The 72,089-nt window shown below is 41.9% G+C and overlaps 4 protein-coding genes and 1 long non-coding RNA gene across 5 annotated transcripts; 1 reads left to right on the plus strand and 4 right to left on the minus strand.

The window, feature by feature from the left end:
- Positions 1 to 3,304: 3,304 nt before the first annotated feature.
- LOC115580884 (NLR family CARD domain-containing protein 3-like) lies at positions 3,305 to 12,985 on the plus strand. Its single transcript, XM_030415609.1, has 7 exons — positions 3,305 to 3,387; positions 3,584 to 5,363; positions 5,478 to 5,651; positions 5,747 to 5,920; positions 6,324 to 6,497; positions 6,637 to 6,683; positions 10,606 to 12,985. The coding sequence occupies exons 1-7, from the start codon at positions 3,351 to 3,353 to the stop codon at positions 11,280 to 11,282; spliced, it is 3,063 nt and encodes a 1,020-aa protein (XP_030271469.1). The 5' UTR covers positions 3,305 to 3,350; the 3' UTR covers positions 11,283 to 12,985.
- On the minus strand, positions 11,483 to 23,600 carry LOC115580885 (annexin A2-like). The gene is made up of 13 exons (XM_030415610.1): positions 23,482 to 23,600; positions 20,840 to 20,901; positions 19,840 to 19,933; positions 18,019 to 18,113; positions 17,752 to 17,865; positions 16,310 to 16,400; positions 15,801 to 15,880; positions 15,271 to 15,330; positions 15,020 to 15,113; positions 13,877 to 13,972; positions 13,666 to 13,724; positions 13,228 to 13,350; positions 11,483 to 11,713 (listed from the first exon to the last, which is right to left on the minus strand). The coding sequence occupies exons 2-13, from the start codon at positions 20,888 to 20,890 to the stop codon at positions 11,654 to 11,656; spliced, it is 1,017 nt and encodes a 338-aa protein (XP_030271470.1). The 5' UTR covers positions 20,891 to 20,901; positions 23,482 to 23,600; the 3' UTR covers positions 11,483 to 11,653.
- A 2,358-nt stretch (positions 23,601 to 25,958) lies between these two features.
- LOC115580886 (uncharacterized) lies at positions 25,959 to 28,048 on the minus strand. Its single transcript, XR_003983950.1, has 3 exons — positions 27,779 to 28,048; positions 26,473 to 26,563; positions 25,959 to 26,343 (listed from the first exon to the last, which is right to left on the minus strand). It is a non-coding gene; the product is annotated as an uncharacterized LOC115580886 (long non-coding RNA).
- An 8,806-nt stretch (positions 28,049 to 36,854) lies between these two features.
- Positions 36,855 to 39,290, minus strand: LOC115579928 (nuclear factor 7, brain-like). The gene is made up of 2 exons (XM_030413663.1): positions 39,203 to 39,290; positions 36,855 to 39,108 (listed from the first exon to the last, which is right to left on the minus strand). Exon 2 carries the CDS (start codon positions 39,089 to 39,091, stop codon positions 37,703 to 37,705), a length of 1,389 nt encoding a protein of 462 aa, XP_030269523.1. The 5' UTR covers positions 39,092 to 39,108; positions 39,203 to 39,290; the 3' UTR covers positions 36,855 to 37,702.
- Positions 39,291 to 43,526: 4,236 nt separating this feature from the next.
- On the minus strand, positions 43,527 to 65,143 carry LOC115579680 (NACHT, LRR and PYD domains-containing protein 12-like; the record flags this gene model as incomplete). Its single annotated transcript, XM_030413261.1, has 8 exons — positions 64,949 to 65,143; positions 64,425 to 64,515; positions 53,036 to 54,794; positions 52,766 to 52,939; positions 52,325 to 52,498; positions 47,495 to 47,668; positions 44,144 to 44,190; positions 43,527 to 44,017 (listed from the first exon to the last, which is right to left on the minus strand). Coding segments are annotated over exons 1-8 (3,105 nt in total), but the record flags the coding sequence as incomplete, so codon positions are not given.
- Between the last annotated feature and the right edge of the window lie 6,946 nt (positions 65,144 to 72,089).

Genomic DNA, 72,089 nt, shown 5'->3' on the forward strand with positions numbered 1-72,089 from the left:
TGGTGGTCAACAGTGTGCTGCAGCAAAATACCTGAGGGCTCAGAGAACCAGTGTGTGTCGTGTTCCTAACGTATGAAAATATATGAATCACAGTCAGATTTATGTCAGAATCTCTCCATCTGAAATGTGTCTCTTTACCTCTCAGATCTTTCCGAATATCAACATATTTTTTGTGTAGAAAACTGTATTTGTGTCTCTACAGTCGTCTCTCTCTGTCTCTCTCTCTCTGGTTAGTTCCTGTTTTTCTGAGGTTATCTTCAGTCTGTGTGTCAGTAGTTTTCCTTTCACTGTCTCCTCGGTGCGGCTCAGATTGTTCCTCCATGTTGAAGCTTCGGTAAGTGTCAGTGTTCAGAGCTGAATCAGTCTCAGCTGCTCTCTGGTCTCACTGTTAGTTTCATCAGATATTCTGCTGTTTGTGTTGAGAAGAGTTAGTCTCTGTGTTCAGGGTCATCCCAGCGGGCCTCGACCGGGCCTGTAGTGCTGCTTGTTAGAGGACCGGCTTACACCCAAGACGTGAACGCAGGGTGAACTTTGATCTTTTAAGCTGTTCCAAATAATTAAGAGATGATTATCTGTCATCATCTGTTGTAGCTGATGTATTCGTAACGATGTGTATGTGTTGCAGACGAGTTTTTGTAAACTGGAGGGAATAAATGAATTCAGAAAGACCGGCAGCATATTTTAAGGTGGATCATGTTCTTGAGGTCATGTGAGCCGACCACATCAAAAAGGAACTGAAACAACGAACCAGAGATCTCTGTTCTAAACACATGACTTTATTTATTGTCCTGAAGTGACCCTTTCTATGGAAGCCCAGCTCAGGTCCTCTAACAGAACATTCTGGGATCTTGAGGGTTCTGTCAGTATCTCGGATGTTCTCAGGACTGCACTCTTCTCTCTCAGATGTTGTTCCTGGTGGACCCACTCTCCCAGTTTCAGGGTCATGTCTCCTATTGTCATGAGGAGCACGGCTGCCTTTACCCTTCACATCCAGCTCTTCTTTCAGCTCTTGGTATTTTTCGAGCTTATCCTTCTTAGGATGCTGCTGTCACTTGGGATAGCTACATCTATCACTTCCTTCTTCTGATGTTTGTCTTCTTTTTCAGCCCATACTCGGCACAGATGTTCCTGTACCAGCCAGCTGTTGGTTCTGGGGGTCCATCTACGCCCTGCCTGCATCTTACAACCCACTGTTATGTGCTGTTGCTGTTGTTGCTGTTGTTGTGACCGTGTGCATCTCTCCAGCAGGTGTGGACGCTGCTATGAGTGGGTGTGAGGACAGAGAGGAGGGAGGCCGTCCCTCTGAAACCTCTCTGTGTAGAGAACATCAGAGGTGAGAGGACCTTTGTCAGAGCTCAGGGAGTATTATTGTTCCTGCCACCTGTATCAAGAGATTCTACAATATCACTGCAACAAAGGCGAACGATAAGACACGCTTTATAGGAATGCGATATGGGGTGAATGTGTCATTGGGCGCAGAAACATCGACTGTCAACATGTTATGACTGGGCTGTTACTAAAGGCATTATTATCTAACTACTCATCACTTCCTCACTGATTCTCTTCTCCACAGTCTGCAGATGTTAGTTAGAGAAGAGGTAGTGAGGAGACAAGGTCTCATGTAATCTGCTAATAGCAAATTTCAGCTGCAATAGCCGGTTCCACCAGTAGAGGGCAGTTGTTATGTATATTGATAACATAATATGTAGATTTCAAATATGAGGATATGAACCTTAATAAACCAACAACACCACTAAACACCCATATATGTTGTTTTTCAGCAAAAATTGTTTTTAGTTCTTCTTTAATGAAGAGCTTTTTGATTTTGTACTGTTGGCAGCACTGTAAATGAGAGTTCTCCTTCAATATGTTCTCCAAAGTAAAACAGAAGAATAAGAAAATATATAGACGTGTTTATTTATATTGTCTGTAATATTAAATGTTCGGCTTTATGCTACACACATTAAATCGTTATATATCACTCCAATAGGATGATGAAAGCAACAGTGATACTACACAAACATATAATGTCTAAATCCATATGACTATCAAATGTGTGTTTTAATACATATAAACTTATATCATGAAGTAGACTTAGATCAGTTCATTTCTTGAACTCGAAAGTTAAAGTTACTCTTCAACTGTCTTCTTACTGATCTTCTGTCTGCTTCTATAATTTGAACTACTCTCAGTCTGGTCAGAATGAATCTTTTGTTCCGTTGTTTCAGGACTCAGCAACAGAGATCAGACTCTCCTGAGTCCAGCTGTGTGTCCATGAAGAGTGATCGGTCTAAAGGTCTTCCTGTTGGATTTAAAGGTGGACGACCTGCTAAAAGAAGGTCAGACTTCACACTGAGCTCTGTTATTATCTGACTCATGGATGCAGAGACGCCCTGGACACGAGCGTCAGGACACAAGTTACAGCATCGGGTTCACAGGGTTGTTGGCCGAGAGATTTTAATATCGACTCAGATATCAAACTGAAATTAAAAACATTTTGTTATGATGCAGTGTTCAGCAATGCTAATACCACTCCGCTCTCAGTCCAGACTGCTTACTGCATGGCTAACTGCACTAACTGCACTAACTGCGCTAACTGAGCTAACTAGCTAACAGCAGCTCCAGTTAGCAGCAGTTAGCAGGTACTCTGGTGATATGATGCACCCTATTTGTTTGGAGTATGAATGCAATATGTGGTCAATTCCTACATATTGCACCTTTAAACACAGAGGAGGTGATTCACTGATGAGCAAAAGACAAAGGGAGGCAATAAAAAAGCAAAAGATGACCCGTGAGGAGGGAATTTCAAAATAGAAGAGGAAATAACTGTCATCATGATATCACTTTTGTTGTTTCAGGACTCAGCAACAGAGATCAGACTCTCCTGAGTCCAGCTGTGTGTCCATGAAGAGTGATCGGTCTAAAGGTCTTCCTATTGGATTTAAAGGTGGAGGACCTGCTAAAAGAAGGTAAGACTTCACACTGAGCTCTGTTATTATCTGACTCACGGATGCAGAAACGCCCTGGACACGAGCGTCAGGACACAAGTTACAGCATCGGGTTCACAGGGTTGTTGGCCCAGAGATTTAAATATCAACTCAGATATCAAACTAAAATTAAAAATGTTTTGTCATGATGCAGTGTTCAGCTATATGGCCCAGCCCCAATGCTAATACCACCCCACTCTTAGTCCGGACTGCTTACTGCATGGCTAACTGCTCTAACTAGCTAACTGCGGCTCCAATTAGCATGCACGAGATATCCTCAGTTGATAATACTGTTTTGTTCTTTTCATTTAAACCATCACATCCAACAGTCAGAGCAAGAGTCAGAATGAAGAGCAGAGGAGGATGAAGCAGAAGGAGCCGGCTGACTGTCTGCAGAGGAGTAAGAGCATTTTAACAGATTTCATTATGGAGAGATGAAAAGGAGGCAACATGTCAGAGATTTATGTTTCCAAACCCCTGAATGTGCTCCCAACTGAGAGTGAAGGAATAACTACATTGCCACACTTATATGTTCAGATTCTCTGATTTCCAGTAGGATTCACTCACTGATTTTATTTTGTTTTTTGTTTATTCAGGAACTGTGTTTGAATGGTGCCAAGCTGAACTCAAGTCCAATCTGAAGGAGAAGTTCCAATGTGTGTTTGAGGGGATCGCTAAAGTAGGAAACCCAACCCTTCTGAATCAGATCTACACAGAGCTCTACATCACAGAGGGAGGGACTGCAGAGGTCAATAAAGAACATGAGGTCAGACAGATTCAAACAGCATCCAGGAAACCAAACAGACCCGAAACAACAATCAGATGTAAAGACATCTTCAAAGCCTCACCTGGAAGAAATAAACCAATCAGAACAGTAATGACAAAGGGAGTGGCTGGCATTGGGAAAACAGTCTTAACACAGAAGTTCACTCTAGACTGGGCTGAAGACAAAGCCAACCAGAACATACAGTTCACATTTCCATTCACTTTCAGAGAGCTGAATATGTTGAAAAATAAAAAGTTCAGCTTGGTGGAACTTGTTCATCACTTCTTCACTGAAACCAATGAAATCTGCAGGTTTGAAGAGTTCCAGGTTGTGTTCATCATTGACGGTCTGGATGAGTGTCGACTTCCTCTGGACTTCCACAACACTGAGATCATGACTGATGTTAGAGAGTCTACCTCAGTAGATGTGCTGCTGACAAACCTCATAAAGGGGGAACTGCTTCCCTCTGCTCGCCTCTGGATAACCACACGACCTGCAGCAGCCAATCAGATCCCTCCTGAGTGTGTTGACATGGTGACAGAGGTCAGAGGGTTCACTGACCCACAGAAGGAGGAGTACTTCAGGAAGAGATTCAGAGACGAGGAGCAGGCAAGCAGAATCATCTCCCACATCAAGACATCACGAAGCCTCCACATCATGTGCCACATCCCAGTCTTCTGCTGGATCACTGCTACAGTTCTGGAGGATGTGTTGAAGACCAGAGAGGGTGGAGAGCTGCCCAAGACCCTGACTCAAATGTATATCGACTTCCTGGTGGTTCAGGCCAAAGTGAAAAACATCAAGTATGATGGAGGAGCTGAGATGGATCCACACTGGACACCAGAGAGCAGGAAGATGATTGAGTCTCTAGGAAAACTGGCTTTTGATCAGCTGCAGAAAGGAAACCTGATCTTCTATGAATCAGACCTGACAGAGTGTGGCATCGATATCAGAGCAGCCTCAGTGTACTCAGGAGTGTTCACACAGATCTTTAAAGAGGAGATTGGACTGTACCAGGACAAGGTGTTCTGCTTCGTCCATCTGAGTGTTCAGGAGTTTCTGGCTGCTCTTCATGTTCATCTGACATTCTTCAACTCTGGATTCAATCTGGCAGAAGAACAGACAACATACTGGTGTGAAACATTCAGATCAACACATTTCTATAAGAGTGTTTTGGACGAGGCCTTGCAGAGTCCAAACGGACACCTGGACCTGTTCCTCCGCTTCCTCCTGGGTCTTTCACTGGAGACCAATCAGAAACATTTGCAAGGCTTGTTTACACAAGTGGGAAGTTATTCATATACCAATCAGGAAACAGTCCAGTACATCAAGATGAAGATCAGTGCGAATCTGTCTCCAGAGAAAAACATCAATCTGTTCCACTGTCTGAATGAACTGAATGATTGTTCTCTCGAAGAGGAGATCCAGCAATCCTTAAACTCAGGACGTCTCTCCACAGATAAACTGTCTCCTGCTCAGTGGTCAGCTCTGGGCTTCGTCTTACTGTCATCAGAAAAAGATCTGGACGTGTTTGACCTGAAGAAATACTGTGCTTCAGACGAGGCTCTTCTGGCGCTGCTACCTGTTGTCAGAGCATCCAACAAAGCTCTGTATGTGCACGCAAAGATATCCAGATTAAAGTTTACTATAAATTAAGAAAATCTAAAATTCTATTAATCTGTTGTCTCTAATCATTTTCTTCTACAATACTTCTTCCTCTTCAGGCTAAGAGGCTGTAAACTCTCAAAGACAAGCTGTGAAGCTCTGTCTTCAGTTCTTAGCTCCCAGTCGTGTAGTCTGAGAGAGCTGGACCTAAGTTACAACAACCTGCAGGATTCAGGAGTGAAGCCACTGTCTATTGGACTGAAGAGTACAAACTGTACACTGGCGAGACTCTGGTCAGGCTGGAGATTGTTGTAGAAGTTAACCCAGCAAGCTTTTATTTACTTTTTAGATTTGATATGTGGCTTGACTGATTCAAATTATTTTCTAGGCTAAGTGACTGTAACCTCTCAGAGAGAAGCTGTGAAGCTCTGTCTTCAGTTCTCGGCTCCCAGTCGTCTAGTCTGAGAGAGCTGGACCTGACTAACAACGACCTGAAGGATTCAGGAGTGAAGCTGCTGTGTATTGGACTGGAGACCACACACTGCAGACTGGAGACTCTCAGGTCAGAGTTAATATGTTCGTAAAGAGCCATCTGAAACATTAAATATTGAGGCTTTATAGTGTTTTGTGTGACCCTGCATTAATTGCAGTAGCAGTATTGTAGTGACGCAATTAGCTAGGAGCTTGTTCCCAGTATTATAACAATAGTATAACTTGAAATGGATATTTAAAGACACTCCGACATTCAGCAGCAAACTGCCCAATGTACTGGAGGTCACAAATGACCTGAGCCATCAGAACCATATTATCCACAAAAGAGCAGGTATAATCCTGAGGCCATCAAAATGGACACTTTGCACACAGCTGTCTCTTTATATTCTGTTTCTGTTTATTTTCCCCCATTTTGAGGCTGTGTTTGTGAAAGCATGAACATATGGACTACGTGGTTGTGTGTGTGTCTGCAGACTGTCAGGCTGTCTGATCACAGAAAAAGGTTGTGCATTTCTGGCCTCAGCTCTGATCATCAACCCCTCACATCTGAGAGAGCTGGACCTCACCTACAACCATCCAGGAGACTCAGGAGTGAAGCTGCTGGAAGCTAGACTGAAGGATCCACACTGTAAACTGGAGACCCTCAGGTATGGACAGACTGGACACTCTCTGGTATGGACAGACAGCAGCTCTCACATCGTTTCTCTGTCCCTCTGACTGAGGAACATCATGTTTAATGTGGATATAAGTGAATGTGTTTGAAGTTGAGTGTGTTTCTTCCTCCAGGTTGGAGCATGGCGGACCACAGAGAATGAAAGGTTTTCCAAGCAGATGTGAGTATGTTTTAAGTTTTATTCATGAGAACAAAGCTTTTTTTTCTGTCCACAAGCATCCTTATTCAGAGCGCTCCGCCTTTTTTGTGCGACCGCTTCGAACGATTCAAGTTGAAAATCTCTCAACTTTTCATAAAGGTGCTGCTGGCGCCACCAACAGTTTTTTAGGCAATCAGTCATATTTTGCATCGGTCAGGGCTCATCACTTGTTGCCCTGGTGCTTTACATTGTTGTCATACAGACCTTTTCTTGAGGACTACATTCTCTCACCTGTACAACGTTGGCAGGCACAGTTGCGCTTGTGTGCAGGAACATCACAGATCTGTATAATGCCAAAGATAAGCTGTTTGGTTGGGATTTTCAGTGGCTGTCTGAGGCAAATGTTCAAATAAAGGGTACACTCAAACAGATATATATTTTTAGGTGTGTCTTCCTTTAGGTTGCCAGAGTCCCTCTTGCCGTTTAGCAGTACAATGCATCACTTTAAGTCACTGCTAAACTGCAAAAAAGGTGCTGTGGGCTGTGATCCGATGATCTCATTGTGAAGTGTACTCATTAACCTTTCCACAAACAGGGAGGGGGGAAGACAACTCATTCTCATCAGACCCAGTGTTCACAGGTTTAATACAGAAAAACTGAATGCAGATTTTCTGCTTTGTTGCATCACATTATCACATCACACTGGTGGAAAATGGCTTTAAGCCTCTCCTGATCAAAATTTTAAGAACAGTTGAAAAATTGCAAGAATTTACATTTTGCACTGTTGGATCTTAAAAAGGTTCTAAGTAGAGTTTCAAAATGCAAAAAGAAGAAATAGGAGTGACACAAAAAAAAATTTGAGTAAGCAATTTATTGAAAACAACAATTAAACTGAAATAGGCTGTTCATCAGCTGATCAAAAGTTTAAGACCACAGCCTTTAAAAGCCAAAATCTGTGCAAAAATGTGGATTCAATGTCATTTTCTGTCAGTCATTTACACTGTCATGACCTCCTGATGGCAAAAGCCAAAAAGCTTTCTCTCGTTGAATGTGGTCAGATTGTTGAGCTGCATTAGCAAGGCCTCTCGCAACGCGCCATCGCTGCTGAGGTTGGACGCAGTAAGACAGTCATTTTGAATTTCTTAAAAGATCCTGAGGGTTATGGAACAAAAAAGTCAAGTGGTAGACCCAAAAAAATTTCCCCGGAGGATCCGATTGGCTGTCCTTCAAGACACCGGACGATCCTCGTCCCAAATTAAGGCCGTTATTAGTGCCAACTGCAGCCCAATAACCATCAGACAGCATCTGCGAGAGAAAGGCTTTAAGAACAAAACACGTCTTCAAAGGCCTCGTCTCCTTCAACGCCACAAAATTGTCCATTTGGACTTTGCAAGAGAGCACCAAACATGGGACATTGAAAGGTGGAAAAAAGTTTTATTCTCTGATGAGAAAAAATGTAACCTTGATGGTCCTGATGGCTTCCAACGTTACTGGCATGACAAGGAGATCCTACTTGAGATGTTTTCTATGCGGCACAGTAGAGGGGCACATGATCTGGGGTGCTTTTTCCTTCAATGGAACAATGGAGCTTCAGGTTGTGCAGGGGCGTCAAACGGCGGCTGGCTATGTGGAGATGTTGCAGAGGGCATCCCTCATGACTGAGGGCCCTCGTCTGTGTGGTAACGACTGGGTTTTTCAACAGGACAACGCTGCAGCTCACAATGCCCACCTGACAAAGGACTCCAGAGGAATAACGTCACTCTTTTGGACCATCCTGTGTTTTCCCCTGATCTAAATCCAACTTAGAACATTTGGGGATGGATGGCAAGGGAAGTTTACAAAAATGGACATCAGTTCCAGACAGTGGATGCCCTCCGTGAAGCCATCTTCACCACTTAGAGCAACGTTCCCACTAGCCTCCTGGAAACACTCGCATCAAGCATGCCGAAACAAATTCTTGCAGTGATCAACAAGAACGGTGGAGCTGCTCATTACTGAGTCCTTTTTTGAAACTTTTGTTTCCAATTTAGAGGGGTTTTGGGTTTTTTTTGAGCTATGGTCTTAAACTTTTGATCAGCTGATGAACAGCCTATTTCAGTTTAATTGTTGTTTTCAATAAATTGCTTACTCAATTTTCTTTTGTGTCACTCCCATTTCTTCTTTTTGCATTTTGAAACACTACTTAGAACCTTTTTAAGATCCAACAGTGCAAAATGTAAATTCTTGCAATTTTTCAACTCGTCTTAAAATGTTGGACCTGAGGCCTGTACTGCGAAGCCAGTTTAGTGGGTTAGCGAGGTATGTTGAGTCTAAAGCCAGGCTTCCCTGAACTACAAAGGTGGCTCTCTTTTAACCCGGCTAGATCACCATGGTAACTTATGCTTAGTTGGGACCAGGTTATGTTCAGAGTTTCAGCTTAAAATCGGCTATGAAAGCGCCGCTGTTTCACTGTGTAACTCATTCGGAGATGGCGTCACCATTCATTGAGAACCCGGTGGACCTGGGTGCAAGAATAATTCTGGCAGCACTACGACGTGAGCGGCTTCTTCTAGATCGCGCTGATCCGCTGGCATTTCCTGATGAAATTCCCTATGAGCGATATAGATTTTCAGCCGAGGGAATACGGTACATTTGCTCATTTATTGAGCCGAGTGTCAGGAATGCCACTCGAAGAAGCTGTGCGCTCACTGTCGGGCAAACTGTTTATGTAGCCCTTTGTGTTTTTTGCCACGGGAACCTCCTTACATTCAGTTGGTGATGCAGAAAATCTGAGCAAGAACACACACTGACAAAATGATGGGCAGCTTGGCTACATACCACTCTGAATGATGTGTTTGTATTTGGCTCTAACTTGCTGCCATGTCCGACTGCTGCTTCCACATCTTAATAAAATGCAATATGAAATATTAATTATCCAACCTAGTATTTATTTGTCACAGATAATGAGTAAAGTTAATGATTTCTTTGATGTGGCCATGAATAAACTGATGAACTGATCAATGTTTCACCCGTTGTAGGGCAGCGTACGCCCAAACACAAATCTTACAGGCTGGAGCTATTTTCACTGTCAGAAAGCTCTTTATTGTCATTGTACAGGGACAGTAGCTGCATCTGCTTGTTCATCCCGACACAGTAATACAAAAAACACTGAACATTTATAGCCTACGCACACTCAGCCTCGCTTTCAATAAAACACACACACGCATTCTATAACTGAGATCAGTAAAATGTGAAAACAATATCGACATCATTCAAAAATGAAAAAAGATAGTTGTTGCTTCAGTGTATTTATTTTTTAAATGGATGAGGGTTAATATGTAAAAGTTGCACAATGTTGAGCTTTCAGAAATTAAAACACTAAGGGCTTAATATAATATTGATCATAATATTAATCATTGTTAACTTACACATTTACACGGTCAGCAGTTTTCTGCCAGCAGCCCTCCCTCGCTCTGTTGGCGGTGACAGCATTACTTTCTGCCGTGATGGTTTCTTTGACTTCTTCATTGTCCTGCATAATAAGAATCTGCTCATCTTGAGTAAAATATGTGGCCCGGGATCGATCCATTTTCACACGGAAGTAGAATAATATGACGTCAAACGCCCCCTTTTATGTGAACGAGCAGAGCACAAAGCAGAGAACCGGACTTGACAAAGTAAGTTGATAACCACCGTCGCAGTACCGTTTAACTCTGATTGGGGACTCTGGGCTTTGTTGAGCTGCATCATGAGCACAAAGCCTGGCTATGTTGAGCCCCCTGCGCAGTACAGGCCTCTGGAGTGTACATGAATCACCTGCTCCAGCAGTTGAGCTGCCACCTCTTAACTCTATGCTTTTGATGAACATGTAAGAAAAACTATATGGTATAAATACATCTGCAAAATAAAGTTGTAATTAAATGAACGGTGATAACCTGCAGCTGTTCTGTGTTCCCTCCATCAGATGCCTGTGAACTGGAAGTGGACACAAACAAAATGGACAGTAAACTCAAACTGTCTGATGACAACAAGAAGGTGGAGTATGTGAGGGAGGATCATCCAGGCGGATTCAACGAGTCTCATCTGCTGTGTACTAATGGTGTGACTGGTCGCTGTTACTGGGAGGTGCCCTGGTTTGAAGGAGTTGATGTGTCAGTGGGTTACAGGGGGGAGAACGGTCAGACCTGGAGTCTGTGTTGCTCTGAATATGGTAAATACTCTGTCAGGGATAATATTGGGATAACATCCATCCCCTTCAGCCACACCAGCCTGCCCTTCCCCTTCTCCAGCACAACTGTCATGCTCCTCCGCCTCGTCTTCTTCATCCTCCTCATCTTCTATGTCTATATCTTCCTTGTGTGCTTTCTCCTCTGTTCCCTAGACATTGCTACCTTGTTCCTCCTACCCCTCTCCCCCGTCTTCTTCCTGGTCCTCTTTTTACTCCTCTACCACTCTCTCTTTTTCAAGGTAGGTGTGTATGTGGACTGGCCTGCTGGCACTGTGTCCTTCTACCAACTCCACTTTAACACAGTGATCCACATCCACAACTTCAACACCACATTCACTGAACCCCTTTATCCAAAGTTCAGCTCCCACTCACTTTTTTCCTTAGTGTCTCTAAAACGCATTTTATTTGGCTGAAATCAAAGTTCCCTGTTCACCGTCAATCTGCACAGTCATGTGTCTGATTCTGACTTTGTTGATCAACATTTTATGATATATTTCTTGAAACAATCTTGAAGAGTTTCTAACATTTCTAAATGCTTTTAATAAACTCAGTGAATCAGAGCGTATCTCTGCCTCCCCCTACTGGTCGTTTCATCAAAAAGCAAACAAACACAAACAGGTGAAAAGTTTTTATTTCACAAACTGAAGCTGCTCAGAGAGACGAGGTGACATGAAGTGTTCATATGGAAGTAAAAACAAAAAGGCTCTAATACTGTAGGAAGACCTGCGGTTTATTAAAAACACCCAGTGGCCTTCTGGGAAACCGAGTCCAGACAGTCGAGGCTTCAGTCGTCTCCTCCACACAGACTGAGCAGAGCCTTCTGGTAATCTCCTTTAGTGTGCTCCTGAAAAACATGAACACATTGTCAGGATCATTAAAGTTAACATGTTGAATTAAAATGCTTACTATGTAGAAATGTCAAAAAACATTGTTGTATCATGACTAATCTGTTCATTTGTAGGAAACATTTTTTTTAGTGCAGCTGTTTGACTTTTATGTCTGAAATTTGAAAGGAAATTGTCATTTTGTGAGATTTGGCGCCCCCCAGAGTTTCACTGTGGTAAAAAGAAATCACAGGTCTGTAACAGTTTGTCAGATATAACGTAGGTGTTGACTACAAACACAACTCACACATCATAACAGTGTTATGTGTTGAAAACTTGTATGTTGAAGTCAACGTGTTTGTAATGATCTAAAACTTGTTTTTTTAGGATTCTGAATTTTTCTCAAAGTTACAAATTCTGAGTAAAAGTCAGGAATAATAATAAATTAAATCACAACTTTAAGGCTGAAGATATAATTGCTTTCTAATAACACATTCACTGAGACTCCCCTGAACTTAGTTGTCACATACTTGTCTTTATCTGTCTGTAGGTGTCACTGGAGGATACCTCCATTTAGATAAGATAACGGAGATAACGGAGGCTCCTGTTATCTTGTCGTCTGCTGCTGACATAATCACTGACCCCTGACTCATCCTCATACGATACACTGCTCCTACCCTTCATGTGCGTATTGCATCTTGTGAATCGTTGATTTCTGAGGACACGAACAACTGATGCACTAAATGGATGTCGTATGAGGCAGCTGTCAATCATACGTGAATGTTTTGTTAAACACAAAAATATCTTAAGTCTGACATCATGTGAAGGAAATTCTCAAATGTCCCTTTATTATTTTGATGTTGTTTTTGCATATGAACCTTAAAGTGTAGGATGAAAACTCGTGTCTGTGGGCCTCCTGCATGGCTTCTGTCTTGTGACAGTTATATGGTTGCAGAGCATATATGATACAGAGGGCTGTAAAAAAACATATATCATAACTCAGTTAAGCTTAAATTCATCCTGGGAATATGTTCTGACAGTGGTTGATCTATGACACATGAACTATGAAATGTATGTGAATGTTAAATCTATATTAATCTGTGGTGGATGTGGAGATAGTGAGAATGTTATTTTAACTGAGCTCACATGGAACCTTGTGCCTGCTACAATGGTGTGTATTGTTTTCTACTGTTATAAAGGATGAGGAGAGACGGCTTCTCATCACTCATCATCTGTGTGCTGCTGATGTTTGACTTTTACTTGCAGCAATAAAGAACTTCTAGAAAAGTGTTTATTTGTTTGAGTTCATTTAGGAAACGAAATACAAACACAAATGTTTCTGTGTGATTATTTCCCACGGTGTCTGTACTGAACATCTCTCTGGTGTGTTCAGTGACCATGTCTTGTTGGGAGATTACAGTAAGTCTGTCTATCACACACACACACACACACACACATACACACACACACACACACACACACACACACACATACACACACACACACAGACACACACAGACAGACTGGTACTCACAGCGATGGTCTGGTACAGGGATCTTTTGTGCTGCCTCTTGAACTCTGTTCTGATCTTCATCAGGTCGACTTCACAGCGAGAAACGATGATCCTGGTCACCACCTTCTCCTTCGCTCCTTTACTCTGCAGAGGCACAGAAAAACAAGATGGAGGACAACAAACAGACGTCAGAGGAGACGGACTGACAGCACACGGTGTGTACAATGTTAATACTGCTGAATAACTAGAAGCAGAAAATACAAAATAACTTTTAAAACTACTAAAATCTTACTTCAGTAAAGGTACAAAAGTGTTTGCATTTAAATATGCTTCATGTGCCAAAAGCACAATCACTCATTATGTAAAATGGCCATTTACATGATAATATTATCATTTCATTGTAATTTTTAAGTAAATGTAATTATTTACTTCCACCACTGGACAAACTGTGACACGTACCTTCATGGCTTCACTGAGTCTGTTGGCAAAGTACAGCTGCCTGTTTTCAAAGCACTCGACTGTGAAGAGAAGACAGACGGAGAGTTTATTAACTTCCTGATGTCTTCACCAACTGTCCTGTCATCATCGAGGACAAATCCACTGATGATCAGACTGCTCACTCATCACAGTGGAATAGTCCTTTAAAAACCTGTGATGTGGCGTTTCGTACCCAGCGTGAGGAAAGACTTCTCCAGATCTCCCTTCACCTCCTTCCTGATGCTCTCCTTCATGTCGTATGGACTGTAGCTCTTATACCGCTCAAACACTGACAGCACAAACACAAACACGTTAGAAGATCCAGCATGTCAAATTAAATCAGAGCCAGAGTTCTGTTAGACAAACAGAGAGAAGTTACCACTTAATGAACTGTCACACAGTCTGCCCCACCCAAACCAAACTGGGATTATCATACACAGATGTGTCAGAAAACAACAATTTAAATAATGTTGCCTCTGAACTTAAACAAGGTTATAAAAACAAAATGCCATTATACATATAGTATTTAGTAATGCATGTAAAAAGACTTGGACGTGTGTTTGCATTTAGATTTTTCTTTTTAAATTGAGTTAAATGTGTATTGATATTGAGTAAAAACAAATTATTGTGTTGGAAATTGGTGTTGTATTCACTGAAAGCAAAATGTTGAACATAGAATAACTGGATATAAAAAAGTGTAATACTAAAAATAAACAATAAATTGCATGTAAATAATGTCGCCTCTGGACTTATATATTATATATATAAAAGTTGGAAATGGATAAAAGAAATTATTTGGGCATTGAAAAATAAAAATATCAGCATTTAGTGAAAAAGACACGCACTTAAGAAAATATTCACATTGTTTATAAGAAAAACATATTGAACATCAACAAAAACTTAGTTTCTTAAGAGAAAAAATATTTCACTGGACTTATTAAATCGAGTTGAACATATAAAACATTTTGGTATTGAGCACAAACAAATGCTGATATTGTAAATGAAAAACGCTGTTATCTAAAGTTAAAAAAAAACCTTGTCATTGATACAAAAATGTATGAAAGTATGAAAAGAGTTTGAAAAATTAAAAAAAAACGGTTGCCATTGAATGCATGTAGTGTTATTACTGGACAATAATAATAAAAACATTTGCACTGGATATAAAAAAACACTGAGTCATACTGAACGTAGAGGATAGAGCATACTGGTACTGAACATAAACAATGTTGATATTGAATATTGAAAACTCAGCACTGATTGGTTGTCTGGTGATGAGGTGTAACGTGACCCTGTATGTGAGGACGTTAGCCGTGTCAGAGTTGTAGGTGCAGTTCACCTTTCTGCAGGTGGGGGACGCTCCGCTTCGCCATGATGGAGATCCAGGTCCCAACGTCGGTTCCCTTCCTCTTCACTCCAGCTTCATACAGACACTGAGAGGTTCACACATGACAAAATGTATTGATTCTTCGTGAGATAACATTTATTGATGACTGAGTTTGAAAGAAATCCAACAGCACAGAAACGTTTATCTTTTAGAAATCACAGTCTTAAAGAACTTGTAGTAAATATCTGGATGTTTGGACTCACTCTGGCGTCCTCGTCGATCTTCTCATAGTCGACCACATTAGAGGGTTCATCTCTCTTTGTCTGTGGATCGATTAATATATTCATGTCAGGGTTAAAAATGTAAATTCTTCAAATGAGTTATTAATGATTGAGTCATTTTTGGTATGAACTCAGTGACACAAATACAATATATAAATCTGTTCTTATCAAGGAATTTTACCTAAAAATATTTTACAGGCTGAAACATTAAGATGAGGGTCAAAAGTGTCATGACCTCCACAATACAGAAGAAAAACAGAGCATTTACTGTTTATAAGATAATGTATTAAATCCTTATAAACATTTTTTTTTAATCTGGTTAAGGCTAACTGCATTTCGTAGTCTCTTTACTTGTACTGTGCACAATGACAATAAAGCTGAATCTAATATAATTAATCCCAATTAATTCTGTAATTTCAAATATAACAAACCATAAAAAAATGGCAAAAAAACATTATCACAACAGTTGCCAATACATGAAGATAAATCAGTTAGCATCAAAGCTAGGCTACCTGAAACAGAGCCAGCAGCAGTTTGGCGAAGTCTCCTGATGTGTCTCCTGCTATGTCTTTCTCCAACTCCTTCTTAAACACTTCAGAGAGAAATAAAAGATGTTAACACAAAGAAACAGCTGTCAGGTTATTAAATCTAATGGAGCTAATGTTACCCTATTATGCTAACTAGCTAGTTGATACTACATATCAAATGTCAGCTAGCTAACATGCTACAAACATGTTAGAATTTTTGAAGCGGTGCTCTTGTCTGTTTACACAATGACTGCTAACTTTAAATATTAGCATGCTAACTCTAGTGCTATTGTTTTTCAATCAGGATTTAAATTATGTGATTTTTATTGCAATATTAAAGATACCAGAATCATTTACTGGTCAAATTACTAAAAGGAACATCTGGTTTTGGTTAATCGAGTACAGACTGTGTTTGATACGAAACTTAAAATATTGTGGTGATGTTACGTCTTGTACATAAGATATGTATGGAATCTAAATCTATCTAAACTTACTTTCTTTGTAAACCCTCTTGATCTCCACCAGTTCTTCGTTGTTTCTGGAGCAGACAATCTCGATGAGCGCCTCCTCGTCTGTTCCCAAACCCTGTAAACACAAAGACCGTCAGAGCCACCACAAAGTAGGTACATCACCTCCCATAAATCTCAGCCAGACCTTCGTTATACACCTGGCAGTCTTTCTAACGATGTGATGACTTCACCAGAAGTGTAGAAGGCGTTCTACATCAATGTGTGTATCTTAGTGGTATAAAAATATTCAGATCCTTTACTTCCAAAAAAATACCAACATGTAGAAATGCTCCAGTACAGGTTACTGAAATGTAGTTAAAATATCAGGTGTTCTGGTCATAAAAAATAAAAATGTACGTAAAATTATAAATCTTTACGATAAATATCTTTGAGAGCAATATTAATTACATATCTTGCAATGACTTCCCAGCAGCAAAAACATACTGCAAGTGTGTCTCCTGTGCACATTTACAAGACGCAGCAGCTTCCACAGTCGAGATTCATTTAGTGAAATCATATGGAGTAAAGCAGCTGTCCTCCTGATAAATCCTGAGCTCCATCAGAGCTGTCTAAAATATTTATTACTGCAACGTTGTTTTACTCTTAAGCTCCAGAAATGTTTTGTGGACTACAAAAGTTTGTACAAGACGCCAGACACATCTCTAGCCCTTTTTAGATGGAAAAGGCGGCACATTTGCTCCAAGGTAAGGGACGGCAATGTGCCGGCCTGTCTTTCTAAAACCGAGGCGTAATATTCCTCCTTCTCCAAAAAGCCGCCTCTGATGTAGGCGTAAACATGTGACGTGACGTGAAGCTCGAAGTTGGGCTGTGAACGGTGAAAACAAATTTGTCTTCAAAATAAGAGCTTTACATTGCACCCCATTGGAGTTTAGAACTGGGTTCTTAGCGGGGTGCTTTTAATTTGAAAGTAGCGACCGGTCTTAGCTTGCCGACACAACAACAAGCTAACACAACCAAACAGCTACAGAGAGCGAGGAGACGCTGCATCTCCTGGATCTCAGCAGCTGTCCAGTTGTTCATCTTAATGTCCGCGGATGAAGTGATGGACTGACTGCTGTGATCAGCTGTTTCCTGGTTTTAAAACTCCCCGGCTGTGGGTCGCACAACAGTGCAGGTCATCCACACCTCCGCCCACCTCACGCAGAGGCCGGCACATTTCCGCCTCGTTTTTAGATAGCAGGCGAGGCGGAAATAAGTGTTCCCTCCGAGGTGGAAAATCGGCGGACCGAAACAGACCCCCAATTTGCCGCCCTCTGTCTAAAACCACGGACCGAGCCGCCAAAAGCACGGGCAACTTGGCGGCTTGGTGCTCTGTCTAAAAACGGCTACTGTAACACACACCCCTCAGAATTGTACTTAATTACAGAATATGTACTTGGTTACATTCGACCACGGTGGACTCTGACCTTTATGGAGGCTTTGAGTTCGGAGGCATCGTACTGAGCGGTGCTCTTCATCAGACCCAACATCAGAGCCTCCAGAGAGCCGGACAGCGCCGCCTTCAGGGCTGTGACCAGGTCCTGAGGAGGAACACAATCCGTTCATCAAGGGCTCAAACATTTAAAATGTCTTGATAACAATCAGATGGCAGTGTGACAGATTGTACTGTAGTTACATCTTCTCAGTGAAATGATCTGTGAACATCAGAGTCTATTAGGAGAAACATTTCGAACCTTCTTGGCGAGTCGTTCATACTCGAAGGCGATCTGTCTCCGCTGCTCGTAGCTGCGTCGTGTCAGGATGTCGATGATGGTCTGTTCGTCTACACCTGAAGGATTTAACGAACGTTTAATGAGATTTATATGAGGCCAGACAAGTTTAATTCAGATGTTTGAACCTCTTTAAATCTGCTGGAGTGTTTGTCTTTCCATTTAAACCACCAATAAGACAGGTGCACCATAGCACGCTGTGACATCACTGTAGGGGGCGTGGTCAGGAGGCAGTAGAGTGGAACTGTAATACAGCTCAAAGAAACACTGAACACTCTGCTCATACTGAAATGATTTGACTGTTTGAATTATTTCAGACACTGCATGAGAATGTTTTGTTTTTATATCATATTATTTATGTTGTCGTCACATCAGTGATTGTTTCTGTATTTTTCAGCCTTCAACGTCTTATTTTTCACTGGATGGGGTTAAATTTGTCCTGAACATCCAAAAAACCTAAAGATCATTTACAGTCATTACATCATCAGATAATCTGTAATTCACTTGTGACTTTTCTCTGGCTGTGGTGTCACATGCAGTTTATTTCATCTGTAGATATTATAACTGTGCTGACTTTAAGCTTTTCTATCTGTCTGATACCTGTTGAGCCTGTTTTTCACTGGATTCTAGAAATGTTGAAGTCACAGCTTGTAATGATTTGGTTGGTTGCAGACAACATGATGTCATCTTGTTCACTGTGGACAAAATATTAATCTGACTTCCTTCCCTAATACACAGATTCTGTAATAATTTAAAACTTGTGTAAACTTTCAGCCACAGCTGTTTAAATGAACGTTTATGATCTTCAGGGTTTCTGTGATGTTCAGGACACATTTCAACTCAAAAATAAGAAGCTGGTGTGGCTGAACATACAAACAATCACTGACATGATTAACTGTAGATCAAAGAGTATTTGGAGTTCAGCTGTAGGCCTTTGTAAGGTCTCAAGGATATAATTAAAGCTTCGATGTAATTTCTTTCCAGAAAATCAACAACATGAACTGTGTAGCGTTTTCTGGGTGAGTTGAGTTATGAAATACCGTCATGTGAAGAAACTCCAAATATACTGTGCAGTGTTTCAGCCCATCATGACATCTACTGTAACTGTCGATCAGATTCTGTTTCAGCTCCTGACTTTAGTTTCCGTCATGAAAACAGATCAAATCAAAGCTCTTTTGTTTTACATAATATGACTAAACTCTCCCAGCTGTTCATGTGGAAAAGAGAAAAACAGCAGCTTCACTTCTTCATTCGTCTGTTCATGTTTAACCTCCTCATGTTGAACTGTTTCATCATCAGCAGCTGTCTCTGTCTCTTTGTTTCAGCCTTTTTAAAAAGGTCAGAAAACCTTCAGTCTGCTGCAGGAAGTGTGAACACAGACACTGTACAGTCTGTCTCACAGGTTCAATCCCCTCACTGCTGCACAGTCTGGGATTAAGTTACAACTCCAGATGAATTCCTAAAACTTTAGTCAGCTTCCAATCTGAGCAGAAAACACGTTAGTATGTTTTGAACAGCTCACAGTGGACTGAAGCCAGACAGTAATCTGATATCTGACTGTGACGGATGAAATCAGACTTCTGGCTCCTTCATAGAAAAGAGAAACAACATTAAACTGAGGGGAGAGTTCAGCGTGCTCCCTCTGGAGGTTCATATCCATCCTACAGTAAAGTGTTTTAATTCATGTCCAGTGATCCAGACTGTGTGATCTCAGTAAACCTTCATTGGAGGGACACCCACTGTGATATGTGGAAACTTCCAGCAGGTGGCAGGCTGAGCGCTCACCTTTAGTTTTGATGGCCGTCTCGATCCTGGCAGCGTCTTTGTTCGGGTCGAAGTCATGCACCGGCACCACGGTGGGGAATGCGGGCTCCTCCTCCTACAGAGGACAGAAGGAGAAGTGTTACCTCACAGTCTGCTGCTAATCATATATACGGTGGCCTCTGTGGAACAAAACACATGTACAAAATCTAAAGCACTGATAAGAAGATGATGAAATCTGCAAATATTACAATCAAACGGTTTTCAGATTAGTCTCAGTTGAGTACTGAACCTTTAATTAATACTCTAGTTACTCTTAATGTCTGTCAGCAGGTCATATTCAGACTTAAACAGTGTGCTGAAGATGGATAGAGGAGAGAAGCTGCTCTGTAGTCTGGTGGTACAGCACTGAGACGCTTCTTTATCATTTATCCACAGCAAGTTGCAGATGGGAGGACTTGAGCCGGGCACTAAACAGGAAGTTAGCCGGCTCGGTTGACAGAACTCTCTAGTGCACACATCTGCAGGCCACACAACAGGGAAGATCCAGAGGTTGAGTCCTCTAAGACGCAGGTACTGAATTTAAACTGTTATTTTAACTCATGTTTCCGTAAACCTAACCAAGTAGTTTGGGTGCCTTTATTTTGAAAGTGTAATTAGCCATGAAAAATGTGTCATCCGAATGTTCGGACATGATCTGTTTCTTCATTGTTCAGAATGTCTGAATGGATTATTGATCAGCCGGGTCGTCTTCAGTATCAGATGAACTCTGTGTGGAGAACAGAACCACACCTGTACCTGCTTTATTACCGCAGTAAAACCCTGCAGAGCGCCGACACTGTGGATCCTCTCACACAGTAATATAATCTGAAGAAGATTAAAACGAGAGCAGCGTCCACAGACGTCCGAATCAGGATGTTGGAGGTCGATTAATTTAATACTGACATAATTATCACAGCATCATCATCCTGAGAAAGAGTCGTTGTCTGTCTCCTGTTTCCTGTGATGTCAGCAGGTGACTCACCCCTCCGTAGGACAGCGTCAGTTGGCCCAGAAACTCAGACACCAGCGCCATGTTGAGTCGACCTGCAGACAGACAGACGGACGTTTGTGATTCATTAAAGGAAGTCAGATGTCGACAGTGACAACAGTTACTGATCCAATCAGCGCTGCAACTTGCTGTCTCTTCGTCACTCAAATATATCCAGTTTGATTTAAACTAAGATGAAGAAAAGCAGCAAAATTTCACATTTGAGAACCTCAAACGAGCAAGTGTTTGCTGGTGTGCTCTCTAGACATTTTCGATTAACAAAATGCAATTGCAGGATTCACAGATAAACTGATCTGAAAAGACGTTATTTACACCCTTAATATGCAGTCGAGCTCGCGCACCCACATCAGGTGGGGTGCATACTAACACTGTTAGCTCAGCAGCTACAGAGAAGACTTCATCTTAATAAACCGTTTGAATGACGACTATTCAAACCAATGCTGAGTTTCTGTAGACAGCAGACGAGCTGTACGGAGACATCTGATGTTTCTTTGGTTGTTTCTATTTTAAATCAATGTTCTGTGGACTACAACACTTCACCTGACTTTATATCATCAGGAGGAGGAGAGGAGGACTTTATATCATCAGGAGGAGAGGAGGACTTTATATCATCAGGAGGAGGAGAGGAGGACTTTATATCATCAGGAGGAGAGGAGGACTTTATATCATCAGGAGGAGAGGAGGACTGGGTTTATATTTTTAAGGTGAACTGTTCCTTTAAAACTTCCTCATCTTCCTCCTCCTCCTCCTCCTCCTCCTCCTTCATTCACTTCCTCCCTTTTCACATGAACTCAAAATAGAGCAAACAAACATCTGTTAATGTTTAGAGCTGCAGAAAGGTGTGTTTGATTTATTGCCTGTGTCGTGCCAGAGGGAGCGTCTGCAGGAGAGGCTGCAGATAAGGAGAATTGATAACAAGGCAAACAGATCTGAAGAGGTCTGGAGCCTGTTACATAACACACACACACACACACACACACACACACACACACACACACACACACACACACACACAGAGAGAGTTAAGTAGTTTCTGGCCCATGAACTGTGAAGTTCTTGTGATTTTAATCCATCTTAGAAGAACTTTAGAACCTTTGACCCTCTTACAAAATATCAACAGGAAGTGTGTGAGGGTCAGCGTTTCATCACCTAGCAACAGCTGACACAAACACTTCAGAAGCTGAGGTTCTGTCCGACAGGCAGAATTGTTCTGGTGTTGGTTGGTTCAGAGGGGAGGAGCACACACGGAACCAGAAACACTGATGATCCCGGCATCTATCACAGTACGATGTTCAGTAACAACGATGAAAACGTCTGCTGTTTCCCTCAGCACTCATTCCCTCATCACAGATTTTCAAATTAAAATCCCAGCATCTTTGCTCAACACATTATTTTGAAGGTTTAGGGGAACATTAAGCTTCGGGTCATTTGTGTTGTCCAAATATACAACTGCATGATTTAATTCCACAGTATTGTGAGTCACAAGCAGCAACAAATTACTTCTCACTGAATCATCTCCCTGCAGCTCCGTCCAGCAGGCTTCAAAATAAAAGTCTTCAGCCGAGAAACTAATCTATGATAACTAATTATAGATTATTTTTTTTCTGATTCCTGCGTGTTTATGATTTGATTTGCCGACTCAGCATCGCGGACAGGAATGGACAGAACTCGAAGAGAGCGCTTAAACTATAGTGAACAGCCTAACTGCTAACTGCTGCTCAGTATACTCTTTGGCTGTAGCGACTAGCTGCTAGACTAGCTGCTGTTAGCAAGTAGCTTAGCTGTGAATATATGGCCTCTGAGTGAACAGGTGTGGACAGCAGACTGGGACTGAACTCACTACAGAGGTGATTTACAGCGGATCTGACCAGCACTGTGACTCTGGGGACAGACGACACATCAGGAGAGGACAGAGAGAGTCTGACATCATCAGCGTGTAGAGACAGAATATTCTCACGTGTTACTGTGAACTGAGGACTGAATTGGACCGAACCAGAGGAGACTGGAGACAAACCAGAACTGTTCTGGTGAGTCAAAATATTTCCTTTCTTCACATTTATGAGTTTATGTTGTTGATTTTTAGACTCAGTATTGAACTGAAGCTGCAGGCTGTCAGACTGTCACCTCTGAGAGACAGAGGCTGTGAGGAGCTAGCTGCTAGCATGCTAACTGCAGTAGACACTGTGACATCATCACTGTTGTTTCTGATTGATTGATTGATGTTTTAAGGTTAAATTCTGGTCTCATCTGATCTCTAATATCTTTTCTCAGGACTCCAGATGAAGAAATGAATTTCTGCAGAGTCTCATGAACTCTGAACATGATAACGAGCTCAGTGCTTCATCACCTCCGTCAGTAAGTGGCACCATCATGATACTGTAGTAATTACAGAGAGCGGAGCGACTTCAACCGGCCACACCCGTCAGTCTCACGGTGAGATTTAGCTTTTAACAGACTCTGATTGACTTGGTTGACAGATGATTCTTGCAGTTAAAGTACTAAAAATAACCACCTCACAGTGTTTTAGGTGCCGGGCTGATCATTCAGTCCTGTTTCCTCTCAGCTGAAATCTGAACAAACAAACTGCAGCAGGTGAGAAATTCATGTTGTCTTACCTTCAGAGCAGCAGCAGCAGTGAGGCAGCGAGCAGCAGCAGCTCCGTTATGATCCAGGACAGGACAGGGTGTGGTGAATAAATACCCTCTCACACACAGCCACACACAGAGACACACTCACACACACACACACACACACACACACACACACTCACACACACACAGCCACACACAGAGACACACACACACACACACACTCACACACACACACACACACACACACACACACACACACACACACTCACACACACACACACACACACACACACACTGGATGACTCAGTGGTCGAGACTTTTACACATCACACTGAACACATGGACATAAATTCCTCACTGAGGCTCGGATTGGCTCGCCTGGTCAGAGTCGATACTGGCTTCTGATTGGCTGGCAGGTGTCCATTAGAGAAGTGTACACGGACATCTGAAACAGTTTAAGCACCTTCGCTAAATTAATGTGTGATAAACTGTCCGTTTCCATAGCAACAGTGCAGATACTTCACACGGCGCTGATAACGACTCTCGAGGACTCCAAGAAACTTTCAGCCGTGATTAAAACTGAAGGAACGTCTCGGCTGATAAAAAACTTGTAAATCTGTTGCTTAGAAACATCTGCAGCTCCGTCCAATAAACACCAGTAACCTCTGTAAACAGGAAGTCACTGTAGCTTCACACACTCGCATAACTTCACAGAATCTTACAGTCCAGAAGACAAATATTGTGTTCATGACTCTGATTTCTGTTGCACACAGAAACCTGTTACTGTGTTGTAAAAGTACCATAAAGTCAAACTTGAGTAAAAGTTAAAAGATATTGTCGCCCATATGGATCTTAAAGTAACGGTCCAGTGTGTGATATGTAGCACAGATGGAAGAAAATATTTATAAGCATGTTTTAATATATAATAACCTATAAGAATCATTGTGTTGAGACGTTTATGTCTACACAGGGAGCAGGCCACCGTCCACAGACAACGCCATGTTGCACCGCCATGTTTCTACAGTAGCCCAGAATGGACAAACCTGGCACCAGTGAGGACCTGTCATGCTTTTCAAATTTAGTGAGTGGCCACCAGAAATGTACCGGTTGGAAGAAAAAGAAGAAGAAGACGACAACGTTGTTGACGCTAACAAAAAGAAGATGACGATTAAGAAGAAGACAGCAGCGAATACAACAAAGAAGAAGAAGATGAAGAAGATGAAGACAAAGAAGACAATGATGAGATCTGGTGGTTACGTAGCGTTAGCAGGATGTAGCAGTGAGACAGATGAACTGAGGAGAAGTCTGCTCATCGCCTGGTTAATAAATCCTGTGAATATTTTTCACATTGCTCCATAATTTCTTTTGATGGTCAGAATTAGTTTGTTGTCCCTGAGGGGCCACCGTAGCCTCTGGAGCTTCTCATATGTCTTCAGAAGGGGAGGGGTGAGCGCTAGTTGGCGCTAAATACTCCAAATACTACACACTGGACCTTTGAGGACAATACTCGAGTAAATGTACTTAGTTACATTTGTCACTGCGGCCTTGATGGTGTAATGAAAGTAATGTCGGTGTCACCAGCTTTGATCACCCCCCCCCCCCCCCCCCTTTGTGATGTTACTTCCTGCAGTGATTCACCTGAAGCCGTGGTTGTAAAGGTGGGTGGGTCCTCTGTCTTCCACCTCACCGCTCCCACTTTATCACACTGTAGGTGAATATTAACAGAAGTCAGTGAAGCTGGTCCCGTCCACCATCCTCACCTGTGCACACCTACAGGTAGAGGAACATCTTCTGTCTGTTGGTGTGAAGCTGAGACAGAAAACGTTGGACTGAATCAGTCAGCAGAAGAGAAACTGTAGATGAACTTCAGGTCAGATCTTTGGATCAAAACAGGAAGTCGGCGCCGTGACAATCAGATCAGCTGCTGGAAATCGTTCAACACACTCCTGACAGAGTCTCAGAGACTCACAGAGGATCAGAGAATCAGCCAGACGAGTTCATCAGAGACAGAGAGATGTAGATCTGGAGAGTTTGTGCAGACAGGGAGAAATATTAAGCTCTCTGTCCACATCAACAGGTTTAATGTCACTCCAGCTACACACGTTCACTCAGACTCCACTACAGAGCAGGTACATGATGTAGTTATTAGGAAATAAAATGTATAAGAAATAATAATAATACAACAGTGTGCAGAAAAAGAATATTGTACAGCAGAGATCAGGTGCATGTGAATATGTCTGTCTCTACATGTTTGTACATGAATGATAAGACAACAAGGAGTGTAGTTGTGCAGAGACAATAAGTGTAAACATGATGTGTGCGGATTGATTTTCATGTGTTCACATCAGATCATGAATCATATCCACTGTTTCTCAGTGACTCTGCTGCATCTCATGTCACTGTTTTATTTCACAGTGCTGACGAGGACTGTGAAATAAAACAGTCCTCGTCAGCACTGTGAAATAAAACAGTGACATGAGATGCACAGTGCTGACGAGGATCAATGTGTTCAGGTCTGAATACGTTCAGGATCAATAACCACTCGGGGATTTAGGAAATAACATGTTTTAGCTCGGTGGAGCTCGTGCAGGCTAACACTGTTAGCTCAGCAGCTACAGAGAAGTCTTCATCTTAAAAAGGTTTAAATGATGATTATTCAGACAATCTGGGGTTTCACCTGACGTTCATCATCAGGAGGAGGAGATGATGAGTTGTGATGTTTTGGGTGAACTGTCCCTTTAAACAGACTTGTTCTTCCATTAATGAATGAATCGGTTCTGTTTGGTCACTTTCGGGCTTTCCTCCCTCCTCAGCCGATCACAACACCGCTGTCACACAGTGGACCTCTGACTGCTGGCTCTGGTCGGATGGACTCTGCATTCTTTCCTGTGTTACATAACACGAAACACTTAAAGAGGAAACTGCTGCGGACAGAAACGTTAATGGGAAACGGAAAGCTCCATTGTTTTCTCTGTGTCGGTGCCTCCAGCAGCAGCAGGAACAGACTCCACTCACCTTTTAAAGACACGCTGAGAGTCTGATCCTGGTGATCACGACGATGTGCCAGCTCTGCAACTTTTCACTTTTTAAGGATTCCTTGACTTGACTGGGAATAAAATGTAGGCCACAGTGAAAACAGTGAGACCATCTTTAGTATCTGCTCAGTGACACTTCAGGACTCAGTGTTTATCTCTGATAAATGCAATGCAATACAAACTGGATTAATCATCATTTAGTGGTCCCTGTCACTTGTTTCTCTGACACACTATAAAGAGCTGTGTTTCATCTCGATCATTAGGTGCTTCAGGTATATTAACCCTCCACACTCACACCTCCGTATTGGACAGAGGTTTGAAACCTTATTGTCATTTTTAAAACATCTAGTGAGTAGATGAGTCTCCGTGTTCGCTGTGAGGATGTTTAATGTCCCCGACAGCCTCTGTAGTCTCACTCAGACACTCGTTAGTTAGTTAGTTAGTTAGTTAGTTAGTTAGTTTTCACCTCGACTGTGGGACGTTTAATGATGGATTTTATGTTGGAGAACAAAACGTGTGATAGAGTATGAAGTCCAACACTGATCTCCTTTACAGATCAGACTTTATAAAACATAAATGATCCTTTATGAGCTGCACAGATAACCACAGTGTGTGTGTGTGTGTGTGTGTGTGTGTGTGTGTGTGTGTGTGTGTGTGTCTTGCAGGTAATGAAGAGGGAGTTCCCTCTGACAGGTGAGCAGAGCTGTAAAGTGGTGTAATCCTCAGGAATGTGAGCTGGACTCTCAGAGGTGTGTTGGACTGACACACACACACACACACACACACACCTTGTGTTGCCACGGTAACACAATCAAAAGCTGTAAATCATCAGAGATACACGAAGAAACAGCTGATTTATGAGCATTTTTTGTTTGCTAAAAAACTTTAACAAACTTTGTCAAACACACAAACAAACAGATAATTATTTTATATGTTTATATTTGAATCATAACACTCTGTACTACATTTACTCGAGTACTGTACTGTGTATCAGCACCACATTACAGTTACTTTACTTGAGTGTTTCCATTTTATGTAACTTCATACTTCTTACTCCACTACGTTTGTCTGACAGCTTTAGTTACAAGTTACACTCAAGATTACAGTTTATCAAAGTACAGCTGAAATGATTAGTTGATAAATCATTTAGAATCATTTATTTGTAATTATTTTAGTATAGGGTGGTGTTAGGTCAATAGCTTTCTTACTTGGTGCTTAGCTAAAGCCTTTATGCCATCAAGAGTTCTTCTTACGTGCTTCAAGTTTCCTTTTGTTATTGCACTTACTTGGTTTGTTGAAGTTGATTGTAGTCCATCCCTTTGGTTATGAGTGGGTTGTTTGAGTGTGTGCATGTGTTGGCTCTGAGCTCTGACGTGCATCTAATAAATTGAATTAACTAAAGGTAAAACTGAACAAAGGTACGGCAATATCCATCTATCAATTGATATCCAAAAATAGCGTTCTATATTGTTTCGATAATTATCGAGAATCAAAAAACAAATCAGAGCAGAGCAGAGCAAAGCAGTAAAAAGACTGTGTGCTCTCCTGGCATTCACTGTTGCACACCTGCGTGTACTTAGTGGCCTGATTATAAAGGTCTTTCAGTATCACCACTGGTCAACACCAGATGGTGACATTTCTCATATTTAAATGAGCAAGAAAATGAACTAAAAAAATGGCTCCAACAGGTGGGAATTTCACTTTGGCTTTGATGCCTCATATAAAAATCGAATCGTACAGCCACAGCGGCCTCTGTGCCCCTGGCCCGGTCAGCTTAGTATTCTTGCCTTGAATTACAGGCACCTGAGTGCACAGTAGTCACTCACAGTAACTTCGATGAGTTCGCGGTTCGTGCAGGTGGAGTCTCATCATCACATTGGTTTCTGTGGTCAGCTGTCTGTGAGGCGAGGGCGCAGGGACCGTCTACAAAGTGCAACACCGAAAAGAGATAATACAAAAAATATTTAATAACGTCACTGTTATTCAGTGGAGTGTCACCAAAATTATTCCACACATCAGTGGTCTCCTGCTGGTTGTTATATAACTGTTTGTTTGGAAAAATGTGCTTTGACATAATTTTGAGGAATTTCTATTGTGAAAAATATTCCATAACTTCAATAATATTCAGTGTAGTGTCACCAAAATCACCTAACCCTTTAAAAAAATTGAAAAAAATGTTTTCTAATATAACATTTACTTGATATTGATATTAAAAAATGTTTGATTATATAATCCATGTTTTATTTTCAATTAGGATGTTATGGTATCAGTCTGAAAGGTAAATAATAAAATTTTACTCAGTGGCCTTTGTGCCCCTAAAAAAAAATAAATAGATAAATTAAAGGCCAAATGGCCTTGCCCCTCAAATGATGAATTTCTAACTCTGTTTTAGTATATATATTCTTTGAATTACAAAATACTTTAAACATATATACTTTTAATGTTGCTACTGTTTTTAATGCAGAACTTTAACTTGTCACAGTGTATTTACAGTAGTGTTAGGAGTTACATCACAGTATGTTTGTGGTATCAGGTGAAGGACCTCTGTAAGGATTTCTGATACTCAGAACTGTAAGTTGTCTAACTACATTATTTTTAAATCCCAGGTAGTTTTGTTAGAATATTATTACACCACGAGGAGAAAAAAGATTTACAGTGTTTTGGATCGTTTAATATATTCATTTTATCACAAACATTTCATAGATGTAATAAAACTTTAATTTTAATTACTACTAATTATTAGACACTTTAGTCCAAAGAGACTTACAGTAATTCACACACACATTCACACACTGATGGTGTCGGCTGCCATGCAGGGTGCCGACCAGCACATCAGGAGCAGTTTGGGGTTCAGTATCTTGCACAAGGACACTTCAACATGCAGACCAGGGGAATCAAACCAGCAACCTTCTGATAACAAGACACAGCCTCTCCCCTGAGTCACAGCTTAATGTTTGTAAATTTTACAATATCAAACAAACAACAAAACTGTTTTATCTGTTTGTGCCTACCCTCACACACTCACTCACACACACACACACACATATATAACCAAAAGGGCACTACATCCCTCCACTATCTAAGAGGGGACCTCTGTTTCTGCTCATTTTGAAAAAAAATACAAAAATAGAAAAGAAAAGCTTCTTTTAAGGTCTTTCACCATTTAATCACTTCAGATGTGTTCTTTTTAGTTAGTGTTAGTAAAGTTAGCTAGTGCACAAACTGGCAACCACCTGAGGGGGCAGATGATTGGATCAACAGCGGTGTTGTGACATGAATGTGATGGAAGGACGAGATGGAACGCCACATTTAGAGCCTGAATGTTTTCAAAAACACCTTTAAAGAAACAAGAAACAATCACTGTTCAGCTGCAACACAATATTGTTCGTCACCATCCAGCCGCCTCACTGTCTCCTCTTTCAGAACTTTCTCTGAGCCAAAACCAAGCCCGGTCCAATCAGGTGCAGCGCTGTGCACTCTGGGTGTTGTAGTCTTTCTAACTTTTGAGTAGAAGTGAACGCCACAGCGCTTTTACTCTGTTTTCTCTGCTCATGTAGCATCAAGTTCAAAACTATTTGTCGTTTTACTGCAGAGAGAGAATGTTTTATTTAAGGGCCGTCTTTCCAGAGAAGAAATACTTCTTTACCTGCTCTGTTTCACTCTCACACACACCTTCAGGGGTGATATCTTCACTGGGACCTGATCCACTGTCTCAATGAATGGAAACATCCTCTCAGTGAAAGTGTGTGTGAAGGTGTGTAGGTGTGTGTTAGTATCAGGATCAGAGAACGACAGCTTTCCTCTGTCCGAGTCCAGATTCACTCTGACCCTCTGGAGCTTCTTCTGCACTACGAGATCAGTGAGTGGAGCTGATGGTGCCCGCACCAAGTATTCACCTTCGTCTAACATTATTCCCCAAACATGAGACAGTTCGTCTCCCTTCCTTTGGACAGACTCTGCTAACACACCCAATGTCCAGTCTGTACTCTCTCCAACCTCGACGTCCCAGCTGTGAGTCCCTGAGTTAAAGCCCTCAGAGCCCAGGACAGACCAGTTGTAATCAAACCTCTCTGGATTATCAGGAAGCTTCTGTCTCCCTCCTACAGTCACACTGCTCAGATCTTCAGACAGGAACAGGTTTGCATGAGCAGTGTTTGGGTCCAGAACCACAGGAGTGTAGGAGACCATGTCCTTCATCTTGTTCCAGATGTTGACACTCAGGTTGCCCAGGTGTTTGGCCTGGTCTATCAGAGCTCCTGAGGGCAGCTGTGGATCCTCCAGCAGGGGGCGCTGCCGGACTCTTTCCACTGCAGCCTTGTAGTTGTGCAGGAATGAGACGTCTTCAGCTCTCAGCTCCTCCTCTGTGGCTCTGACTGTGTGTGAAAGAGCTGCTATCTCTCTGCTCAGAGCCTCCATCTTCTCCTTCATCATCTGACTCTTCTGCTCCTCTTCCTCCCTCAGTGCAGCCATCCTGGCCTCCTCTTCCTCTTCTAGAAACTGGTGCAGTCTCTTAAAATGCTTCTTAATCTTCCTCTCTGTGTGTCGGGCCTGGACCTTCATGTGTTCTGCTGTCTGATCAAACTTCACTTTAAGTTTGTCCAAAACCTGTAACTTCTTCTTTAAAGGCTCCAGAGTTTCCTGAAGTTTCTTCTTGTGTTGTCTTGCAGCTTCATCGATGGGTCTGAATCTGTGGTTGGTGTGTTGTTCTGAGTCTCTGCAGACGAGACACACCGGCTGCTGATGGTCCAGACAGAAGAGTTTGAGTTTCTCAGAGTGCCGACTGCAGAGATCCTCTGAAGCTCTCTGATCTCTCTCCAGGAATATGTTCTCATACAGGTTCTCTAAAGCCAAGTTAGGAGGTATAATCTTCTTTGAAGATCTTCTCTTACAAACTGGACACTCTCTGATCTCTTTCTGTGCCCAGCATCTCTGCAGACAGTCTTTACAGAAGTTGTGGCTACATGACAGGATGACAGGATCTTTAAATACGTCAAGACAGACAGGACAGCAGAGATCCTCCTTTAACCTGGAAGCCATTTTGTCTCTGAGTGACGCTGTGAACACAGCAGACAGTACAGTCAGTCACAGCTCCACTTCCTCCTTTAGAATCTGATTCTGGTTCTGGTCGGACTCACCATCAGTGTGAGGAGCGTCTGCAATGTTGTAGTTTCCTCCTCCTCTCTCCTGTAGATGAACTCACTCAGAAGACGTTGTGACTTCACTCTGAAGGTGAATCTGATCGTCTGTTCATGGTATGCGTATAAGAGAGACACAGACACACACACTCCGACAAACTGTTTCCTGTTTGTCTCAGGTGTGGGCGGAGCTTTATCAGACAGCTGCTGAATGCTATTGATTAACATGTGACTCAGGGGAGTGTTTCAGTCCAAAGTACTGATTCATTGCTGGAAATGTAATGTGATACATTTGTTGTTGTTGTTGTTGTTGTAGACGCATCAGAACCAGTGCCAGCACTGCCTGAACTGTAGTGTTCTCTATTATATTACTGATATTGAAGGTTCATAATATTCTGATACTTGTCCAGAGGAAATATTAACCTCAAATTATATTAACTTCATAATATCGTCACTTTTATTTGGGCACCAATATCTTCATGTTCTGTTTATTTGTTATCCAGCCTTGATCCAAAAACAATCTACAAACGTTCATTTAACATATCTCATTTTAATTGATTTGTGTCTGTATGAAAGGATTCAGATTGAACCACACTGAGATATTTATGTCATGGTTTAAAGGGGAAAACTAAAAAGTGGACCTAAATGCAGACACACAGGAGGCAAGATAAGGGAGAACAAAAGGTGTGCTTTGATTATAACCAAAGCTGAACTCCAAACCCAACTAAAAAGTCAGAAAAACCAAAATGGAGTCAACAGGACTAAAACAGAAAGATACTAAAGCTACAACAAAAAGCAAAGTTCAAATCAAACAGAGGAAGAAACAGAATCCAAAAAAATAAACAAAGTCATAATGAAGCTGGGAGGGTGGAGACGAGGGCTGAGATCCTCAGGAGGCCGAAGGCAGGGTCGCAGCCTTCGATCCTCCGATGGAGGTGTCGGCCTTGGATCTAACAGATGTTTACAAGGCGGTGTCGGCCTGAAAGCCGACGGGGAACCACTGACAGATGCCGATCGGACCGCCGACTGAGAACCACTGGCAGATGTCAGCCAGGCCGCTGGTGGAGGTTCACAATGCGGTGTCCGCCTGGGAGCCAACGGAGAACCACTGGGAAGTGTTGGCTTTGGGAGCTGACGGGGGACCACTGGCAGCTGGCAGATTAGTGGCAGTTGTTGGCCTGGAATCCAACGGAGAGTTTCTGGCGTCTGGCAGCCTGGAAGCCGACAGGGGACCACTGGCAGCTTTCGGCCTGGGAGATGATGGAGGTTCACAAGGAGGTGTCGGCCTGGGAGCCGAGGGAGGTACACATTGCACGGAGGCGTCAGCCTGAGAGCCAGTGGAGAACCACTTGGAGATGTGTTCTCCACTTGCTCTCAGGCTGACACCTCCATGCGATGTTTACAAGGAGGTATCAGCCTGAGAGCCGACATGGGACCACTGGAAGGTGTCGGCCTGGTAGCCGACGGGGGACCACTAGCAGATGTCAACTGGGCCACTGACTTGAAACCGCTGGCATTTTTCGATGGGACCGCCGACTAAGAACCACTGGCAGATGTCGACCGGGCTGCCAAATGCGGTGTCGGCCAGGGAGCCGACAGAGGTACACACGGATCTGTCGGCCTGAGAGCCGACGGAGAACCACTGGGAGGTGTCAGCTTGGCAGCCGACAGATGTTTACAAGGAGGTAGCCTGAGAGCCGACATGGGACCACTGGAAGGTGTCAGCCTGGTAGCCGTCGACTGGGCCGCCAGCTGGAAACCACTGGCAGTTGTCGATGGGACCGCCGACTAAGAACCACTAGCCGATGTCAATCAGGCCTGGGAGCCAACGGGGAACCACTGGGAGGTGTCTGCCTGGCATCCAACGAAAGACCGAAGGGGGCTGTCGGCCTGGGAGCTGATGGAGAGTCGCTGGTAGCTACCGAACTTGGCCATAAAAATTATGTTGTGAGCTGCTTACCTTTAAAAAAAAAAAATGTCATGGCCCCTTAGGGACGGTATGAAAATTAAAATGGCCCTGGACAGGAAAAAGGCTCCCCACCCTTGGTCTAAAATCTGCCAATGAGGATCTTTGTTTTCTTTAGAACGGCGGTGATTATTAGGAAAAAAAGTCCTGACAGGACAAACTTATTTTCACGATAATGACTGCCGTTCTATACATTATCCCGCTTATTACACAGTGACTTGCCAACACGAAGAAAAACTTGACACAATGTGTCTTTTTACAAATTATTTGTTACCAATCACAGTGTTTTTCAGCAGAGAAGTATAGTTCACCAAACCAGCGACAAAGACATTGAATAGAACATTCTTTAGAACACAGCTGATCAATCGTCCGCTGAAATTCAAGTCCTCTTACCAGTCTTTTAAAACTGACATGGCCTATACTGTGCTCTTCTTTGTGTTTAGTTTGTGTCGATCCTCCTCTATTTCATCAACATCTCTGTCATCCAAAACTTTGTGCCTTGTCGCTTCTCCCTCTTCGCTGCTTTCCTCTCTTTTTCTTTTCTTGACCAGTGATGACAACTCAGCCTTTAGCCAAGAGTTGAAATCACCGTATTTTCCAAAAATATTAAAGTAAATGTGAAACTCATACATACTAGTGGCCTAGGAGTACGTTTTTCCGATATGAAGTAGGCTACAGATCAGCTGACGTCGCTTAGCGACCGAATACGCTGGGGTGATAAGTGACTGGACTAATCACGGAACAAAGATTTTAGCGCATGGAGTGCTATGAAATACGTGAATGAGAGGCAAAAAGGCCAGTTTCCTTGACAGTGGTCAAATATGCTAAGCAGCGGTCAATTATACAAAAAATAATTGACCACCGAACGTTGGGAAGGCTCATTCAAGTGAATGGAGCATTCTACAGCATTGAGAAGAGCCGTGTAATACATTTTGGTGCAACATGAGGACAGTCTGGAGGTGGAGAACTGAAGTGGTTTTGATTATCTGATCATATGAAAACATCTCACCAACATCACGTCCTGAATGTTTGACGCTTAAATTATTTTCATTCTGACAACAATTTAATTACCTTCTTCTTATTTTTCATTCCCTCATAATTTCTTCATCATTTAACAGGTTGGCAGGGAAGTTTGGTCTTTTCTTTGACCACGAACACAGTTTGTGTAAATAATAAGAATACAAATTATTAATATTCAATAAAAGTGTCCGTCAGTCATTTTACATGTTCATCTGCAGAGTTTGAAGGAGAACATCAAGCCTACCAAGGTGGGATGAAAGTTAAAATTGAAAGAAAACAACAGTTGAATTCAAACCTTCTTTGTCTCTGGAGCAGCTCCATGTGATAGAAAAGATCGTTTATCATCGGGCTGGAACAGAAACCATCTCGTTGTCCTCGGTTTGACACAAAAACATTGACAAGTTGTCTGAGAGATAATTCTTAGCTGTTAATGTAACCAGAGCTGATGTTTGCCCCCATTCACTTTGCAGGCCTGCCTCAGAACCTTAGGTCCAGGTATGTGAAATATTCAAAAAAGTGTCACTACAAATACAGTAGATACCAGTGGACTCTTTACGGCCCAAAATATGCTCCTAAACACCTCTTGGAGTAACACCATTGGCCCTGAAATTATTCCAATTTCACTTCTGATCCATCCCATTCACTTTACAGGCCTGCCTCTGACCCAACCCGTACCATAGATGCAGTTATGTGAAATTTTCTAAAAAGTATCACTACAAATACGTACCAATGGACTCCAAACGGCCTGAAATATGGTCCTCAACACCTCCTGGACAATTTTGGCCCTGAAACAAATTTCACCTCGGATTTATCCCATTCACTTTGCAGGCCTGCCTTGGACCCAACCTCCACCCTGGGTCCAGACATGTGAAATTCCTGAAAAAGTGTCACTGCAAATAGGTACCAGTGGACTCCAAACTTTCCAAAGCCTGCAGGCTGCACAACCTGCAGAACTCATCACATCCAGGCAGCTATCAAACATGTCTGGAGCTCACTGTCACTTCATTTATGATTCTGTCTTCATCTCTTCTGTTGTCTTTGTTGATTGTTTGGTTATTTTTTTTATTCTTGCATGTTTATGTTTGCAGATTTGACCCTTTATGAAGGGAGATACAGCAGAGAGAGATTCAGTACTTCAGTCAACAACATCACATGAACCCAAACTGAGACGTCCAACTTAAATACAGAACGACTCGTCCTCTCACTGAACAGACGATTGACAGCAGAGTTCAACTGATGGAGACTGAAAACACATAGAGCCAGAATCAGTCTGACTCTAATACGACAGAAGAGGAAAAAAAGGTACATTTACAGTATTTTGAATCATTTAATATATGTATTTTATCACAAACATTAACATTAATATTAACTTACCCTAACCCTCATAGAATAGACTGGAATTTTAAAAAATGTTGTGGGATCTTAACAACGAAACATGAAGTTATTAATTAAATTGTCTGTTTGTGCACACACACACACACACACACAAACACACTGATGCTGCAGTTCACAGCCTCTCCACAGGGGGGCAGTGTGAGCTCATTGGACCTCAGATCCACTAATAACCTCGACCATGAAGTGACAGTTATCAGACTTTGTTCCAAATAAACTAAATAAACCAGATATAAACATTTCATAAAGTAAAGAATAACATTAAGTTTATATTTATTTATTCTTAAATCATGACACTCTGTAATCAGTTTACAATCTGTAGAAGAGCTAAAGTACATTTACTCGTGTACTGTACTGTGTGTCAGCACCACATTACAGTTACTTTACTTGTTTCCATTTTATGTCACTTCATACTTCTTATTCCACTACATCTGTCTGACAGCTTAAGTTACAGTTACTTTTCAGATTACAGTTTATCAAAGTACAGCTGAAATGATTAGCTGGTAAATCATTTAGAAAATTATGAAGATTTACTTTAAATTATTTTAGTATGAACATCTTTTAAATTACAAAATGCTTCAAACATAAAAACTTTAATGTTACTACTGTTTGTAATGCAGGACTTTAACTTGTCACAGAGTGTTTACAGTAGTGTTAGTAGTTACATCACAGTATTTTTTTGGTATCAGTACTTTGTATCACGTGAAGGACTTCTGTAAGGATTTCTGATAGTCATAATTATAAGTTGTCTAACTACATTATTTTTATCACTTTTAAATCTTCAGGTAGGTAGTCAGAATATTATCACATCAAAAGGAGAAAAAAGGTACATTTACCGTATTTTGGATCGTTTAATATATTTTTTTTTTTTTCACAAAAATTTCATGTAATATAACTTGCTATCAGATGCTTTTGTCCGAAGTGACTACAGTAATTCACACATACATTCACACACTGATGGTGGCGGCTGCCATGCAAGGTGCTGACCAGCACATCAGGAGCAGTTTGGGGTTCAGTATCTTGCACAAGGACACTTCAACATGCAGACCAGGGGAATCAAACCAGCAACCTTCTGATAAGAAGACACAGCCTCTACCCCTGAGGCACAGCTTATTGTTTGTAAACATTATAATCTAACATAAACAACAAAACTGTTTTATCTGTTTGTGCCCATCCTCACACACACACACACACACACACACACACATATATAACCAACAGGGCACTACATCCCTCTACTATCTAAGAGGGGACCTCTGTTTCTGCTCATTTTGAAAAACAAAAATATAAAAGAAAAACTTCTTTTAAGGTCTTTTACCATAAAAGTACCTCAACTGTCTTTTTTTAGCAGTGTTGGTAAAGTTAGCTAGTGCACAAATTGGCAGTCAACTGGGGGAGCAGATGATTGGATCAACAGCGGTGTTGTGAACACAATATTATTCGTCACCATCCAGCCGCCTCATTGTCTCCTCTTTCAGAACTTTCTCTGAGCCGGAACCAAGCCCGGTCCAATCCGGTGCAGCGCTGTGCACTCTGGGTGTTGTAGTCTTTCTACCTTTTGAGTAGAAGTGAACACCACAGCCCTTTTACTCTGTTTTCTCTGCTCATGTAGCATCAAGTTCAAAATGATTTGTCTTTCTACTGCAGAGAGAGAAAGTTTTATTCAAGGGACAACTTTCCAGAGAGGAAATACTTCTTTACCTGCTCTGTTTCACTCTCACACACACCTTCAGGGGTGATATCTTCACTTCATCACCGGTGCTAATGAATGGAAGCATCCTGTCAGTGAAAGTGTGTGTGAAGGTGTGTAGGTGTGTGTTAGTATCAGGATCAGAGAACGACAGCTTTCCTCTGGTCCAGTCCAGATTCACTCTGATCCTCTGGAGCTTCTTCTGCACTATGAGACCAGTGTCTGGATCTGATGGTGAGCATGCTGTGTATTTACCTTCATCGAACACCATTCCCCAAACATCAGACAGTTTGTCTCCCTTCCTCTGGACAGACTCTGCTAAAACACCCAGTATCCAGAGTGTTCTGTCTCCAACCTCGACGTCCCAGCTGTGAGTCCCTGAGTTAAAGCCCTCAGAGCCCAGGACAGAGCTGTAATAATCAAACCTCTCTGGATTATCAGGAAGCTTCTGTCTCTCTCCTACAGTTACACTTCTCAGATCTTCAGACAGGATCAGGTTTGCATGAGCAGTGTTTGGGTCCAGAACCACAGGAGTGTAGGAGACCGTGTCCTTCATCTTGTTCCAGATGTTGAAGCTCATGTTGCCCAGGTGTTTGGTCTGGTCTATCAGAGCTCCTGAGGGCAGCTGTGGATCCTCCAGCAGGGGGCGCTGCTGGACTCTTTCCACTGCAGCCTTGTAGTTGTGCAGGAATGAGACGTCTTCAGCTCTCAGCTCCTCCTCTGTGGCTCTGACTGTGTGTGAAAGAGCTGCTATCTCTCTGCTCAGAGCCTCCATCTTCTCCTTCATCATCTGACTCTTCTGCTCCTCTTCTTCCCTCAGTGCAGCCATCCTGGCCTCCTCTTCCTCTTCTAGAAACTGCTGCAGCGTCTTAAACTGATCCTTAATCTGCCTCTCTGTGTGTCGGGCCTGGACCTTCATGTGTTCTGCTGTCTGATCAAACTTCACTTTCACTTCCTCCAAAACCTTTAACTTCTTCTTTAAGGGCTCCAGAGTTTCCTGAAGTTTCTTCTTGTGTTGTCGTGCAGCTTCATTGATGGGTCTGAATTTGTGGTTGGTGTGTTGTTCTGAGTCTCTGCAGACGAGACACACCGGCTGCTGATGGTCCAGACAGAAGAGTTTGAGTTTCTCAGAGTGCCGACTGCAGAGATCCTCTGAAGCTCTCTGATCTCTCTCCTGTAAGAAGGTCCCACACAGATTCTTTAACGCCAAGTTAGGAGGTATAATGTTTTTTGAAGATCTTCTCTTACAAACTGGACACTCTCTGATCTGTTTCTCTGCCCAGCAGCTCTGCAGACAGTCTTTACAGAAGCTGTGGCTACATGACAGGATGACAGGATCTTTAAAGACGTCAATGCAGACAGGACAGCAGAGATCCTCCTCTAACCTGGAAGCCATTTTGTCTCTGAGTGACGCTGTGAACACAGCAGACAGTACAGTCAGTCACAGCTCCACTTCCTACTCACTTCACTGAAGTTCACTCTGAGTTCTGGTTCTGGTCGGACTCACCTTCAGTGTGTAGAGCGTTTGCAGTGTTGTAGTTTCCTCCTCCTCTCTCCTGTAGATGAACTCACTCAAAGGACGTTGTTACTTCAGTCTGAAGGTGGATCTGATCGTCTGTTCGTGGTTCTGTACCAAAGCGACACACACACACACACCAACAAACAGTTTCTTGGTTTGTCTCAGGTGAGTCAGGAGTGGGCGGAGCTTTGTCAGACGTCTGTGGAATGCTGTTGGTTCACATGTGACTCAGGGAGTGTTACAGTCCAAAGTACTGTAATCTGATATACTTGTTGTTGTTGTTGTTGTTGTAGACCCATCAGAACCAGCGCCAGCACTGACTGAACTGTAGTGGGCTCTATCATATTATTACTTACACTACCAGTCAAACGTTTTAGAACACCCCAATTTTTCCAGTTTTTTATTGAAATTGAAGCAGGTCAGCTCCAGTGAATAGCTTGAAATGGTAGAATTGTCAGTGCTAAACTGCCAGAGGTTAGAAAAAGGTGAGGTTACCCAAAACTGAAAAATAATGCACATTTCAGAATGATACTAAAAGGCCTTTTTCAGGGAACAGGAAATGTGTTAACACCTTAAAGCTGTTCTGCAGCATTGGAGGTGGATCAAGCCATGAAAGTTGTTGCTACCAGTTCCTACAGGTGTCCCAACTGGTCTTGATTAGTTACAACTCCCTCTGAATGCATAAAAGTCTTGTCAGAACACACTATGGTACCACACCCTCAAGAGTATTATTTGAACAGTATTGTACTGCAGAAAGTTGTGATGCTGTAGAAATGGTGAAAAAAAGGCAATTAACAATTGAAGAGAGACAGACCATCATACCAATTAAAAATGTAGGTCTTTCCTGCAGAGAAATTGCAACGAAAGTCAAGGTGTCAGTGAGTACCAATTCCTTCAGCATCAAAAGGCACTTAGAAACTGGGGGAGACTCTGACAGGAAGAGGTCTGGCAGACCCAAAGCCACAACAGAATCACAAGACAAGTTTTTCAGAGTCAACAGCTGGGCTCACAGGACAACAATAGGTGGCTCACAGGACAACAGCTTCAAGCATAGCTTAATAGTGGTTGTAGTAAGCATGTCTCAGTTTCAACTGTGAAGAGAAGCCTTGAAGTAGCAGGTTTGACAGGTCAAGTTGCAGCAAGAAAGCCATTGCTAAGACGTCAGAATAGGAAAAAGAGTCTTGCCTGTGCCCTGAAGCACCACCAATGGACTGCTGAAGTCTGGAAGAATGTGTTAAGGGCTGGTGAATCAAAATTCAAGATCCTCACATCATCAGGCAGGATTGTTGTACACCTTAGAGTAGACAGAAGGATGGTTACTCAGTGTGTATCCATCCCATTCACTTTGCAGGCCTGCCTCTGAGGCAACTTGAACCCTAGGGGAAGGTATGTGAAGTTTTTGAAAAGGTGTTACTGTTTTGATCCTGACATTTAGTCCAATTTCACCGAAAAAAGTGTTCCAACAAATAAGTGCTAGTGGACTCCAAACGGCCCAAAAAATGCTCCTAACCACATCCTGGAGAATAATTTTGGCCCTGACACCTTGGCAAATTTCATCTCAGATCCAACCCATTCACTTTCCAGGCCTGCGTCTGGCCCAACCCAAACCTTAGGGCCAGGTATGTGAAAATTTCAAAAAGGTATCATTACAAATATATACCAGTGGATTCCAAATGGTGGCATGCATGACTATGAGCCTTTTCCGATTACTATCAAAACATAAGAATGTAATTTTGAGATACTGAATAGAGCTGAATAGATAGAAGCCAATGAAATAAGACGGAACAGCTCCAAGCATTAGAGGGATAGTCCCATATTATAGTGTTTTGATGGTTTAGATTGATGCACAGTTTTTCCAGGTAGTTCCGAGTATACTAGTCAGTTGTGCTCTGGTAATTATGAGGGGCCGGTCTAAGCTAAAAATGCCACAGCCGATTTTTTGTCCCAGTCCAGCCATGTCCGGGAGGAACAATTTTGGCCCTGACACTAAGTTAAATTTCACCTTTGATCTATCCCATTCACTTTGCAATCCTGTCTCTGACCCAACCCAAACCCTAGATCCAGCTCTGTGAAATTTCCTAAAAAACATTTCACTACAAATAGGTACCAGTGGACTCCAAGCAGTCTGAAACATACTCCTACACATATCCTGGAGTAACAATTTTGGCCCTGACACCTAGTTAAATTTCACCTCTGATCGATCCCATTCACTTTGCAGGCCTGCCTCTGACCCACCCCAAACCCCAGGTCCACTTATGTGAAAATTTCAAAAAGGTATCACTACAAATATGTACCAGTCGATTCCAAATGGCCAGAAACATGCTGCTAAAAACCTCCTGGAGGAAAGATTTTGTCCCTGACACTTACTGAAATTTCACCTCAGATCCATCCCATTCAGTTTGTGGTCCTGCCTCTGACCCAACCCAAACCCGAGGTCCAGGTATTTCAAATATTTGTAAAGGTGTAACTACAAATAGGCACCAGTGAGCTCCTAATGGCCCAACACATGCTCCTAAACACCTCCTGGAGGAACAATTTTGGGCCAGACTCTTTGTCAAATGTCACCTCTGATCTTTCCCATTCACTCTGCAGTCCTACCTCTTGTTTATGAACTTTATTTAAAATAAAGTTTGGGGATCTGAACAAAAAAACATGCAGTTAATAATCGATTTGTCTATTTGTTCCCATCCTCAAACACACACACAAACACACACACACACACGCACGCACACACACACACACACACACACACACACACACACACACACACACACACACACACTGATGCTGCAGTTCACAGCCTCTCCACAGGGGGGCAGTGTGAGCTCATTGGACCTCAGATCCACTAATAACCTCGACCATGAAGTGAGAGTTATCAGACTTTGTTCCAACTAAACTAAATAAACCAGATATAAACATTTCATAATGTAAAGAATAACATTTAGTTTATATTTATTAATATTTAAACCATGACACTCTGTACTTCAGATCCTCAGTTTACAATCTGTAGAAGAGTTAAAGTACATTTACTGGAGTACTGTACTGTGTGTCAGCACTACGTTACAGTTACTTTACTTTCTCACACAGAACCAGAATCATTCAGGCTTTATTAAATCAGAAGAGGAAAGCAAAGGTACATTTACAGCATTTCGGATTATTTCATATATCTGTTTTATCACAAACATTTCAAAGATGTAATAAAACTTGAAGGACTGACGGACTGCACTTAATGTTGGAAATAAAATATTCAGATTTAATACGCCAGCTACCGCATTAATTTACAGCGGTGAACAGACAATTTGACTGTAACTACTTAGTAGGTGTCCATATATCAGGGATTAATGGACATCCTGCAGCCAATCGGAATCAAGTATTCCCCATGACCAGGGACGGTTCTAGGCATAGGTGATATAGGCGGTAGCCTAGAGCGCCATCTGCTGGAGGGGTGCCGCCAGTCACCGTAGAAACAGAAAATAGAAAAATAATTTTCGATCCCCATTTGCACCCTTCCTTCGTGTTTTGTCTTGAAAATAATAAATATTAATTAATGTTGTCATTCAATTGTATGACAGAGCCCCGGACTGCTACCAAATTCTACATTTAGTCACACATCTGTGACCAGTGAATTTGCCAAGTTTTTTTGTTTGTTTGTTGTTTTTTTTCACTTTCAGTCACGGTTTACCCTAAAACATAAGCCCTCAAGCTAGCTAAAATGAGTGTTAAACAAACGTCTTTGGACAGCTACTTTGCAAAGACAAAAGGAATTTTGATGGGAAGGAAGAAGAGGGAGATGGACACATGTGTTCAAGTTGGCTGATAAAGTGGCTGAACTGCAGCTGCGGGGACGGCGAGCGGACAACTGCTGGAGACTGCATGTTACCTTAGTAAGTTACGGAGCAGAAAGGAACACACTTCGAGTGTTTATGCACTTTGTTGTGTAATTTTATTTGCACGTAATTACATGCACATTTCACGAATAGTTGTGGATTTTATTGGAACAAGAGCCAGAATTCAAAACAACACATGACAGAAAGTACAAGTCAACGCAATTTCCACAATTTAATGGAAGAGTAAATTAAACATATGTTTAAAATGTAAATGAAGAATCTTTTCAATCAGTTTGAATCATTTTGTACAAAGTTGACTGATGAATTTATTACAAGAAGCTGAAAGATTGATGTGACTGTGATCCTGTACAGATTCAACTGTTCAGCACTGACAATGTTTCTGTGACAGGAGACTCTGCACACTAAACACCACACAGACGCACTGAGGAGGAACCAGAACCAGAACTGGACCAGAACCCAAATCCAGGATAAAGAGGTTCAGTGAATGTGGTGTTGAAAGTGTGGAGGTGGATCAGTGAGTCAGAGGAGACTCTGTAGAAGGACAGAGTGCCAGCAGGACAGTCCACATACACTGCTACTCTACCAGAGGAGGAGGAGGAGGAGGAGGAGGAGGAGATGTCTGTTTGTCTGTCATTGTGCCAGACAGAGTAACAACCATCATCACAGATCAGACTCCAGGACTGATGATTCAGTCCAAACAAACAGTCTTTTCTGTCGCCTCTCCTTCTGATTCTTTTGTAACTCACTGATATAGCAACTCCTCGTCTCCACTCGACCTCCCAGTAACAGCGACCAGTCAGACCAGCTCTACACAGCAGCTGAGGCCAGCAGTCAAACCTCTCTGGATGATCAGGATATGACTGATCCTCCTTCACATGTGTCATCTTTCTGTTGTTGTCAGACAGTTTGATGTATCTGTGGACTGTGTTTGTGTCGACTGTGAGCTCACAGGAATCTGATGGAGAGAAAAAGACACAACACAGCTGCAGTTATTAATGTGTCATCAGTGTGATGATGACATCACAGATGTGAATGAGTGATGTCACAGTGTTTTGATGAATGACAGTAAAAAGACACTCACACTTCCTCAGACCTGGTGTCAACCATCGGACTCCAGCAGGCTCCACCCTGAAAGGAGGAGGGGGGTCAGAGCAGCACATCCTCTTTCAGCATGCAAACATGGACATGACATGACTCTCATACACAGAAACACAATCTGTCCATCAGGCTGCTTCTCCCTGTTCTCCCTGAACCTCTTCACCTCTGCCACTCTCCTCACACACTGAGAGTGAGCCACAGGATGTTGGTGTGTGTGAAAGAGGACCACAACATCTGAGAACACACACAAACCTCTTGTTGGATTTATCACTTCATCTTTATTTTATTGGATGTTGTTGCTGTTTCCTGTGGGCCACTTTACGCTTGCTGTTTGATCCAATGTCAACTTGTGACCAGGTTTCTATATTAGAGGACTTTTGGATTTGGACGTCAGAACTTTTGAGGTCCGATTCCTGTTTGAAGCTTGGAGGGCTTTTCTGAATCCCAGCTGCACAGTCTGCTTTTTGTTCTTGCTGTGTTTCTGCAGCTTTGTTTTACTGTGCAAAGAAACAAATACAATTTATATGTAATAAATAAACCGGAAACCATTGGACGTTGGTTCCTGACCTCTGCCACAAAACCAAGTAACAGAGACTCCCAGACTGTTTATGTATATTACAGCAGTAACAGTTACTGTGAGGAGAACTTCATGTCATGTTTGATGCCATTGAAAGCAGAAACAATGACAGAAAATGTCTCTTAGTGTGAAATCTGCTGTGGTGAACATGATGTGTCCAGATGTGACCAGAGGAACATCTGACTATGAAGCCAGGAATCTGTCTTTCTTTCTGTCTGTCTGTCTATGGTTCACATGTCTCCAGAACCATTCATCCAATCTACTTTATACTTGGCAGGTTTGTTGCTGAGGACTCAAAGAAGTGCAGTTTTCAATCTGAATTCAATAGAAGAATGTTTTAGGGCCGCGACAACTTACGCACTTGAGCACATCTGTTCTGTTAAAATAAATATTACATGTCCTTTTTATTCTCAGTGCATGGCTTAGGCTGCATTCACAATGTACATTTATCTTTTTATTTCATTTTTTTTATTCAAAATGTCTTTATTGGCACAATGTCACACAAACATGTGGCCAAAGCAAGAAAAGATGAAGAACATTGAAGTGTAAAGACTAGTACAGTAGATGAAAACACAACATAGATATAACTGTAACCAAAGTCGACAATAACAGCACAACACTAAATAATAAGTGTCATCACATATAAGATGAACAACTGTCAGCTGACTGTCACTCACTGTCCCTCAGTTTGTGTCAGCAGAACATAGACTGCTGCTGGATCACAGCTCTTTGGGTTCTCCCCTAGTAGGACTGTTCATGTTTCTTCATTTACCGGCTCAACAAACCCTTTTTAATCTATTAAATGTTTAATATGTGTTTATCTAATATGTTTCTACTTTTCACATGTTGTGAGGAAGTGCAGCTCTGTTGTTGTTGTGTTTTATTGTACAGGCCTGATCTGTATTTGCTCTTTACATCAGCAGATATGAACTAAAACAACAAGGCGTGTACTGAGCTCACTGAGCTTCATCTGAATTGTGCTACTATGCAAACTGATGTTATATAATATTGTGTGTGTCATTTGACAAAGAAACAAGTCAACATGGTGACTACGTTTTGAGGAAGGACGCCCCATGACACCACAGCCAGCAGCTGTTCTGACTGATGGTATCCTCAGTATGCTGCTAACACACATGAGGCCACTATCAATGGACGAGGATGTGCTATGTGCACTTTAGAAAACAAACTATATTTTACTTTTGCATTCTTCATGTAACAAACATTTTAGAGGTGTGAATCTTCAGAGGCCTCACAATTCCATTACGATTCAGCTGTCAACGATTCTCAATGCATCTCAGTGTTCGTCATCCTCAATGATCTATATCACTGCACACGGCTACTGTTCATCATTTACATTCCCCTTTTATTCTGAAAGTCCTTCCAATAATCAGACAACAGCAGTCTACAAAATAAAAGCTGCATCATTTCAGTCATCAAACAAAACCTGTAGCCATCTGCAGCATCTTTTATGTTTGTCTACAATAATCTGGTTTTCACATGGCAGCTTTAAGATCCAACATTTACTGAGTCTGCTGCACACACCTCTCTCAGAGTTGACAGCACCTCCTCAGATCTCGGCTGATTAGCTGCTGTAACAGCAATTTTTTCTGGCTTCAGACATTAGCTTCAGGAGAATATAACCAACGTATACATTTATGTTGCTTTTACAATCTGAAGTTGTTTGAAAGTGAACTGAACAAAACTAAAGAGGAAAATGCCAGATGCAAAATAAAAATGCAATGTTTTATTCTTTTAATAAAATGCTGGAAATGTAAAAAACACAAAAAAAAACATCAGCTTTTGTTTTTTTCTGTGATTCATGGGTTATGAAAATAGTTGTTAGCTGCAGCCCGATAACTTATGACAACAAACACTACTCTGTGTTGTGTTGGTAGGGAGTGAGTCTCTCCGGTATGTGACAGAGCTACAAGCACATTGCTGCAGTCACAGTAAAGTGCTGTTGGTATTACTGCAGTCGTCCATAAAGTGGCTCAGTTAGTTACTGAAACCCTGTGTTGTTTGCTGCCACAGAAGACAAATTAAACATCCATTCATTTAACGTTCTCACGCCATCTTCCTGCGTTTAACACCTATAAATCCTTCACATTATGTAGTTATTTATCAGCTTTCATTTTAAAGCAGCAAAATCCGGAAACATTGGATTTCAAGCAGCAGAACCTTAACACAACTCCAGAACAGGTGAGAGTGAAACTGAGACAGCAGCAGTCAGGTTGAAGTAAATTACAACAGCATTAAACCAAAGATCCACCAACAACTGTAGAGAGCTGCTGCTCTGCACAATTTTCTGGTCAGACATCTGACACAGAGGGTCTATTGTTATTATAAATATCATAACACAGCAGTGACGTGGTGGAAATCACATTTAATATTAATGTTTTGATAACCCTCTGCAGTCAGTGTGGAGTGTGAAGTAGTTTATATGAGTGTTTCACCAAACAGCAAAACCAGAGGCCAAGAAATCAGACAGGCACATTTTGAACAGGCACTAAACTAGTCTGAAGAAAGAGGTGTAACTTTAGTGTTTGTGCCAAGTCTCTCCTGGTCACTTATCTCTTCTCCTCGTCTTCCTTTCTTTACTTGTAACTATTGGCTTCAAGCTATGCTGCCTTTCTCCTGAACTGAACTGAACAACTGGAGGTGGAGTAAACAAAGCCGACCTCCTGACACTGAACCATCTATATTCCAGACACAGAGTCTCACACTGACTGTCTCTGGCTGCAGCAGGACTCTTCATACCTGAGAGTGTCCAGTCTCCAGCCTGGATCCTCCAGTCGAGTAGACAGCTGCTTCACTCCTGAGTCTCCAGGATGATTGTAGCTCAGGTCCAGCTCTCTCAGATAGGAGGGGTTGGAGTCCAAAGCTGAGGCCAGAAAAGTACAGCCTTCCTCTGTGATCAGACAGCCTGACAGCCTGCAGACACACAAAACAACACATCACAGATTGACTTAGGGTCCCGATGATTCAGTGGACATCTGCGTTTAACCTCTCCGCACCCACCCGCCCGCCGACGGGCGATTTCAGATAAATGACTGTATGTCTACACTGCGCAGTGAAGTATCCCGCTTCAACTTTCATCAATATGGACATACTATACGTCGTTAGAAAGGGGAGAATCTCCGCAATTCATTCATCCAGTTGACATGAGCACCAAACCATAAATCATTGATATTCACCAGCATGGTAAACGTGAGACACAAGAAACACACGGCGACTCCCTACCTTTGAAGCGGCCATAAAGCCGTAATATGTGTCCATTCCTCAATTATCTATATTCCAGTTGTCCGTAAGAATCCACTGATCAAAAGCATCAAAATGGTTTTTCATAAAATTATTCCAGCTTGTGAATATCGTCCTGTAAAGTCCATTTGTTTACCGTCTGCCAACTTTGTCCGGCAACTAAAGTCCATACTTTACCGGCCGCACCGAAATGTTTTCTAGTTCCTGTATGGTGATGTTGGGTATGCTTGTTTTCATCACTTTGCTGGCTACAAAATAAAAGTGTCCCCATCTTTTTCTGTTCAGTTTTCACCCCAGCAGAGCCCCTGAAGTAGATCGAGCGCTGCCTGTTTGAAGGACCAATAGACTTTGTTTACTGTTTTTCGCTGCCTTAGTATAGGAATAGCGTATTGGCTATCGACATGTCAATAACTCAGGCTTCTAGCCAATTATTTTACCTTTCTAATGAGGGCAGGCGTGCCCAGGTCAGGTATTTATGAGCCGAGGGGTTTCCGTGCGTCTGGCGACTTTGGGCGGACTTTACGCAGCAGACGCATGGTGAAGAGACGCAGCAAACATTTACATTTCTTCGTAGGCATTTTCAGAGTTTACAATGGCGAAAGCCAGGAAGAAATCCAAATATATCCGAGAAGATGACCAGGAATGGACTATAGCATCATCTGATGAGAGTCAAGACAGTGAGTATGACTCTGAGAGAGAGGAGATGTTCGCTCAGGGACTTGACGACATCTTAGATCGGTGAGTAACGTTATCTTTGATCATGTTTTATTTATTTATTTAGCCATGAGTGAAATTTGAATGAAAGTTAGTGGGTGGGGTTTTTTTTTATGATTACAGTGAACAGTACAGTATACATTAGCATGTCATAAATGATGCTAAATGGTTAGCGCCCCAGGGCCTAATTAGCCTTGCTAAGCCTAGCTAGCTAGCTAGCTACTCAACTACTCAACTAAAGTTATGTAATCCTTGTAATCCTATTCTATAATGTCAGGGTTTTCCCTGCCATTATACGGCTTAGGCGCGGCGCCCAAGCGTTTTTGCCTCCCGCCTAAGCAGGGTTCTCCCCAGACGGTGGAACAGCGGCGCTACCCCGCTATACCGCTAGGTCAGCGGCGCTATACTCCGCGCGTGACGGTGACGAGTGTCCGTCCCCCGGCTGACGGCGATGAGCGTCCGTCCGTCCGTGTCTCTCTCTTCCCCCGGGACAGACGGTGCGACGAGGCTCAAAATGAATGTAATTCATTTTCAGCCTCTAATTCCCTTTTATTTAGATTTTTTATTTTCAAGCTTGTAAACAAATTGAACTAGATCTTTTTCACTGACCAGACACTGGGAATATTCCCCCAATTCAATTATTCTGTTTATGTACAGTTATTTCCCTGATGTTTTTGTGTAATATATAATATCATTTCCGTGTTTATTTGTTTCCTATGTCAATAACACCCCATTGAAATGCATTTATATATTTTTTCATTATATTTGGTAACATTTGTGCATTGCATTGTGTTTTGTAGGTCACAGTCTGACAGTGACGTGGATTGGGATCCTCAAAGTAGGACACTCAGACGCCAAACCCCATCTCCTGCTGAAGGTGGTCGGCAGAAGCGGCAACGATCCTCTGCATCCACCAGTGCTTCCTCCCCCGCTGCATCTTTCACTGCCCCCTCTGGCTCAGGGGACGCTGCAGCTTCTACACCAACTGCTGGACATTCCCGTGCTGCCAGACGTGCCCGGGGGAGGGGCAGAAGAGGAGGATCCTCCAGAGCACATAGCTCCCACACGGAGGAACAACAGTGGCATGATGTAGGGGATGACGACGTTGAGCCTGCTCAAGTTGCCTTCATGCTGGTGAGACAGCCCGGACCACAGCAGGAGACCAGAGTGGCAACCAGTCCACTGCAGTTTTTCAGACTGTTTTTCACCGACGCAGTGCTTGGGACTTTGATGGCAAACACTAATATTTTGTTGATATTGGCACAGTTATACATACAGTAATAGTGTATTGATAGATAATACAATCCTTGTTTGAAATTCAGTTCAGTATAGTCTGTCATTTTTGTATAATGGTAACTATTCTGTAGTGTCTTGTCACATGACAATATCTCAATATGGCCACCTAGAAGCGTGTGGAAACCCCTCCAACCACCCATCAAATGAATGTGTGAATAAATTATGTTTTGAATCATGGAGAAAGGTTTTATAGTCACCAGAATGCTTCAGTAATGTTTCCAGTGTCACAGAAGTGAGTAAAAGCATTTGGCACAATTTGGCCATTTGGAGACGTTTTGGAGAGGTTCGTGGACGCCAGTGACACCACAAACTAAAACCTCCATAACTCCCATAAGGGTAGGCCTAGAAGTCTAAAATTTCACCCAGGTGTAGTTGACAAGATGAGGAAGGTATGTGCTATATTGCCATATGCCTTACATAAAGCACATCCTAGTTATTGTTATTCAAATATGACCTATTATTTTCGAAGACAAAAAAAATGTTTTAGAGCCATGTTTGAACTGATGTCATTTTGGTTGTGTGTATGGTACATGCTAAATAAACACATTCACAGAAACTAGAGGTTGTCAGCTTTCAAATGGCGTATCATACATCCATCTCGGACTTGTAGTTCTTGTGTTATCAGCTTTTCCATTTGGGTATGCTAAATAGGTGAAGTTACTGAAAATAGGTGGGTGTGAACAGGTTAAGGGTTTAACATTTATTATATTCATCATCTTAATTTTTTACTAATTTACTAATCAGCACTTAACATAGAATATAACTGAAGCTGATGGGAAATGCCATTAGTTTTGCAAATATTTAGTCATGAACCAACACGTTGTACTGATGATGAGCTGATGATGTTGATAGAGGAAAAGTCAGAAGATCACAAAAGTAATGACAGTTCATCCCGAAAGAGAGCATGCATGTCAAAACCCACATGACAACCCATCCAATGGTTGTTAAGATATGTAAGTCAGGACTAAACAGAATAGACTGACTGTCCCAAATTTTATATATATATACAATTATATATATTTATAGATATATAGATATAGATATAGATATAGAATAGGGGTGTCATTGGTTTTGTATTGTTACTTTGATGAGTGAAGGATCGGTTAAGTTGTCAGACTGTGAACATTATTAGAACATCACACTCCTGTCCACACAGATGTTGTCTCACCTCTGTTGTGGCTCTGTTACTATCTCTGTTGGAGGATCAGAGGTGGAATGAAACTGTCCCCCCATTCCACCTCTGTAACTTTCACACCTACAGTGAGGTGGAATATCGATGCAAGATTCCTGCCTTAAAGAGGTGACGCATCTTTGATGAACCGCTGTGTAATTCATACAGAAAGGCGGCGCTGCAGCTCCTTAAGAGGCGTGTCGTTGTGTTTAAGGTGTCTCCCAGGTGTTTCCCATATCAATCTAAACCCGCAGACAGTTTATAATCATATGGATGCTGTTATAATGTGTAGTGATTCAGAGCCTGACCCACCAAACATCCTGGAAAGTGACAGAGTTACGTTTTTGGCTTTACATACATTACATAATCAACATCAGTAAACAGAATACTGTCTGACTCCCTCACTCACGGGACGGACAATGTTTTCCGGGGGAAAGTAAACTGATGTCTCAGTCTGGAGGGCTGACAGTCATGGAAATTTATTTTCATTTCAAACATTTCAAACAGTTTGTCGCCGGTGACAGACGCTCTTTTTCGGGCAGAAATGTGAGGAAGAGTCAGTAGGACAGGCGGCAGGACGGACAGAAGAAGGACACTTCTGCACGTACAGCTGCAGTATTTTTTACCAAAGACAATTACAGTTACTATGTTACTGTTGTTTGGTCCTGTAATATTGCTTTGTGGGAAATTTCTCTTTATTAAGTTGAGTGAGAGACCTGTGCAGTTATCATACTGTCTGACCAGCAAGCCTTCGCCCCGCGCCTGGGGCAGTTAAAAAATAATGCTTCCCTGATACCACCAGTAAGATCAGGGCCGGGGCGAAATTTCCCCTCTCGCCGCATCTGAAACTTTCACACAGATGAGAGTGCAGAGAATAGCTGCTGGTTCCCTGCATGCAAACGGCAGTGTGAATGAGGCTTCTGTCTCTCTCTCTCTCTCCGACAGATGGCGTTCCACAACTAAGTCCGGTTCTGCTCGAGGTATCTGCCTGTTAAAAGGCAGTTTTTTTCTTGCCACTGTGTAAAGTGCTTGATCATGGGGGAAATGGTGGGTCTCTTAAATAAAATGACTCATGATAAGAGTACGATGAAGACCTGCTCCAATTGTAAAGTTACATGAAATAATGAAATAGAATAATGAATCCTGACCTGAGAGTTTCAAGAACACTGTGTGGACTCTTCAGTTCAGCAGATAGCAACTTCACTCCTGAATCCTGCAGGTTATTGTTACTCAGGTCCAGCTCTCTCAGACTAGAGGACTGGGAGCTGAGAACTGAGGACAGAGATTCACAACTTTCGTCTGAGAGGTCACAGACACTCAGCCTGGAGCGTGAATCGTAAAAAAGGCATTAGGTGATACAGTATTTATAATATCATTGTAGCACATGTGAACTTGCTTTCTGTTTGACTCTAACATGTCAGAGATATGAGAAATCAATAAGACTAAATCTGGATTAAACAGACATGAAACAATAATTAGTTTAGTTGCATGGTTTCAAAACATAACAGTTCTGACATACGAGAGAGAATTGAATTAAAACATTAAAGAAATAACACAAATAATTTGAGACAAACTATGAACTATCTGACCTGAGAGTTTCAAGTCTACATTGTGGACTCTCCAGTCCAACAGACAGCTGCTTCACTCCTGAATCCTGCAGGTTGTTGTTACTCAGGTCCAGCTTTCTCACACTAGAGGACTGGGAGCTGAGAACTGAGGACAGAGCTTCACAGCTTCTCTCTGAGAGGTCACAGGATCTCAGTCTGGATAAAGAATAATAAGCAGAATCAAAACATTATTCTTATTTGGGTCAATAACAGCACATTTAATGCATTCTGAAGAAACTTCTCCCCACTTACAGAGCTTTGTTCGAGGCTTTGACCACTGGCAGCAGCCTCAGAAGAGCCGTCTCTGAAGCAGAGTATTTCTTCAGGTCAAACACATCCAGATCTTTTTCTGATGAGAGTAAGATGAAGACCAGAGCTGACCACTGAGCAGGAGACAGTTTATCTGTGGAGAGACTTCCTGAACTCAGGTACTGTTGGATCTCCTTTAGTAGAGACTGATCGTTCAGTTCATTCAGGCAGTGGAACAGATTGATGCTTCTCTCTGCAGACAGATTCTCTTCAAATTTAGTCTTGATGTACTTAACTGTTTCCTGATTTGTCTGTGAGATACCTCCTGTCTGTGTCTGCAGACCTCGGAGGAGATTCTGATTGGTCTGCAGTGAAAGTCCCAGGAGGAAGCGGAGGAACAAGTCCAGGTGTCCATTTGAACTCCGTAAGGCTTCATCTACAGCGCTCTGGTAGAGACGTGTCTCTGCAGATTGATGGTTTGCTGATTTTTCTTTTGCCAGTAGATTGACTCCGGAGTTGATGAATGTCAGATGGACATGAAGAGCAGCCAGAAACTCCTGAACACTCAGATGAATGAAGCAGAACACCTTGTCCTGGTACAGCCCACTCTCCTCTTTAAAGATCTGTGTGAACACTCCTGAGTACACTGAGGCTGCTCTGATATTGATGTCACACTCTGTCAGGTCTGATTCATAGAAGATCAGGTTTCCTTTCTGCAGCTGCTGAAAAGCCAGTTTTCCCAGAAACTCAATCATCTTCCTGCTCTCTGGAGTCCAGTGTGAATCTATCTCAGCTCCTCCATCATACTTGACCTTCTTCCGTTTGGCCTGAACCACCAGGAAGTGGATGTACATCTGAGTCAGGGTCTTCGGCAGCTCTCCTGTCCTCCTTTCTCGTACATTCTCCAGAACTGTAGCAGTGATCCAGCAGAAGACTGGGATGTGGCACATGATGTGGAGGGTTCGTGATGCCTTGATGTGGGAGATGATGCTGCCGGCCTGCTCTTCATCTCTGAATCTCTTCCTGAAGTACTCCTCCTTCTGTGGGTCAGTGAACCCTCTGACCTCTGTCACCATGTCAACACACTCAGGAGGGATCTGATTCGCTGCTGCAGGTCGTGTGGTTATCCAGAGGCGAGCAGAGGGAAGCAGTTTCCCCCTGATGAGGTTTGTCAGCAGCACATCCACTGAGGTGGACTCTGTAACATCAGTCAGGAGCTCAGTGTTGTGGAAGTCCAGAGGAAGTCGACACTCATCCAGACCGTCAAAGATGAACACAACCTGGAACTCTTCAAACCTGCGGATTTCTTTGGTTTCAGTGAAGAAGTAATGAACAAGTTCCACCAAACTGAACTTTTTCTCTTTCAGCACATTCAGCTCTCTGAAAGTGAATGGAAATGTGAACTCTATGTCCTGGTTGTCTTTGTCTTCAGCCCAGTCTAGAGTGAACTTCTGTGTTAAGACTGTTTTCCCGATGCCAGCCACTCCCTTTGTCATCACTCTTCTGATTGGTTCATCTCTTCCAGGTGGGTCTTTAAAGATGTCTTCTTGTCTAATTGTTGTTTCTGGTCTGTGTGGTTTCCTGCATGCTGTTTCAATCTGTCTGACCTCATGTTCATCATTGACCTCTGCAGTCCCTCCCTCTGTGATGTAGAGCTCTGTGTAAATCTGATTCAGAAGGGTTCGTTTTCCTGCTTTAGCGATCCCCTCAAACACACACTGGAACTTCTTCTGAAGGTTAGATTTAAGTTTACTCTGACAAACTGCAGAATGACTTCCTGAATAAACACACAACAAAGATCATCAGGGTTGGTAGTTCATGTGTCAGAATGAGCCAGTCTTCTATTTATGCTTGTTTTATCTGAACAAATTTCTGCCAGCAGAGAAGGCTGCTGCCTCTGATTCTTCGCTGGTCAGAGTATCTGCAGCGTTCATTATGAAAAATTCTGACCTTTACAGTATTAGATCATTTATTACAAGCTTGATTCTTAAAGGTTGGGATGCTGATGAAAGTGTAAATAAAAACAGTATTTAATCATTTGTAATCATTTGTTGATCCTGTCCCGACTAGAAACATGATGCTGGCATTAAATACAGAATAAGCTGCGACTAAAAAAAGCATTGACATGACCTCCATGGATCTGGGCAATACAGCAAAAAATATCATCAGCGTCAAAATTTAAAGGATGTCACCATTCCCCAAATCCACACTTCAATTTTCCATTTAAACATTTTATCAGCACTCACGGCTATGAAATTGTCAGATTTAGACTTTTATGCCCTGACAGCTGTTATTTACATTTTATGAGGTGCACTTGAACGCACCCTGACGTCCCTGACACGAACATTACCTTTGCCATACAAAGCACTGTAGATTTCAAAGTTTAAGACGTGCACTGAATGCACCATTAGTCTCTTGACTATCACCCCCTTAACAATAGCAGCTTTACCTTCAGTCTGGGAGGAGGACGCTCCTCTTTTCTCTGGAAGTCCTCCAACACCTTCAACATCCACTGTAACTGACAGAAAAATAGATTTTGTGTTATTTTAAATACAATAACATTATACTATACATTAATGTTTATATTCATCTAACCAAAAACGGGCCTAACTTAGGAGTAGTTTTATTGGTAATGTTTCATGATGTGCTCTAGCTGTCTTTGGGGTTCTACTACCATAACATTTTTTTTGCCATTTTCATTTTGAACATTTGGTTATTCTGTGGTGTGATCTGGATATACAGTTGTGTATGTTAGACACTAGAGGGGGCTCTAAGCTATGGATTACCTGGGCAGCAATGTATGTTGGGAGTTGGAGGATGTTTTGACTGTGCAACCAGTCAAGTAAATTAAATTTAGCTCTGTGCAGTCACATCTTTATTCAATACCTTAAAGTGAAACTCTCACCAAAAATCAACCTAGGCTTTATTTGTAAATGTTTATGAGTCAAAGTTGGTTGATGAAGTTTTTCTCTCTTTGCTTTCACCCAGTTATAATTGAGTCCAACTAAACTTGTTCTTTCAGGGCTTCCATACAAACCAGAGACAACAGCAGCTTTACCTTCAGTCTGAGAGAAGGATGCTCCTCTGTTCTCTGAAGCTCCTCCAGCATCTTTAACATCCACTGACAGAGAAAGAGACATTATGTGTTATAGTTTCAGTTTGACTTCCTATTCGTATTTTAAATGTGCCGTGTTTTGTACTGTAGGTTTCATAGTTTATTCTTGGACAGTTGGTAAATTGGAGTGTGATCTCCACCAATTCATCTTCATTTTTAGATACAATTATTCTGGACTGTGGTTGTTAAAAAAGTATGTGGATAAAATCATTCAAACTATGAAACTATAAAGTCTGAGATCAACTATAAAGATGACTGAGTAGATCGGTAGCACAGTAACATTTCAACTCCTATTGATAAATCATTGACATGTGTCCAATCAGAAACATCTACTGCACTTTAACATAGAGTTAAGTTTACTGACGTACAGTTACTCCTCACAGTCGGTCATTCATTTGTAAGCATCACTCAGCTAATTAATTAATATAGTTCTGTGGTCTTACTTGACGTCCTGCCTAAAACAACGTCTGATTGGCTGTTACTCATGTGCAGTGTAACCAATCACCACTGAAGGCTTGGTGCCACTGCACAGAGGAGCAGCTCTGCAGACTGGAGCAGGGGTAGAAGCTCCCGTTAGGCAGCAGGTATTCACAAAGTTAGAAACATCACAATCCTATACACCTAGTATTCCCACACTGGGAGAGTACGTGAAAACAAGTGGTTTGTATAATCAAGATCAAAGAGTATGATTACAATTCAAAATGTGTGGGCATCTGTACAGAAGGCCCAGGGGCCATGATGGGGAAACTGGGAGTGGTCACGTGATGTTGGGACCCACAGATGAAGTCATTCATTGTGGATTTCAAAATGGACTCTGAAATGAACTCAGTGTCCCAGAATTCCCCATTCTTCACACCTAGGTGCAGAATTCAGGTTTGAGCTACTATTGGTCAGGGTGACAGACCCCCTGCTGATCAGGTAGTCAAAACCCCAGAGAATTCAATGTTCTCTCTCTCACTCAACGCGCTCTACTCCTTTAACTTTGGATCTTCAAGGGCTCCTCTCCACCTCCCCCACGGGGCTGCCTGCCTTCTAGATCCCTTCTTCTGGGCCCAAAAAGCTGTGGAGAGCTGCAAGCTGCATTGGCAGCAGGCCCAAAGAACTTCTCCTCACTGCAGCGACACGAGGTCCTGCCAATCTGAGGATCTAAGGAACACCAAGCAGGTTAGCACCGAGCTGCTATCCTTACAAAGTAAAGGAGCGACCAGTTTCCTCCTCTGCCGACTTTCATCAAACCTTGCACAGCAAGAGCAGCTTGTTCAACCTTGGAGCCCCAACTTTCTCCTGCAACCACCAGCATCTTCTCCTCAAAGACTGGTAACGTTGAACTGGGCTTAGATAGCAAACCATAGCACGGCTAAGCACAGGACTTTAAACTCTGGTTGATGTAATGTGTTCAATTGATGTGTTTGTTCAATGTTTTGGTGTTATGGTGACCTCGAGTCAAGTTATTGGTAGTTTGCTTTCCTAGACGGCTAATTCGACATTAGTTGAATTATGCTTCACACAGACTCAGGGTCTCTGCATGCAACTAACCATCTTCTATAACCTGGCACCACGTCACACACACATACATACTCACAGACACACACATTCCTGGAGGCTAGAGCATATCACACCCACATGTGATATCATTGACCGCCATTGTTCCTTTGTTCTGCCAGGCACTCGCACACACACACACACACACACACACACACACACACACATACACTGGTATAGTACATGTTAGTTAGATTGTGTGTTTCCATTTTGTGTTAAATAAAAGATATTGAACCTTCTTGCTGTCTATTTAATATTGTACATGAGTGAATGTTGCCAACCTCTACACTGTCAAGAACTCCAAAATCCTTCAACCATTACTAGCTGTTATGGTGAATTTGGTTGTAGTTATTAAGTTAATTATTAACCAGAGTTATAAACAGTTCAGTACGTTTTTATGAGACTGATTTAGTAAAATTGCTATCTTTTTCCCTTCTTCAAGGGTGGTGCCCCGAGGTGATCTAATGCAAATTGGATCATATTATTTATCATAATTAATAATTATCCCAAATAATCATTAATTATTATTGATAGCCAAATTTAACCTAAATCCCCCTTTTATTGTTGTTAAACACACCTTAACCAGGCCTTGTGTAAGGTGAGGCCCAACATAAATGGTGCCCCGTGTGAGGCAGTGTACTGTTGGCAATCATTCATAAATGTGCAATATTAATTTCAGCATAATTTGAACAGTGCTAAAATGTAAGATTCACATCTTGAACCATTTAGCCAAAAGTATTTACATTTAACTACTAGTCTACCACAGGAGTAGGCGTTGATTTGTACTTACAAACAATTGCAGTGTGATGAGAATTGATTTATCAATTTTATAACCCATTTGATTAACCAAAATCTTTTAGGTTATTAACTGCCGCTTTGAGCCATTTGCTAATGCCGCTATCGATTCAAGTTGAAAGTGCTCTGTAGAAATTCTGAGAATTTCAGTTCAGCATTTGAATATCCCGTATTCAATGCATTGTAGCCAAGCTGTTGATGACAATTTAAGTGTTCCTCGTGTTAATCACAGCGTGCCACCCGCCCTGTGACCCAAAGAAGTTTATATCTGGCTGTTACTGCTGTGCATTTCAGCCTGAGTAAGAGGTAGAGCCAGAGATAGAGTCACAGCGTGCTACCAGCCCTGTGAAAAATAAGTTTTGTACTTTAGCTGTTTCTACCACGTATTTCAGCTTAAGTCAACTTTAAGAGACAATCGTCTGATTTGTTACAGCCCTGCATTCTAGTTAGTGCATGTTTAAGGTTTGGTAAACAAAGTTACGCTGTAAACTGTTTTTCCCTTTACTGGCCACAATCTGTATGCCCAGAGCCGACCCTCCTCCACAGGAAGCTACCCCCATGGTGTAGGCCAGCACACAATTTGGTTAGGCTAGTGTACTCCCCCCAAGCTACACTACAAAGTGTTTGCCAAAGCAACACAATAGCCAACCAAACTGATCGTTGTTTAGACAACTTGCTTAACAATGGAGAGCCCCTCTGTAGAGCGATTTATTTCTTCCCTGGCACAGAGTGTAAAACCTGGCTGCCCTGAAGTCATTAACAGGTTAAATCTCATTGAGTGCAATGAAGAGATAGAGTCCCTACTTAAGGACAGTTGTGATGCGCAGACAGCATCCACAGGCCAGTTGTTAAGATGTTTGCTTCTGATCTTCCACAGGCAAACCAGCCTTGCTGTTCAGAGCAAAACAACCCTAGAACAGGAGTTAGAACTCCTTAGAGCGCATAATTCTAGTCTCCTCAAGGAAGTTCAGATGGCTAATAAGAAAGCCATGCGCTATTTAGATGACCTGCACTCAGCAGAGTTAGATCTTTGTTCATACAAGGAGGAGTTGTTAAGACTTAGGTCAGGATGTCTCTCCCCACCACCGTCGTTCAGCCAATGTGATTCGGGTTACTCCGATTCACACTCCTCCCTTGATGGAAGGTTAACTCCCTCTCCACTTGGAAGATGTGAACAATTCTCAACTGACCCTAAGTCCTTGGGAATGAAGTCAGTTCCTCAACCTCCACTGAGAGACAGAGATAACAGTAACATGACTTCCCACCTTCCTGAAACAGACAGTGAGGTCACAGGTAGTTTATCCCACAGAAGATATTCTACCAACTGTTCCCAGTCTCTGATGCATGACACCTTCATAAAGGCCCCTCCCTCTGAAAGGGGGACCAGATCACTCCAGGAGTGCCCCACCTCCTCTCTGCACCTCCATGAGCGTGATAACAGCTGGCCAGCCCCTGCCTCCCAGCTAGACAGAACTGCAGCATGGGATGTCAATGTCCATAGAAACGCTAGCTTAGAGGGCCCCCGCTTTAAAGAGCTTGAGTCTATGGCTAGGCACATTGAACATTTTGAGCCAGACAACTGTGATCACCATGTTGAGAATTACCTAAGTTCACTTGACCATTGTCTAGCTGACTTGCACCATGCAACCCAGAGGGAGAAAGTTAAACTTGTGGAGACCACTAGCTCCAAAGCTGTACGCAAGTTTATAGAAACACAACCTCCCAGTGTCAGACATGACTACAAGGAGCTTTGTCACGCATTGAAAGAAGAATTCTCTTCTCCTGCTGATGAAGCCACCGGAATAGTTGCAGCCATCCAAGTGAAACATTCCCGTCGCGAGCATCCCAGAGATTATTACATACGTTTTAGGCACGCTTACTTCCAGGGCAGGAATGCACCAGGCTTAGAAGAGAACCCTATCTTCAAGGTTTTGTTTGTGAAGAACCTTCACCCATGTGTACGCCCTCATGTTGAAATGAGCACGCGTCAAGAGAACCTCTCACTGAAGGAGATAAGGAAGATGACACAGGAGATTTGGGAAATTATAGTCAATTCCAAATCCAGTGGTAAGACACCTGAGCCTGCCTTCTCAAACACAACAGCGTCTCAAAAATCTCCTGCCTCAAAACACCACCCTCCCAACAGACCAAAGGGTGGTGACAAAAGGGCGCATAGGGACATAGAGCGTAACCGCCACGTCCACCAACTGCGTCGTGATAGGCACGCAGACAAAAGGAGCTGTAGAAGGCCATATGCAGAAATCCTGGCCCAGAACTATGACCAGCCAGCATATCACTCAGATGATGACCACAGCTTCTCTGACCACGGCTCAGTGCACAGTCATAATTCCTTAGCCAGTGACAGTGGCTCAGAATTCCTCTCTCCATCCAGATACTCAGAGCGTTACAGCCCTGAGCCACAGTTTAAGCAAAACTTAAACTCCAAGAACAACAGATTTAGCTGCTGGTAACTGACGGCTCGATCCATCCCTGTACTGACTGCTAACGATAAGTAACTCACTTTCTTACAGTTACAATAGGAAACCACGGATTTGTTAGCAACAGCAGCAAGCTCAAGTCTTCTGAATTTAGTAATAGCCAAAAACCATGCTATCGAGACTAAATTCTGATTGGACAGAAACCACTGTCCAACTTTGTAAATACACTGCGACTAGCTCATTTGTTGTATTTCCTTTTTTTTTTTTGTGAATTAACTGTTGTAAACCTAAGCTTAGGACACCACATTCTGACCTTACAGAACAAGACATACACATGTCCTCGTCCAACACTGCTTTACAACATTACCACACTGCCAAACAAGAACCATGATACAGTCATTTAGACTTCCACATTTGTGGCACCCTTCCGCAGAAAAACCTGCGTGAAGAAGCAAATTCTAAGTCTACCAAAATAAGTCTGATTACTTAAAGTAATCAGCATCGAGGAGATCCAACGAGTAAACACAAACACTCTTGGACACTCCAGAATGACTATACCATTGTAGGTGCCACACTCTGCATCTCGCCCTAACAAATTGACATCACTCACATTCCTGTTCTCACTAACCCAGAGATTAACTGAGAAATACAGGTATTGCGTGAATTCAATGTCATAATCATAGTGTTTATCTGGATTTTCTTTTCTTTGTGTAACTTCTTTTCTTGATGTTATGTTCACGATCCTTGCTTAGCCAGGACAGAGAGTGAGCCAATGCCCAGCTGGTTAATGAACTGCCCAGATGTTACCAATATTAATGAAATGACAGAGGAACTCCTTCAAACTATGGATTATACATGTGGATCTGTGCTCTCAGGATCCCACATCAAGCGACATCCTGAGACCAAAGGGGGGATGTTGGGACCCACAGATGAAGTCATTCATTGTGGATTTCAAAATGGACTCTGAAATGAACTCAGTGTCCCAGAATTCCCCATTCTTCACACCTAGGTGCAGAATTCAGGTTTGAGCTACTATTGGTCAGGGTGACAGACCCCCTACTGATCAGGTAGTCAAAACCCCAGAGAATTCAATGTTCTCTCTCTCACTCAACGCGCTCTACTCCTTTAACTTTGGATCTTCAAGGGCTCCTCTCCACCTCCCCCACGGGGCTGCCTGCCTTCTAGATCCCTTCTTCTGGGCCCAAAAAGCTGTGGAGAGCTGCAAGCTGCATTGGCAGCAGGCCCAAAGAACTTCTCCTCACTGCAGCGACACGAGGTCCTGCCAATCTGAGGATCTAAGGAACACCAAGCAGGTTAGCACCGAGCTGCTATCCTTACAAAGTAAAGGAGCGACCAGTTTCCTCCTCTGCCGACTTTCATCAAACCTTGCACAGCAAGAGCAGCTTGTTCAACCTTGGAGCCCCAACTTTCTCCTGCAACCACCAGCACCTTCTCCTCAAAGACTGGTAACGTTGAACTGGGCTTAGATAGCAAACCATAGCACGGCTAAGCACAGGACTTTAAACTCTGGTTGATGTAATGTGTTCAATTGATGTGTTTGTTCAATGTTTTGGTGTTATGGTGACCTCGAGTCAAGTTATTGGTAGTTTGCTTTCCTAGACGGCTAATTCGACATTAGTTGAATTATGCTTCACACAGACTCAGGGTCTCTGCATGCAACTAACCATCTTCTATAACCTGGCACCACGTCACACACACATACATACTCACAGACACACACATTCCTGGAGGCTAGAGCATATCACACCCACATGTGATATCATTGACCGCCATTGTTCCTTTGTTCTGCCAGGCACTCGCACACACACACACACACACACACACACACACACACACACATACACTGGTATAGTACATGTTAGTTAGATTGTGTGTTTCCATTTTGTGTTAAATAAAAGATATTGAACCTTCTTGCTGTCTATTTAATATTGTACATGAGTGAATGTTGCCAACCTCTACACTGTCAAGAACTCCAAAATCCTTCAACCATTACTAGCTGTTATGGTGAATTTGGTTGTAGTTATTAAGTTAATTATTAACCAGAGTTATAAACAGTTCAGTACGTTTTTATGAGACTGATTTAGTAAAATTGCTATCTTTTTCCCTTCTTCAAGGGTGGTGCCCCGAGGTGATCTAATGCAAATTGGATCATATTATTTATCATAATTAATAATTATCCCAAATAATCATTAATTATTATTGATAGCCAAATTTAACCTAAATCCCCCTTTTATTGTTGTTAAACACACCTTAACCGGGCCTTGTGTAAGGTGAGGCCCAACAACGTGCTTCCAGGCAGCTGCTCCTGACGCCACTGCAGCATCCACCAGGAAGTTCTTGCTGCCACCATGAAGGACGTTTGGGACCTTTATTTGCAGGATTTCTTGGAGGCTACGGGGCCGAGCGTTCTGTGGCACATCTCTTGATGTGGGAATTGTGATATTGTTTAATTATTCTCATTGTGTTAATCACTTTGTGTTACTTTAAGACAGACACTACTAATAATGTCTGTTCCCAATACATACATCCACTTTATGCTTCCTGTGAACATGGTGTTTACTGAAGAGGTTGTTACAGTAGTTTCACAAACTGTATCTGAAACTGATTTTGTATTTGAAACTAAACATATAATCATAAGATCTTATAGTAAACTATTCAGAGCCTCTGAGACAGCCTTCTAACAACTGGAGGTTGTCTTAACTTTGGTTGTTGAACATAGATTTGTTTAAATTTTTTAGATTTTTATTTTTATTTTTCTCCTTCTCAAAGTGGTGCTGCAGGCTAAACCGTGCCAGAGAGGGTTGTGCAATTTGGAGGGTTGGTCCAGACACCTGCATGACCTCAGACACAAAAAGCTACACATATCTGCCTGCGGGGGGTGCTATAACCTAGGCCAATGCGTTTTTGCCTGTAACTCCCACACCGTATGTCGGATATTCAAAAACCTTGTATCTCCAGATTCCCTGAATGGAGCTGAATCACTTCGCAACTGGCCACGCCCACTTCCGCTTAGAACGTTTGTTTTTTTTCCACAAAATCGCAAAAACTGGATTGGGATTGGGATTTTGTCCGATCTGCATGAAACTTGGCACGTACACTCTTCAGCTGGACCTGATCTAAGTTTATCAAAAGAATTTTGATCTGTCATTATTAACAAACAAATTTCTGTAGCTAGCTATAAAAATGTAAACTGTTTGATATCTCGGTCAAACCAAATGCTATTAACACCAAATTTGAGATCCTTGGTTGCCATGACACCGGGAAGGGATGAGCCGAGTTTGGCGAATTTTGGCCACTAGGGGGCGATAAAAATATGGGAAGTTTATATCTTGAACGGCTACACCGATTTTTACCAAATTTGGTCGGTATGATGTAGGGCCAATCCTGAGGCAATATCTTGAAGGTGGTCGTGACTGGTCAATGTGGGCATGGCTTTTTACAAGATAAACAACAAACATACATTTTTGCCAAACTATTATGCAAGAGCATAATAGTTTGGCTTTGCCCCTGTTCATAACTAGTTCTTGCTTGATTTTGTGTCCATGAAGCATCTCATACTGGTTTAACTGCTCCTGAACAAACAGATTAACGTCACAACATCTCATTGGTTATTTAAGGAATTGATAAAATACCACACTAATAATAAAACCATCCACGTGAGTCAGTGACAGAAGAGTCTTAAACCAAAGACTAACGTAAAGAGAATAAATCAGGGAGCTCCATCATGTTGCTGTCCTCTTAGTAAAGAACAATGATTGATCACTTTAACCTTTTCTCGTCAAAAAAAGTTGTGGCCTTTAATTTCATTCTCTGTTGAATTCAATGAGCTTCTCTACTGAGACTCTGCTCCTTTACAAGTATTGTGTCAGTTTCCACCAGCTGTCTTTTCTTTGAAAATACACAGATGTAAAACTGACTGACCATCTGACCATCCTCCTAAGTTGCTGGCTGACAGATTCTGCAGCAGGTCCGTCCTGGGTCCTTCTTCAGAACCTCCTTGGTCACCTTCACAGCTCCATGAAGTTCATAGGTTTTCACAATCAGGTCCACTGATTTACATCTTGTTGCCTTCTGCAGGTCGGCAGCTGCGATGGATCCGTAGCCGTCCAGGAGTCCAGGCTGCTTCAGATGCCATTTGAACTCATCAAATTCCTCTTCTGTTAATTGCTTTAGAGTGTTTAAAAGGTCAAATGTCGTCATCAGGGCTCACTGGTAAGGTCAGGCAGTATTATCAACCTGAAGGAAAACAAACATATCAGAGCATCAACAGGAGTTCTGATCGGCTGACATAGCAGTAGAGTCGGGCCCGTTAGAGTTGCTGCTGCTGCTGCTGTGTTGGTTAGACTGAAAGTAACTGAAGTGATGCTCTGCTTAAACATGAATCCACAACTTTCACATCTACACAAGGAAAAGTGAAGAAAACTAAAGTTCTTAGATGTTAACCAATATTAACTTATTATTTGCAGATTCAAACAGCACTTCACCAACACTTGTTGCACTTCTCTTGACACATAATATGAGACCAGTGCGCCTCACTAGGTCAGTCTGACTGTCCCTGCATACAAAACAACTGTGGTCAGAAATCCTTCTTTTATACATACACTAGCATTTGGAATGACATTCACCATCACTTCAGGACTTTACCATCTACCACATATTTTGAAAAAAGACATACAAACTACACCTACAACACCTACACTTGCATTCATTGGTTGTTCATGTATTGTTTAAGTATTGTTTGTACTATCTGCACTGTTTGTTTCCATGTGTCTGTATCTGTCTAGCACATGCCAATGTACTGTAAATGTGTTTATGTCTTGATGTGAGATGACGGTGGTTTATGTTCCATGTTCGGCAGAACAGGAACCTGCTGGAAACCAGTTTTTAAACTGAGTCAGGCCCGCTTACTTGTTACTTCATGTTATTTTTAAACTTTCCTCGAAATAAATAGTTTTTTTTTAAAGCGTCCAATGTTCCACAGAGGAGGACACAAGTTAGTTCTGTGCTGAAAACATCTTGGATCCTATAACGATGCTGCATTCTGACTATTCAAGTTGTGTTGGGCCCCATAAATGATGCAACACATCTTCCCTTCATGTGAATGCAGGTGTGACTGTTTCAAACTTTGGAGGTTTTGCTTGTCCTCTGATCTCATCAGGAACAACCGGTCACCAGAAGAGGAAGAAGCACGATGACAGTGAGCTGTAAACATTAGTTCATGTTCCAGCCTGCAGCTTCTCTCGTCACTATATTCTGCAGAGCAGGACACTGCAGCTCCTGATCCGTCTGTTCTGTCACAGGATGCTGACTGATGCTTCTCAGCAGCAGGTCCAGAAGGCTTGTAAAGGTGGACTTTACAACGCTCACACAACAACACACATAATGCTCTTGAAATGATCATTACTGACAATACTGCACCTTATCGTCTCACACCTTATGTTCCACTTATTTGTTTTCAAATGTATCTATTTATTTATCTTCATTTGCACTAAATTGTCTCCTGTTTGGAGTTCTGTTTGTTGTACTGTTGTGAGGTGTCCTTGAGTTCTTTGAAAGGCGCCTTTAAATAAAATGCATTACTATTATTTTTATTTCAGTGTCTTATTTTATTGTATTCTATTTTGAGTTAGTACCTCTTATTTTATAGCCAATTAAGCATTTTATTTTGTATTTTCATTGTATTTGTACTTGAATGTACCTGCTGCTATGATGACCTGGTTTCCCTTCAGGGATTAATAAAGTTATCCATCACTGTATCACTGATCTGAAGCCTTCACTTCAGAAAGCAGCTTTAATGACTTTTAAAGAGCAACATCACTTTAACTGATTGTTAATTTCTATAAGGTCACTACACAACAACTCACACACAACTCACAAGCTGTCATGAAGAAACATTCAGGTAAAAACTTGTGTTATAAAATCCTTCAGCTGTGCTGCAGATACTTTGTGAGTTTTTTAACTAGAACCTCGTCAAACACACATTAAAGTTACATGTTAGTGTTTATGACTGTGATTCAGTTCAGGTCCAGGTTGATTTAAGTGAGTTTGACGACAAATTAACGAGCAGATTAAACTGATCTCAGTTCAGTCAGAGACACAAACTTGAGTCGAGATGATTGAATCTTCTGTTTATAATGAAAATAGGAGTCAAAATATTTCCTATCTTGACATTTAGTGAGTGTATGTTGTTGACTTAAATCAACATGGAGTTTATGTCTTCTTCAATGTTGGTGATTCATTAATATCCAGATTTTCATTGAAGCTTTTAAAGTACATGTTGGTTCACTGCGGCTCATACGTGCTGAAATAGTGACAATGGTTAATTACTGATGTATTTAATAAATGACAATGTGCATTTTTGTTTGTTAATAAGTTAAACTAAATGTAACAAATCTGATGAATATGTTGAACAAACTCAAATGTTCAATAGAACTCGGGAATACGTTAAAAGTCTGATTAAATGTTCAAAATGTTCAAAATCTTACAAAAATCCTAAAAATGAAAACCAATCTGATCAATATCAAAAAATTAATAAAAACATGTTAAAGATCTGAGAAAATGTTTCAAAAAACTCATAAATGTGTTAAAAGATGGAAATAAAGTGTTCAAAAACTGTAAAAAGTGAAATATGTTCAAAAAAGTGTAATAAATCTGACATATGTTGAAGTTGTAAAGAAAAATGTTTTGAGAGCGATGCTGAGCAATTGCCGTGGTTACTGACACATTTGATGTTCTGGACTCTTCCTTTTGCCGTCTTTGTTTCAGCTGTTAGAACTTCACCAGTGTCTAAATGATGCTGTCACATATTTATATGACAGCTGTGTGTAAAGTTTGGACGGAAACAATCAGTTTCATGTTCTCTGCCCTCCACATCTGATGACAAGTTAACAAACATGTCGATTGATTATTGATCACATTTCAGTGGACAGAGACAGAAAGAGGTGACATTTCCTGTTAGAGGAGCATTCACAGCTCTGACAGCTCATTTAGTGACACACTTGCATTTTTATTCTTTGATTACGAAATAAAAGCTTTCATCTGCTCACCGTCCTCTGAATGCAGCTTCCTGCTGTCTCCACATCAACTACTGATCACCAGCTAACTCCACCTCTGCTCTTCCTCCACCATTCTACTCTCAACGTGGAGGATGATGTTTGTAATGGCGGCTGTTTGAACTCACAGCTGTGAGTTTGCAGAAATGAAAAATGAAGGTTCACACAGAAACGACTGTCTGCACCTCAACCATCACAGTGAATGAGACTAAACTTTCAACAGGAAGTTAAAGTCAGGAAGTTGAAGTCAGGAAGTTAAAGTCAGGTGCTGTGTCCCAATTCAGGGTCTGCACACTTCAAGGACCCGCCCTTTGCGGTCTCACCGAAGGAGTGTACTTCGGTGCGCCCTGCAGAACGCGTCAACTTTTCGGAAATGGGACAGTCTACCCTTCGGAGCATTTCCTGTTTGCGTCACCAGATATTCCCACCCCTACCCATACGTCACTATTTCTGCAGCCCAGGTTCGCAAAAGTGACAAGAAGAGTAAAGTTTGACTGTCAGATCTCTTTGAGCTACAGGAATTCCTGACTTCCTTGTGGAGGAAGAGGAGAAGCTGCTCTGGTTTCTCTCCAGCTGAGAGGACTGTGGAGAGGTAAACCTGTTATTGAACCCACAATAATGTTATCAATATTATCATTATTAGCTAGCTAACAGTTTGGAGTTATTAACATACCGATATATTACGTTAATGCTGACATATAAACTGCTGATCGCCACATATGGTTTTATTTAAATTTTAAAGGCGTTATTCCTATTTAATATTTAGATAGTTTTGTTAGTTGTAATGATTTATTATTATCATCATCATTAATATTATTATTATTATTATAAACACATTATCATTTTTGCCTCTTTCTTAAAACATTCTTAGTGACATGGCAGCCATCGATCGAGTCAGAACTGCAAACCCAGTTGATGGAGGATGTGGTGGACAGAGGAGACTGGACCCCCGAACACCCTGAGTACCAACCCAGATGATGTCCCACTGACACCATCCAGCCCAGCAGCACTGCAGTGACTTCTGCTCAGCCTATTCCTTCAGCTGTGCTGCAGATACTTCGAGTTTTTAAATAGAACCACACAGTAAGTGTTTGTGACTGTGATTCAGTTCAGGTCCCGTTTGAATGAAGTGAGTTTGACGACGAGTTAACGAGCAGATTAAACTGATCTCAGTTCAGTCAAAGATACAAACTTGAGTTGAAATGATTGGAATTTTTTGTTTATAATGAAAATAGGAGTCAGAATATTTCCTTTCTTGACATTTGACATAGGAAGGATAGAAACTATTTAAATCATTTATTTTATCCTTCCATCACTCAAACTTACAGAAATATGAACTATTTTCGTGTCGACTAGTCTACTAGTGTCTACAGTCGTGTCCACTAGAGTCCAATGTTGAGGTTCTTGTACTTGAGCATTTCCATGTTCTGCTTCTTGTCAGTGACTTTATTGAACAAGGCAGATAAAGATAGAATGTTTTCCTTGTTGTGCAGGGTCAGGGTTGTTACGTGGGGTTCCACTGCGCCCACGCTGCAGGAAACGCCCAGCTGAAGCTGCACGACTGGGGGGTGGACTTCACCTGCTGGTGCTCCTACAAGGTGAGCTGACAGGAAGAGTCCTCCACATGTCATTCATATGAGAGTTCAGGTATACAGTGTGTATATGACTGACCATTGTCTGCTCTCACTGTCTGAACTCAGCTGCTGCAGCTCCACTCTCACTGGGTTTAATGGGGCCATCTTTGCTTCTACCTAGTTCTTTGATATAAATCTGTGCTGCAGGTCCTTTTCCTTCACTGAGTTTCTGAAAATAACACTTTCATACTTTTCACTGCCATCATATGAAGTAGTTTTATTTCACAGCTGGATATTTTTACTGTGTTGACTTCAAGCTTCTCTTTCTTTGTTTGAGCTGCTCAGAAATGACTTCTTAACAGTTTGAAACTGTGACATAATACTAAGATTATATATCCAGACACAGGAACAGGATGACATCACCTACATGCAACAAGTCATGACACGTTTTAACCTGCTGATGTCCTGAACTGAATGAAAAATAGACTCAACAGGTTTCACACCAAGTTAGAAAACCTTCAAGTCAACAAACGGAGGAAGTAAAACCACCATGTTTAAAATTACAGGCAGTGAAGAGGCTCATTTAGATTGTTAAATGATAGAAACATTTAGTTTTTATATTTCAACACTTTCACCTGAAAAAAAATCAAGGATGTAAAATCAAACGGCTCTAAAGCTTTATTCAATAAGAATGATGATGGGAAGAACAGGAAATCAGTCAAGTTCTACATTCAGAACCACCTGTGATGTCATGTCTCTCCTGCCATCACTTGCTGCCGCAGACCGTGAACTAAGCAGAGGTATCACTCCATGAAAAGTGGGATTTTCGTCACCATAATTGCCCCTAAATCTCCCTAATTTTCGGCAGTTAACCACAATTTGCAGCCTGTGAACGTCGCGTTCGTCTGTGCCACATTTAGACGGAAACTAACCATGACGTATGTGAAGCTCCCGGAGGTGCTAATGGCTCCAATTAGCATATGAATAGCAGTGAAACCACACCTGGCCAGAGGATGTGTGGACTGGCTTGAATGACCTCACGTAGTATTGTATGAAACCACTACTTATAAACCAGACAAGTCACTCGTGATCTGTCACTGTTGGTGACCCTGGGTCATTATAAATGTACATATACACACATAACTTGTTAACTTGAGAGAAAAAATAAATAAATAATTGTGTGCGTTTTTTTCATAACATTGGCCATTGCTAATGACATACACAGTAATCAATCTAGCATACTTTCATTACATAAATCAATTCAAGCTAAAATTCAAGAGTTTATAATTAAGCTATACTGAGCCTGATCTATTCATACCAGAGATTTTCTTAAAATGAAGTTAATACCTTTTAGAAAAAGGTCACCTGGGGTAAAACTCCCCCTGCTACCCAGATTTGCATTTGTATAGCTCACAGCATTTTCATTTACATGTTAAAGCCTCCCCTAGAATCAGGGGGAGGGGGGTCATTGGGGGACAACTGCCAAGCAAGGCCCACGTCAATTTCGACAATTTACGGCAGTTGTCGGTGTTGCCTGCAAATTGCCGTGTGCAGTCACAAACCTGAAGTTCCATGACAGTCTACAGTGCTGCTTACTGATGAAAATCCCACTTTTCATGCAGTGTATGAAACGGCTATTTAACTAGTTAATAATGTGGAATCTTGTCTGTAAATAAATAAACTATGTCTTGCTTTGTGGCATGTCATCTAATATTAAGCAAGCCAAGTGGCAAACAAAGTTAATGCAAGCCAGGTAAAGTTAATGGTAACTGACAGATAGTTTTCTAGAGACACCCACTGATTTTGACATTATTCAACATGATAATTATTCTGTTTGTTAGGAATGCCAAAAAGGAAGCGGTGGACTGACTTCTGTCATGTAAGTGGAGTTATGACAGGAGGGAAACAGAAAGCTAGCTTTCAATACATAAATGCACTAATTCAAGTTCATAGTAATACATTCATATTCTTGCATTAATGCCATGTAGGTGTTCATTTATGTAAGTTAAATCTATTTGTTGGAGCTTAAAACCTTTTCAATGAAGAAAATCTCCTACATCAGCTCATCCCTGTTACTGCCCTCAGAAACTAGAAAAGAATAGAAATGAAGACAATGAACTGCAATAAAATTATTAACATCTTAAATAATGAGAGGAATCAAATAATTCAATACAGTACAATAGAGGCTAGGATGGAAGATTAGTTAAAACAGATTAGAATACTGGCAGCTGTGGTTGCCAGAATTTCACAGTAAAAAATATGGTACAACACACATGGAATTAGTTTGTTGGCGTAGATTTTACAGTCAGCATATGCAAATGGTCAATTATAAAGGAAATAACCAATTAAGCCCATTGTAAACCAAAGTACAGACTATAATTGATAAACTTTAAGAACCTCTCTTTGCATATACACATTCTCTTTGAAAAACAGAACTTGTCCAGTATACTCACAAGGCAGTGTTGACATCTTCAAAAGACAGTGTGTGTCCATACATATGAAGGCTAGTCCATGGTAGAA

Source organism: Sparus aurata, chromosome 4 (genome assembly GCF_900880675.1).
Source record: "Sparus aurata chromosome 4, fSpaAur1.1, whole genome shotgun sequence".
NCBI classification, from domain to species: domain Eukaryota; kingdom Metazoa; phylum Chordata; class Actinopteri; order Spariformes; family Sparidae; genus Sparus; species Sparus aurata.

What these genes read in the sequence shown, in the direction of transcription:
- LOC115580884 (XM_030415609.1), top strand. Translation starts at nt 3,351, where the DNA reads ATGAAGCAGAAGGAGCCGGCTGACTGTCTGCAGAGGA. An exon ending in TGTACACTGGCGAGACTCTG is followed by an intron (nt 5,652 to 5,746) that starts GTCAGGCTGGAG and finishes ATTATTTTCTAG; the next exon opens with GCTAAGTGACTGTAACCTCT. An exon ending in GAAAGGTTTTCCAAGCAGAT is followed by an intron (nt 6,684 to 10,605) that starts GTGAGTATGTTT and finishes TCCCTCCATCAG; the next exon opens with ATGCCTGTGAACTGGAAGTG.
- LOC115580885 (XM_030415610.1), bottom strand. Translation starts at nt 20,890, where the DNA reads ATGGCGCTGGTGTCTGAGTTTCTGGGCCAACTGACGCTGTCCTACGGA. An exon ending in GACGGCCATCAAAACTAAAG is followed by an intron (nt 18,114 to 19,839) that starts GTGAGCGCTCAG and finishes TAAATCCTTCAG; the next exon opens with GTGTAGACGAACAGACCATC. An exon ending in GACTCAGTGAAGCCATGAAG is followed by an intron (nt 13,351 to 13,665) that starts GTACGTGTCACA and finishes GTGCCTCTGCAG; the next exon opens with AGTAAAGGAGCGAAGGAGAA.
- LOC115579928 (XM_030413663.1), bottom strand. Translation starts at nt 39,091, where the DNA reads ATGGCTTCCAGGTTAGAGGAGGATCTCTGCTGTCCTGTCTGCATTGAC.